This window comes from Corythoichthys intestinalis, chromosome 1 (genome assembly GCF_030265065.1).
Source record: "Corythoichthys intestinalis isolate RoL2023-P3 chromosome 1, ASM3026506v1, whole genome shotgun sequence".
Lineage (NCBI taxonomy): Eukaryota > Metazoa > Chordata > Actinopteri > Syngnathiformes > Syngnathidae > Corythoichthys > Corythoichthys intestinalis.
Genome location: NC_080395.1, coordinates 65,085,450 through 65,146,397, shown reverse-complemented (window position 1 = coordinate 65,146,397; position 60,948 = coordinate 65,085,450). Strand labels below are relative to the sequence as shown.

The 60,948-nt window shown below is 38.7% G+C and overlaps 1 protein-coding gene across 1 annotated transcript; it reads left to right on the top strand.

Moving 5' to 3' along the window:
* The first annotated feature begins 5,706 nt into the window (after positions 1-5,706).
* Positions 5,707-25,899, top strand: LOC130912415 (high choriolytic enzyme 1-like). The gene is made up of 8 exons (XM_057830495.1): positions 5,707-5,710; positions 5,823-5,870; positions 6,119-6,254; positions 13,685-13,863; positions 14,125-14,206; positions 16,072-16,196; positions 25,125-25,360; positions 25,783-25,899. The coding sequence occupies exons 1-8, from the start codon at positions 5,707-5,709 to the stop codon at positions 25,897-25,899; spliced, it is 927 nt and encodes a 308-aa protein (XP_057686478.1).
* The last annotated feature ends 35,049 nt before the right edge of the window (positions 25,900-60,948 follow it).

The following is a 60,948-nucleotide window of genomic DNA, read 5'->3' as shown; positions in this document are numbered from 1 at the left end:
TTCATGGCGCATTAAGCCCTCGAACTATTTTCAATTTGTCCGTTTTACCATGGAAACCCCTGTGTATAGACATCGCGTAACCGCTTTTGTTTCAACCCATCCATAAAACGAAGGTAATTAATTATATTTATTATGCAAAATATCTGTCAGTTTTAGCTTAGAATCTTAATTGATAACTAATATTTCGTTTAAAAAAATGACTAAAAAATTATTCATTCGCATATTTTAAATAAAATACAGTGCCTTGCAAAAGTATTTGGCCCCCTTGAACCTTGCAACCTTTCGCCACATTTCAGGCTTCAAACATAAAGATATAAAATTTTAATTTTTTGTCAAGAATCAACAACAAGTGGGACACAATCGTGAAGTGGAACAAAATTTATTGGATAATTTAAACTTTTTTAACAAATAAAAAACTGAAAAGTGGGGCGTGCAATATTATTCGGCCCCCTTGCGTTAATACTTTGTAGCGCTACCTTTTGCTCCAATTACAGCTGCAAGTCGCTTGGGGTATGTTTCTATCAGTTTTGCACATCGAGAGACTGACATTCTTGCCCATTCTTCCTTGCAAAACAGCTCGAGCTCAGTGAGGTTGGATGGAGAGTGTTTGTGAACAGCAGTCTTCAGCTCTTTCCACAGATTCTCGATTGGATTCAGGTCTGGACTTTGACTTGGCCATTCTAACACCTGGATATGTTTATTTTTTAACCATTCCATTGTAAATTTGGCTTTATGTTTTGGATCATTGTCCTGTTGGAAGATAAATCTCCGTCCTAGTCTCAGGTCTTGTGCAGATACCAACAGGTTTTCTTCCAGAATGTTCCTGTATTTGGCTGCATCCATCTTCCCGTCAATTTTAACCATCTTCCCTGTCCCTGCTGAAGAAAAGCAGGCCCAAACCATGATGCTGCCACCACCATGTTTGACAGTGGGGAGGGTGTGTTCAGGGTGATGAGCTGTGTTGCTTTTACGCCAAACATATCGTTTTGCATTGTGGCCAAAAAGTTCAATTTTGGTTTCATCTGACCAGAGCACCTTCTTCCACATGTTTGGTGTGTCTCCCAGGTGGCTTGTGGCAAACTTTAAACGAGACTTTTTATGGATATCTTTGAGAAATGGCTTTCTTCTTGCCACTCTTCCATAAAGGCCAGATTTGTGCAGTGTACGACTGATTGTTGTCCTATGGACAGACTCTCCCACCTCAGCTGTAGATCTCTGCAGTTCATCCAGAGTGATCATGGGCCTCTTGGCTGCATCTCTGATCAGTTTTCTCCTTGTTTGAGAAGAAAGTTTGGAAGGACGGCCGGGTCTTGGTAGATTTGCAGTGGACTGATGCTCCTTCCATTTCAATATGATGGCTTGCACAGTGCTCCTTGAGATGTTTAAAGCTTGGGAAATCTTTTTGTATCCTAATCCGGCTTTAAACTTCTCCACAACAGTATCTCGGACCTGCCTGGTGTGTTCCTTGGTTTTCATAATGCTCTCTGCACTTTAAACAGAACCCTGAGACTATCACAGAGCAGGTGCATTTATATGGAGACTTGATTACACACAGGTGGATTCTATTTATCATCATCGGTCATTTAGGACAACATTGGATCATTCAGAGATCCTCACTGAACGTCTGGAGTGAGTTTGCTGCACTGAAAGTAAAGGGGCCGAATAATATTGCACGCCCCACTTTTCAGTTTTTTATTTGTTAAAAAAGTTTAAATTATCCAATAAATGTTGTTCCACTTCACGATTGTGTCCCATTTGTTGTTGATTCTTGACAAAAAAATTAAATTTCATATCTTTATGTTTGAAGCCTGAAATGTGGCGAAAGGTTGCAAGATTCAAGGGGGCCGAATACTTTTGCAAGGCACTGTAATTATAAATTGTAAGTTAATTTTATTGCTGACACTGCTTCAACATGTTTTGCCCCACCCTCCCACAAAAGTCAAACTCTGCCTTTGCTTCCTTCCTACTGCAACGCCGCCCCACGAGGTTAAAAAAAAATGCTATATTGGATAAATTCGCACGGCACACCTGATGATCTCTCACGGCACGCAGGTTGGAAAACACTGCTCTAAACAGTACTTTAATGGTGAAATACAAGCATCAAATCAAGGGGTGGTCACATGTGAAATGCATACTGATAATGACAGCGTCAAAGTCTTTAAAATATATTGACTGTCACCTGAGAGTTAAAATAAATTCCATTGGCTGTTTCCATGAATTACATATGAAAATTATAATTATGAATTTTCTTCGATTTTACAATCTGTTTTTTCAAATTAATAACTGAAAGAATGTTAATTCCCATAATCCAGTGCATTTTATATATGAACAAATATTGTTTTCTTATCCACCAGTCCCACATACACTCTATCCCAGACAGTGTCTTGATTGCTACATACAGTAAATACGACTGGAGAACATTATGTTGCTACACTGCATTGTTGTTGCATAGAGAACATTTTGTTTTTAAACACTGTCTGTAGAGGAGTTAATTTGAAACTCTGACAACAGGAAAATCCTGAACTTTAGGACTGGCATCTTATAAAGGCTACATACAGTGACTCTCGGTTGCACATAATTACACAATAGTGTGTTTTATAACTGTTGACTCTATGTATCATTCATTCTTTCAATTTTCAAATGGCACCCATCCATCCATCCATCCATCCATCCATCCATCCATCCATCCATCCATCCATCCATCCATCCATCCATCCATCCATCCATCCATCCATCCATCCATCCATCCATCCATCCATCCATCCATCCATCCATCCATCCATTTTCAACACCAATTGACTTTGTCAGGGTTGTGATCGTGAGGATTGCTGGAGTCTATCCCAGCTGACTTCGAGCGAAAGGCGGACTACTCACATGTCTCATTTATTATCGCCCGGTTGCACCTACCCCCTTCGAGAAGATGGAGAAGCCTACCTGCATTGCCATTAATTCGCATGTTGAAGGATAAAATACTACTCAGGTATAACTTGCAATTAATTACTTTTGTTCTAATGTTTTAATTGCAAAAGATGATATATTTTAAGTTTTAAATACACCTATTTGCCAAAAGGGAACCAATGTGCTTACCTTATGTAATTCAAATATAAGCCTCATAAGAAGTAGGGCAACATTCCACTTGTAAATTAAGATTAAGCATGACATTTTCCCAAATAATTTGTAAAAAGGGCGACTCGGTTAAAACGTGGATAGCACGTCTGCCTCATAGTTCTGAGATCAAGGGTTCAAGCCTCCGCTTGAGTTTGTATGTTCTTCTTCATGGGTTTTTCTCCAGATACTTCAGTTTCTTCCCACACCCTAAAAACGTACATGGTAGGCTTTTTGATCACTCTTTAGGTCCTGTCAACAACGGGGCCACACATGGCTGGACTCTAATGCACAAGACGCGAGAGATGGCATTGTCCAATAAATGTTTTATCCAAAAAAAGAATGTGGAAACTGGTTTCACTGTTTCAACAAAACATGACGAGGCAAAAACATATGGCAAAACTTGAAGGCGATGACGTAGTTTTTCTACTGTTCACAATTTTTCTTCCCCCATAAAATTGAGATATTAAGATTTCCAATGATGTATCACACATGCATATCGGACAATTTTGAAAGTTGGCCGAATTGGGAGTCTCAGAGCAGAACTTCAAGTCACCTGAGTGTTTTTCGCCAGATACATATTTTTTTTTAATAATTATTATTATTACCATTTTAAAAAATAATTATTTTGTAGATAGTACTATAACGATATTTATGCCTTGAGTAATAATTATGAATTACACTGTTGCTCACGGCTATAATTATAAACAAAACTATACATAGTAATGCAACCTCTCTGGAATGATAAAATGGAAGAACAGATAACCATACTACAAAGGAACGATGGTTGCAACACTACGTTCCCATTACACTGAGAAAGCTCTGCTGTCAAACAGTTAATTGCTTCAAAATTGTTTTCCAAGAACAAGAACATGACTGCCCATGTTACGCAGTTCAACAAATATTTGCGACATTTTGGTATATTCATTATTGTTTAGGTTTTATTTATATAATAGAGTAGTAGTAGACAGTTTATTGTGTTGGGATTACTTTGTCTCTGGTAAATTATTATACTGTAAAAGATTTCTGGAAAGCCTTTTTTAAAATTGTATTCGTGATTAAATGCGATTTTTACGTTTACTTTTATTTCCTGTTTTGATTGTCTTTGTTTTTACGTTCTATTGATTTAATGTGATTTTTTTTTTATGATCTTCATGTGATGTAAAGCACTCTGAATTGCCTTGTGTTGAATTGTGCTTTATAAATAAATTTGGCTTGCCTTGCCTTAGCTCATTAAACAATTAATTAACAAGTGATAAAATAATTAATGATTGATATTTCATTTTCATTGACTTATTTGTTGTAATACTTCTTTCTTGTATATACTGAAGCTGTGAACAAATAGGTTTGGTTGGAGTAAAGGATACTATTCTTTATTTGTGAAAATGATGACAACGTAGTGTATTTACTAGGGGTGTCAAACGATTAAAATTTTTAATTGAGTTAATTACAGCTCAAAAATTAATTAATCGTAATTAATCGCAATTAATCGCAATTCAAACCATCTATAAAATATGCCATATTTTTCTGTAAATTATTGTTGGAATGGAAAGATAAGACCGAGATGGATATATCCATTCAACATACGGTACATAAGTACTGTATTTCTTTATTGTCACAATAAATCAACAAGATGGTATTACCATTATTAACATTCTGTTAAAGCGATCCATAGATAGAAAGACTTGTAGTTCTTAAAAGATAAATAAAAATAATAAATAAAATATATAAATATATAAATAAAATATAGAAATATTTATCAAAATTTATAGAAAATAAATAAAAGATAATAACTAGTACAAGTTATAGAAATTTTATATTCACCCCTCTTCATGTTTTCGTTTTAATAAAATTTGTAAAACTTTCAATCAAAAAATAAACTAGTAGCCTGCCATTGTTGATGTCAATAATTACTTACACAATGCAAATGGGTGCTGAGGCCTATAAAATCAGTCGCACCCAAGCGCCAGCAGAGGAGGGCAAAACTCCGAAAAACACAACAAGTACACCTTTCACTTTGCTGTCCTTTTAATATGTTTGAGCGGGGCATTTGTGCGTTAATTGCGTCAAATATTTTAACAGGATTAATTTAAAAAATTAATTACCGCTCGTTAACGCGTTAATTTTGACAGCCCTAGTAATTACATTTTACAAAGTACTTTTAAAACACTTACCCTATGTTATACTGTGGATACCGAGAGAAAAAAAAAACCTTTGTGAGAAATGATTGGAAAATACTTCCACCTAAAGATATTTTGAGCAGATAAGGCTTAACAAGTCAGACACACCCTATGTGAAGCAAATAAGAAGAGCGAGAGACAACTAAGCATCCACATACATGAATTGGAGCTGGACTAGAACAGGTAAACCTGATTTCCATGAGGACTTCGAATGTTCTTGTTAAAAACTAATTACAATTGCTTTTTTCGCCACAGAGAAGAAGATTAACGCAATCATGACTGCATTTTTTTCTATCGTCATCCTACTGTCACTAATGGGTGTTTGTCCTGTAAGATCTCTATTTTTTATGGCTTCTGCATTTTTGATGGAAAAACAGTATAATGTAATGCAATGTGTTTCAGATTGCATCACAGGGTAACAATGGGTTAGGTATGTAAAACCATGCCGAAATTGGTAAACGTATCCAATAGACAGACGGTGGTACTTGTTTGATGATTTTCTGTATTTACTGCTCTTTTTCTTCTTCTTTTTTCCAGACAACGTTGGCATCAGTGACAGTATTGCAAGGGCAAACGTTGACACAAGTACGAGAACATGTTATTGCTTTATAGATTCAGGGAGTTTCTGGTTCATATATTAAAACTGGACACACCATCGTGCACATTATCTCTACCATATCATTACAGCTTGAATGAGTGAATGTTTCATTCATTCAGGTATTCAATATCCGTAACGCTTAAAATAATGAAAATAAAAAATGCTTAAAATACAAAAATGAAACCATATGGGCTTGATTGAATGACAGATGTTTATTCCATTTCTTTTTTGACAGCAAAACTTCTGACACATGGTGACATTGTCCCAAATTTACAAAGAAATGCAGATCCTTGCACAAACAGCGGATGCAAATGGACTAAACAAGGACGATACGTCTATGTGCCTGTCACTATGTCCTCTGAATTCAGTAAGTTACATATCCGTCGTTAAAAAGTGTTTACAGAGTAAACAATCTTATGAAAAGTTTGTAAATTGTAATAGATTAGTCTTGATAAACCATTCCTTGTGTAGTGGGAGAGAGTCAGCCCGGAACAGAAAATGGATGGGCCAACAAATTTAGGAGTACAAAATGCAAAACCATCTTTCAATGTCTAAATAGATTTAAAAACTGTATATTGGAAAGGGATATTTTGTCAGTATCGCAAATCTGCTATTGTAAAGACAGTATTTTTTTCTTGAGACACCCAATTTGGCCAACTTTAAAAATTGTCCAATGTGGATATGTGCTACATCATTGGAAAGCTTGAAATCTCAATTTTCTGGAGGAAGAAAAAATTTGAACAGTTGGGCATATTGAAAAAAAAAAAAAAGATTTTTAAACAGCAAAACCCTATCTGGAGGTGAGAGCACACGAGAGCAGAATTACAGATGCCATGATCTTAACGAGATATTATCGCGTGCTTACCTTGTTTAGATCCAAAACCTCCATGTAGCATGTATCACTGAGTGTCAAGACACAGCTGTGAAACAGCTTGATTTTTGGGGGGATTTTATGGGTGAAACATGCTAATATAACAAGGGTTGCGATGCATAAATCGCAGACATCAACGAGTGGTTGAGATTTTCTTTTTCATATATTTATTTACCCTTATAGATGTTTTTTTTCTTTTGAATTTTTCTTTGTTTGGATTGATTATTTATCATCTAACATATCGGAGAAAATGTGACGGTAACAAAAAAAAAAAATTACAATCAAGCAATAGTTCTAAAATAGATATCTGTGACTTTTTTGCAGACGCCATTTTTTTCATTGTGACATAATTTGTGTAAAAGTTTAAAATATGTGAGTGAATAATTTTTAAAGTCGTTTTTTTTAAAACGAAATATGAGACATCAATTAATGATTTTAAGCTAAAAACGACAGATATTTTGAATAATAAATATAATTAATTACCTTCGCTTTATGGCAGGGTTGAAACAAAAGCGATTGCTCGACGTCTGTGAACGGGGGTTTTTATGGGTAAAACGGACAAATTAAAAATAGTTCGGGGGCTTTAATGCGCCATGAATCTGCTAGGGCAGCATATAGACATACAGTATTGTTCTATCAAACACAACAGTTGTTTTGTCTTAGAATACAGCAGTTTCTTTTAAAGAGGAGTGCAGGAGCAGAAACTGCTTTTTCAGTCTTGTCTGTGTTTTCCGCCATATATATATGTATATATTAGGGCTGTCAAACGATTAAAATTTTTAATCGAGTTAATTACAGCTTAAAAATTAATTACTCGTAATTAATCGCAATTCAAACCATCTATAATATATGCCATATTTTTCTGTAAATTATACATATATTCTGTAAGATAAATTGTTGGAATGGAAAGATAAGACACAAGATGGATATATACATTCAACATACGGTACATAAGGACTGTATTGGGCATTTCACTCTACTGTCATTTAAATCTGTCTATGCTGTCCTCACTCCGAAGCGTCTACTTTTTCCAAAGCTAGACAGCTAGTGAAGGACGCCTTAATAATCAAACTTCTTCCTTTTTCATCTGATTTATTAATAAAATGGCCTCAAACCATTGTCCTCTTTAGACAGTCGTAAAACTACAAAAAAAAGTACACAAGCATTGCATTAGCAACAACGTTAGCTTAGCACGCTATACAGGTTCACTAAACATAAACAAAAAGCGTCTCATACAAAAAATATAACATTTCGCTTACTAACATAATATGTACATTCTTTACAACAACCATACTTACGGACAAATCTTGTCCAAGGATCATATAAGCACAACATTACAACGTAGGCGTCACCCCGAGCCGTCGTGCAGCCATATTGAACTGGCAAGAAAACAATAAACCATGTCGTTAATTGCGTCAAATATTTTAACGTGATTAATTAGAAAAATTAATTACCGCCCGTTAACGCGACAATTTTGACAGCCCTAGTCTCTCTCTCTCTCTCTCTCTCTCTCTATATATATATATATATATTTATATATATATATATATATATATATATATGTATAATTAATATTAATATATATATATATATTTTTTTAAATGATCACGTTAAAATATTTGAAGCATTTAAAGCATGCCCGGAATGACCCGCTAATGCATAGTCTCAAACAGATTACAATGACGCCATTTTTTGTACATAATAAGAGGCATAGAAAGGAGCGTGGACACAGGCGTTCAATGGACCGTGCCATTTATTGGCTTAAGCTTCGGCAACTCCTTCACAACAAACATAAGTATAATTTAGTGAAAGCACAACAAAAATAATATTCCTATCTCTCTCTCAAAAAAAAAAATGTTCACAAAAAGAAAAGCGCCTCAATCTGTATTAATGAGCCCCTATTCTCACACAGTTAAACAACAATGCAAAGTGAATTGGCATTACCAATCAAAATAGCTATGCAAAATAAACATAAAACTTACTCAGACTTTGGTCAAACTCTATTCAAACATTTCGTTTAGCTCAACAAATACACTGGATGGCAATATTTAGTCACAATATACAAACTATCAGAGGTCTCGTACGTTGTGAAGCCAACACTCAAATGAACATAGGGTACAATGAACCCGGAAATTACGACGTCAGTCGAGGGGCAAAACGCACTTGTTGGCTAGAGCGCTAATTAATTTAAAACTCACCATTGACACCTTGTGGTTTATTTCAATCACTACCTTACGTAGTTAAAGACACTGAGGAAGAACGGCAGGGAGCCCATGTGACGTCCCGCTCAGCGATGTCAACAATGGCGAGCTACTAGTTTTTGATTGAAAATTTTACAAATTTTGTTAAAACGAAAACATTAAGAGTGGTTTTAATATAAAATTACAATAACTTGTACTAATATTACTAATAATACTAATAATACTACTAATAATAAAGACTTGTAATTCTTAAAAGAATTACAAGTCTTTTTATCCGTGGATCCCTTTAACAGAAAGAATGTCAATAATGTTAATGCTATCCTGTGGATTTATTGTTATTACAAACAAATAAAGTACTTATGTTCAGTATGTTGTATGTATATATGTCTTGTGTCTTATCTATCCATTCCAACAATAATATACAGAAAAATATGGCATATTTTACAGATGGTTTGAATTGCAATTAATTACGATTAATTAATTTTTAAGCTGTGATTAACTCGATTAAAATCTTTAATCGTTTGACAGTCCTAATGTATATATATATAGATATATGTAACATCTAAAGAACCAGAAAATTCATTGATAGCTGAATTTGATGTTAAACTGTGCAGAATGGCAAAAACAAACAATAAACTGTTAACAGACTGCACAGTAAACAGAAGCTTGGTGGAAGGGGGACGGGTCCCGATAAGCCTTGGCTTTTTTCCGTTCCCTTTGTCATGTCTGTTCTCATCTTCTTGGATAAACAAATATTCCCCTCTTTCTTTCCTTTTTCTTTCTCTCTTTTCTCTCTCTCTTTACGTTGATTTTACGTTGATTTAATGTGGATGATGATGATGATGATGATGATGATAATGTTGATGATGATGATGATGTTGATGATGAGGATGACAAATGACAAATGACAATAAATTCAAATTCAAATTCAAAGCTTAACAAGCTTTAAAAAAATCCAAAACTTACCCTCACACAGTTAATTATCACAACTACCAGGTGCATACCCCCACCTAGTGTACAAGAGTGTGCAGTACCCATCTGACAGCGCGCTGCTTTCACTGTTGATTTTTATGGGTCAATATCTCTAGTTCTCAATTACGGTGTAGTTGCAAGCAGCTTACTGATTGCGTCGAAGGCATGAAAACTAAACTATCAATGCACAATGTGAAATAAAAAGAACAAAACAAACACAGGTGACAATTTGAGAAGTAGTGCAGTAAAAAGAACAGATACTGTTCGTGCTGTAAAATTTTGTGAAGTAAAAGTAAAAAGTAGCACTTCATTTTTGTACTCAAGTAAAGTCCAGATACATAAAAATGTACTTACAGTGCCTTGCAAAAGTATTCGGCCCCCTTGAATCTTGCAACCTTTCGCCACATTTCAGGCTTCAAACATAAAGATATGAAATTTAATTTTTTTGTCAAGAATCAACAACAAATGGGACACAATCGTGAAGTGGAACAACATTTATTGGATAATTTAAACTTTTTTAACAAATAAAAAACTGAAAAGTGGGACGTGCAATATTATTCGGCCCCTTTACTTCCAGTGCAGCAAACTCACTCCAGAAGTTCAGTGAGGATCTCTGAATGATCCAATGTTGTCCTAAATGACCGATGATGATAAATAGAATCCACCTGTGTGTAATCAAGTCTCCGTATAAATGCACCTGCTCTGTGATAGTCTCAGGGTTCTGTTTAAAGTGCAGAGAGCATTATGAAAACCAAGGAACACACCAGGCAGGTCCGAGATACTGTTGTGGAGAAGTTTAAAGCCGGATTAGGATACAAAAAGATTTCCCAAGCTTTAAACATCTCAAGGAGCACTGTGCAAGCCATCATATTGAAATGGAAGGAGCATCAGTCCACTGCAAATCTACCAAGACCCGGCCGTCCTTCCAAACTTTCTTCTCAAACAAGGAGAAAACTGATCAGAGATGCAGCCAAGAGGCCCATGATCACTCTGGATGAACTGCAGAGATCTACAGCTGAGGTGGGAGAGTCTGTCCATAGGACAACAATCAGTCGTACACTGCACAAATCTGGCCTTTATGGAAGAGTGGCAAGAAGAAAGCCATTTCTCAAAGATATCCACAAAAAGTCTCGTTTAAAGTTTGCCACAAGCCACCTGGGAGACACACCAAACATGTGGAAGAAGGTGCTCTGGTCAGATGAAACCAAAATTGAACTTTTTGGCCACAATGCAAAACGATATGTTTGGCGTAAAAGCAACACAGCTCATCACCCTGAACACACCATCCCCACTGTCAAACATGGTGGTGGCAGCATCATGGTTTGGGCCTGCTTTTCTTCAGCAGGGACAGGGAAGATGGTTAAAATTGACGGGAAGATGGATGCAGCCAAATACAGGAACATTCTAGAAGAAAACCTGTTGGTATCTGCACAAGACCTGAGACTGGGACGGAGATTTATCTTCCAACAGGACAATGATCCAAAACATAAAGCCAAATTTACAATGGAATGGTTCAAAAATAAACGTATCCAGGTGTTAGAATGGCCAAGTCAAAGTCCAGACCTGAATCCAATCGAGAATCTGTGGAAAGAGCTGAAGACTGCTGTTCACAAACACTCTCCATCCAACCTCACTGAGCTCGAGCTGTTTTGCAAGGAAGAATGGGCAAGAATGTCAGTCTCTCGATGTGCAAAACTGATAGAAAAGCGACTTGCAGCTGTAATTGGAGCAAAAGGTAGCGCTACAAAGTATTAACGCAAGGGGGCCGAATAATATTGCACGCCCCACTTTTCAGTTTTTTATTTGTTAAAAAAGTTTAAATTATCCAATAAATTTTGTTCCACTTCACGATTGTGTCCCACTTGTTGTTGATTCTTGACAAAAAATTAAAATTTTATATCTTTATGTTTGAAGCCTGACATGTGGCGAAAGGTTGCAAGATTCAAGGGGGCCGAATACTTTTGCAAGGCACTGTATATATATTTTTTTATTTTTATTATTTTAACAAAGAATACTAAGGCTGGCAGATTGGTGAGCACGTCTGCCTCACTGTTCTGAGATTTAGGGTTCAATCCCAATCCCGGCATTCGTGTGTGGAGTTTACATATTCTTCCCGTGCCTGCGTGGGTTTTCTCCGGATACTTTGGCTTCCTCCCACATCCCAAAAACATGCATGGTAGGCTGATTGAACACTTTAAATTGTCCGCAGGTGTGAGTGTATGCGTGTAGTTGCATTCCAAGCCTACATGGTGCCCTGGGTGCAAAGACGCTTTGGCGCTCCCCATAATTAAAAAAATATATATATATCACAAAAAAAAAAAATCACACAAAAAAAACCCAACAAACGTTGACCCACAAAATACAGCGCATGAAGTGTACTTATCACAACCCAACAACCAAAACATAGTATTTGTTAAGAATGTTACATTGATTACCACTATCAAAAAGTTGAAAGTGTACAACAATAAATATGTGAAGAATATTAATTTAACATAAAAAATATTAATAAAATATTGTAGAAAAAATGAAGAAAGTATAGTAGATTCTACTTGTGGTTAGTTGGCTCAGTCATACATGCTGACCACTACAGGGGGTCCAGTTACAGTGGTATGAAAAAGTATTTGAACATTTTGGAATTTCTCACATGTCTGCATAAAATCACCATCAAATGTGATCTGATCTTTGTCAAAATCACACAGATGAAAAAACAGTGTCCACTTGAACTAAAACCACCCAAACATTTATAGATTTTCATATTTTAATGAGGATAGTAAGCAAACAATGACAGAAGGGGGAAAAATGGATTGAACCATCACATTGAATATTTTTCACGTGCAGGTTTGCATACATGTACACACATTTATAAATAACATACAGACCTCTGTTTCCCTTATAAAACGTTAATCCATATCATTTTAACTATAAACCAAGTACTGTATAGTGAACATTTACACTCTTTCTCCGTTCAAACATTAATCAACTTAAACAATATTATTTATTTTGATATAATGCAAACAATTGTAGCCAATAAAAACTAGCTAACAACTACTAAAATACGAGTGTGAACGATCGGGGAAAAAACGGACACAAAAACACATTCATGAAATGTTCATGATCTATGTGCTTTACAAAGCATACTCACATCATCATTGAAGGAGCCGACATATGAACCAGGAAACGCAGAACTGAAAATAAACGCACGGGTAGTTTCCAAATAAAAGTGCCGCTCTAAATAGAGTAAAAGTAAATGAATTAGATGGATAAACTATTAAATGAATTGAAGATTTCTCAACAGAAAGAATACATAAAAATGATACAACTATGTCAAATATTCTAGTAAAAAAATATATATATTCTTTGCACAGTAAGAATCAAAGTAAACCCTAGGTAAATGACACTTAACAGATCGTTGATCCAATCCTCGCCCCACCTCATTTTCCTTGTGGTGTTGCGTGCAGACAGTAACCACGGTCTGCAGGGGGCGGCATTCCAACGCTAGGTGCGCCAATTATAATAGTAGAAAATCACTGACGTGCACTTCGCGTGCAGGCGCCCCTAGCAATGGGCCTCAGGAGTTACCCGACATAGTCTCCAGCACCCCCGCAACCCTCGTAAGGATAGGCGGTTCAGAAGATGAATGAATGAATGAACAAAGAATACTATGATGACAATTTATATGGAGTGTTAACAAGTGATTTCACTCTCTGGTTCATCAACTGATTTCTAACTCCCTAAAAATCCCTTGTGTATGTTCTAGGTGTTGGTCATACCTTGGGCGTCAACCGAGAGGGCAGCCAATCTCTTTACAGAAAAGGGGCTGTGTTCACCACGGCATTGTGCAACACGAAGTTCTTCACGCTCTTGGATTGCACCATGAGCAAGTTCGGTCTGACCGAGATGAACATGTCAACATTTTGTTTGAGAACATAATGCCAGGTGAGGGCTTTTGGAAAGACCTCATAGAAGCAGATGTTGAAGAACATCAAAAGTAGTTTGTGTTTATAGCGAAACCTTTAAATGTACATGCATTTATTTATTTTTTTTTCTATGAAACTTGAATGTTGTCCTCGCACATCAGCAAGACTATATCAAGAAAAATCCAGATCATGCACAGGATTTGACACATTTGATGGAGGGAAACAATAGATAATAATGATAATGATTTAGAAATTTTACTCAGTCTTATTTCATGCACAGGAGCTGAAAGAAACTTTGAGAAGGTGAACACAAACAACTTGGGTACCCCCTATGACTTTGACTCCATCATGCATTACAGCAAGTAAGTGTTTGGAAGAATGTGAAGTTGAATACTCCTGAGTAGGGGTGTAACGGTACATGTATTTGTATTGAACCATTTCGGTACAGGGTGCTCGGTTCGGAACGGTGGCGTACCGAACGAGTTTCTGACGTAATGTAAAGTGCTGTAAAATTTAGCGCGTTAACGCGGTAATTAATTTTTTGAATTAATCACGTTAAAATATTTGATGCATTTAACGTAAGCGCGGAATGCCCGCTCATGCATCCCATAATTCCAATGTTACGTCCCACGGACGGCTCGCTAAGGGCGTAACATAAAACGAGCCACACACGCAAGTTGCAAGTGGTCACGAATTTATTCACACAAATCGAACTCGCAACGAACAAAATACGGAAGAAGCTGGCTTCAGCGTAAGCCTAGGCCAAAACAACAAACAAAATGAAACTACACTTAAACCCCACCCGCTAAGTAAACCCTGATCATAAAAAGGAAATAACAAAAAGACAGCTTCCTACACTTAACAAAACATGAGAAAACGAGTTGAAAGAAAACAGCAGTTTACGCCTACTGTTGCGGTGCTCTTATTTACAGTGGTGAACAAAAACGATCCAATAACGAATGAACACAAAAGACCTCACCAAAAAAGCGGGAGTGTAACAAAGTAGCGATCAAATGAACGGGTGAATGAATGGCGAGCAAACAGCTGGCGAGGGGAGGAGGTACGCGGCACGCATGCTGCAAATGCGAACTCTCAGAGTGTTGACAGTGGCTAGTTTTTGAAGTTGGAACCCTTCCTCGGGTGGCCCATCAGCGGCGGCGACGTCGTCTTCCCGTCTGGCGTCAATCAGAGTACGTCACATTGGGAGGGGAGCAGCCAACTGGCGGACACGACGATCAGCTGACTGACAGTCTCAAAAAAGATAACAATTAAACGGCCATGGCCGTCGGACCACTCAGAAGTGCAGTGAGCAGCGTGGGTAAAGGTTAAATGTAAACATGGAACAAAAGCAGGTTGGCCCTCTGGGTGGGTAATTCAAATTAAAAAAGAATATAGATGGAACAACTCTCAGAAAATGTAAATAAGTTGGTTTGCCTCAGCGACTGGCTAGAGGATGAGTAGGGAAGAGGGCCACATTTATGTGTACACTACACACACTTGGCACACATAAATAATACTGTTTTTGTTACTGTTCTAAGGCTCTGTTGTGTGTTTGTTTTTGCAGAGAAAAAGAAAGAATGTTAATGTTAATGCTATCTTGTGAATTTATTGTAAAAATCAACAAATACAGTACTTATGTACAGTATGTTGAATGTATATATCCGTCTTCTGTCTTATCTTTCCATTCCCAAAATAACTTACAGAAAAATATGGCATATTTTATATTTTATCAATTAAAAATTTTAATCATTTGACAGCCTAATAACCCTTGCTTTTCGAGGATGTGGTCATAAAGTTATTATGAGAAACTTGAAACTGTTCAGTGTTGCAACTGTTAAATTTTGCACATCAGATCTTTTTTTAAAGAAAAAGTCTGAGCCAATGTTATTTATTTTTATTAGGTTTTTCAAAATATCTACATTTCAGAATATTGTATTTTCTATTTTTGAGCAGAATTTTAGCTTTGTATATGATGTCCCTTTTGTTGAAAGCACAAAAGTGTGTAATAAACAACTAACACATTTATATTTAGCATTTTGTTTTCCTACTGTACCGAAAATGAACCGAACCGTGACCTCAAAACCGAGGTACGTACCGAACCGAGATTTTTGTGTACTGTTACACCCCTACCCCTGAGGCATCATATTCCTCCAGCATTGTTAAATGATCTACTACATTCTTATTGACTATTAATACTTTATGCATTTTTACGTGGTTTTTCTTTAAGATTTGCCTTCTCCAAAAACAATCAACCAACAATCGTTGCTAAAATGGATCCCGACCGTCTGTTTGGACTTTCAACCGAGATGACCGGCAATGACACTGCACGTGTCAATGCTCTATATGAATGTGGTAGGTTTTAAAACTAAAGTTGTGTTACTGATTATGCTGTTTTGAAACTTTTGAAACACATTTTTCTTTTATCTTCTTAATCAAATTTGAATGATTGGTATTCTGTTCTTTGTACATTTTATTTTTTAAAGTGTGTTGAAAACATTACATACCTAATATTAACAAGCATGCAATATTTAAACATTGTAATTTTTAAAAATCACAATTTTTTTCCCTCTGGATGTTTAAACAATGAAGGCAAAAATGTGCTGGCTGTCTGATGCTCTCATTTCATCATGATTACATAACCGTTCAGCATCAGTTCTACTGTGATATCAAGCAATACAAATACACAATGAAGATACAAAGAAACAAGTATGATGATGGCAGCTTGAGTCCCGCTCCCGTCTCATAATTAGCCTTATTTAAATATGCCATTTGTTCTTCGTACAATATACTATATGCAGGTATGCCAGGTACTGTATAATTGAAGAGTCGTGCCATGTGAATTAAATTTATCGTGACTTAATGTAAAAGCTGATTGATGTGATCTTATTTGTTTTGTTCTTTCCCCCACTTGTCACACAGCGTTTCAAATGAATTACTGGAGTTGAATTTTGTTTTAATCTACACATACACTTGATTATCTTACATAAGTGACTGTATTTTCTGCTGTTTTATTTTAAAGGGATATAATATAATGGTATACACTATTTTTAACCAGAGTAGCTTAGTAAAAAAAAAAAAAACTTAAATCAGTCATGAATGAAGAGACATTTTTGAAAAATATTTATAGCATGTACTTTAGAAAATGTATATTAAAGCAGAGAGCATTTGAAATGTCAGTAGCTATAAATATCTTGTGACTGGCTAAGGGAGGAATATTTTATTTAAGAGGGTGAATTTATTTCATGTAAATTGTTACAAGAATTATAGCAAATATAATCACGCCACAATAGCAAATTCCCACTAGCTTGGATGTGGCCCAGATGAACAGCAAAGTTGTGGTCCACCTACGGGAGTAGATGACGGCCCACATTTGGCCTATGTATTTAGGATGTAAGCTGTGTTCAACCATAACACAGACAGGCCATAGACTTCATAATGGTATTGACAGGTCACATCGGGTACATACTGCGCCTCCCATTCGAGCAGAGGGCCGCCCACATCAAGAGGAGCTGTTCACAAACACACTCACGCAGCATATGTAACGCCGAAATTAGTTGAAAAAGTAAGAAAGCTGTACCGTATACCAACAGGAAGGATTGTCTCGGGAGTGATTTGTATGAGGATTCAAGGTAATAATTATATTTTTCGTACCATGCATGCATTTTGAAACATTCTGGTTAAAAAAAAAAAAAACAATGGGGAATATTAACTGCTATGGACTAGCATCGTCCTTCGACATATTAAAATATGTAAAATAAATGCAACTTGCACATTTTTTTATTTATTTTTTTGCTTTTAACCAATAATCGAGACAGTTTTACATCCATATCTATAAAGAATTCACGGATTTAAGCATTTATTCACAAGAATTTAAATGTAAAAAGCTCTTTGTTGTGGTGAGGCTGCGCCACAGTGTGACTTAAAGACGAGCAGCACATTCGACATATTTACTTCAGATAAATTCTACCCGCACGGTTTTTTTGATTTGAACCAATAATCAAGACTGTTTTACATCCATATCTATAATGAATTCAGAGATGTAGACATTTATTCACAAGAATTTAAACTTAAAAAGCTCTTTGTTGTGGTAAGGCGGTGCCACAGTGTGACTTGAAGATGAGCAGCACATTCGACATTTTCCTAAAATAAATTCTACCTGCACGTTTTTTTTTGCTTTTAACCAAGAATCGAGACTGTTTTACGTCCACATCTATAAAGAATTCAGAGATTTAAGCATTTATTCGCAAGAATTTCAACGTCAAAATCTATTTGTTGTGTTAAGGTGACGCCACAGTGTGACTTAAAGACGAGCATCGTCCTTTGACATATTTACGTAAATAAATGCTACCTGCACTTTTTTTTTTTGCTTTTAATCAATAATCGAGACTGTTTTACGTACATATCTATAAAGAATTCAGGGATTTAAGCATTTATTCAAGAGAATTTTCAACGGAAAAAGCTCTTTGTCTAGGTTTCCAATCGGTCGGCTTTGACGGAGATAGGCCCCCTATTAATCGGCCCCGTGTCCCGTCAATACCATTATGAAGTCTATGGCCCCGCAGTACATATGAGAATATATTTTTTGCTCATTTAGTTTGAAAGAATGTACTGTACAGTGAGGCAAATAAGTATTTAGTCAACCACTAACTGTGCAAGTTCTCCCACTTGAAAATATTAGAGAGGGCTGTAATTGTCAACATGGGTAAACCTCTACCATGAGAGACAGAATGTGGAAAAAAAAAATCAGAAAATTGATTTTTAAAGAATTTATTTGCAAATCATGGTGGAAAATAAATATTTGGTCGATACTAAAAGGTCATCTCAATGCTTTGTTATGTACCCTTTGTAGGCAATAACGGAGGCCAAACGTTTTCTGTAACTCTTCACAAGCTTTTCACATACTGTTGCTGGTATTTTGGCCCATTCCTCAATGCAGATCTCCTCTAGAGCAGTGATGTTTTGGGCTGGGTCTTTCAGCATGACAATGATTCCAAACACACAGCCAGGGCAACAAAGGAGTGGATTCGTAAGAAGCATTTCAAGGTCCTAGAGTGGCCTAGCCAGTCTCCAGGTCTCAACCCCCATGGAAAATCTGCAGAGGGAGTTGAAAGTCCGTGTTGCCCAACAACAGCCCCAAAACATCACTGCTCTAGAGGAGATCTGCATGGAAGAATGGGCCAAAATAACAGCAACAGTGTGTGAAAAGCTTGTGAAGAGTTACATGAAAGTCTGGCCTCCGTTATTGCCAACAAAGGGTACATGACAAAGTATTGAGATGAACTTTTGGTATTGACCAAATACTTATTTCCCACCATGATTTGCAAATAACTTATTTAAAAATCAAACAATGTGATTTTCTGTTTTTTTTTTTTCTTCCACATTCTGTCTCTCATGGTTGAGGTTTAACCATGTTGACAATTACAGGCCTAATATTTTCAAGTGGGAGAACTTGCACAATTAGTGATTGACTAAATACTTATTTGCCCCACTGTATATCACGGAATAGTATGAATTAGTGTAAACACTCTGACTTAGTAAAAAAAAAAAAAAAAAAAAAAAAAAAAAAAAACATTTTAAAAGCATTTTTGGAAAATAATTACTGCAAGATTTTTAGAAAATAAAAAATCTGAGTTCATTTGAAATGTTGACAACTTTGAATATATTGTGACGGGCTAAGGGAGGATGTTCATTTTAATTTTGTTTTCTTTCTCTGCTTCTACTATAACATACTCTAAAATCAATTTGTTATACATGGGAATGTTTATGGGAGAAGTGCACAATAAATCAATAAAGTCTTAAATCCTAGATGGTGTGAATATGTATTTATTCAAAGCGGGTGAACTTATTACATGCAAATTGTAACAAGAAATATAGCAAATATAAATACACTATGGCTTATGAGCATACTGGCCATGGGACAAAAATGTAGTGAAACTAAACTGGGCTGGGCTGATGACAACCTGGGAATATAAATTACCATAAGCTTTTTCCCTAAAACTGTCTCTGTCATCATCGAGTCATTTTAGCTCTAACGCAAAAACCTTTAGAGATAGGCCGATTATCAGCTGGGCCGATTATCGACGCCAATATTTGGAAATTTGACGTAAATCGGCATTGGCCTTTTTTATTATCCGACCAGCCAATGTGAAAATATTAATTAAAAACTGGGTTATTTTGGCTCAGATGCAGTCGCGCCTCTCTCTTCTCCCTGCTGTCTCCTGCACTAGTATTCACCCCATCCTCTAATTGGTTAAATGGTAATGGTAAAAGGAGTTACAATTGTATTGCGCCTGTCCAACTTTTTAAGGCCCTCAAAGCGCTTCGTACTATATCCTCATCTACTTACTGGTGAGGCAGCACCAGGAGCTGTGTGGATTTTGGTATCTCGCTCAAGGATACTTCGATGAGGTCATCAGGGCTTTCTTTTCTGTGGAAAAATTTCAGAGAGCTATTTATTTAACCTTTTATTCAACTTTATAAGAGATGTTTCCGAGTCTAGGAAATTCAGGCCCTTCTTAAGCTATCAATTTCTATTTGTGTGATTCAATAAACACGCTTTAGACATTTCAACGAAGTACAGTGTGTGCATTAATCAATTTTTTTTTACGCCAATTTTTACACTTTTACTACAAATGAATATCGGCTCCAGAAATCAGTTATTTACTAATAATCGATATTGGTCCTGAAAAACCCATATCGGTCGAGCTCTACAAACTTTGCAAAATCTGACTGCTCATACGAATGGATCGGAAGCGTTTGTCTGAAAACAGTGCAACCAGGTGTGCGTCTGCAAGATGCAATAATTTGTCATGCATGGATATCTAAATCATATTGAAAAAACAAGAATAAGCATGTCTAAACCTATTTCTCCAGAATTATCTTTTGATCACGGAAAATGAGTTTGCGGCGTATCACTCAATATGAACTCGTGGGTGCCAAGAAGGCCCAGTCAATGACTTCACACCACATCCTTTCCCAATATGGTGGCATATTTTCTTCAGCTGACCACCGAAGAGACGCTTGTTACTACTCGATTGCAACGGACTACTGATTGTGGCTGCGACCGTGACTGATTCAACACACATGCCTGACCGGTTGAAAAATAGTATATTTGTATGTCTGAATTGATTGCGTATACATATTTATTCTCACTGCGGCTAGAATAAAAAAGAAGCTAACGGGCTAATGGACAGACAAGCCAGGCAGTCGCTTGGTGACCTGTCTAAAAAAGGGGGCCCCAAGGGCTGCCAAAATGTATTTCAGAAATTACAAGAATTGACCGTTTGAAATGACACCGCAGTAGCAAACTCCCCTTGTGGGGCTCCACCCCATTTGCCGTAGCAACCTGCACTTAAAACTGTCATTGGACATGCATATTTCATTAAAAGTCAAACTTTAGTGTGTCATTTCAAGTGTTTTCAACTTATTTTATTTGACATTTCCTTCCATCCATCCATCCATCCATCCATCCATCCATCCATCCATCCATCCATCCATCCATCCATCCATCCATCCATCCATCCATCCATCCATCCATCCATTATCTTCTTCAGCTTTAACAGGGAAGCCCAGACTTCCCTCTCCCCAGCCACTTCAACCAGCTCCTCCGGCGGGATCCCAAGGCGTTCCCAGGGCAGCCGAGAGACATAGTCTCTCCAGCGTGTCCTGGGTCGTCCCCGGGGCCTCCCGCCGGTGGGACATGCCCGGAACACCTCTCCAGGGAGGCGTCCGGGAGGCATCCGAACCAGATGCCCGAGCCACCTCAGCTGGCTCCTCTCTACGCGGAGGAGTAGTGGCTCGACGCCGAGTCCCTCCCGGATGACTGAGCTTCTCACCCTATCTCTAAGGGAGAGCACGGACACCCTGCGGAGGAAACTCATTTCGGCCGCTTGTATCCGGGATCTTGTTCTTTCGGTCACGACCCAAAGCTCGTGACCATAGGTGAGGGTAGGAACGTAGATCGACTGGTAAATCTAGAGCTTTGCCTTTCGGTTCAGCTCCTTCTTCACCACTACGGACTGGTGCAGAGTCCGCATTACTGCAGACGCCGCACCGATTCGCCTGTCGATCTCCCGCTCCCTCCTACCGTCACTCGTGAACAAGACCCCAAGATACTTGAACTCCTCCACTTGGGGCAGGATCTCATCCCCGACCCGGAGAGGGCACTCCACCCTTTTCCGACTGAGGACCATGGTCTCGGATTTGGAGGTGCTGATCTTCATCCCAACAGCTTCACACTCAGCTGCGAACCGCTCCAGTGAGAGTTGGAGGTCATGGCTTGATGAAGCCAACAGCACTAAATCATCTGCAAAAAGCAGAGATTCAATGCTGAGGTCACCAAACCGGACCCCCTCAACGATTCGGCTGCGCCTAGAAATTCTGTCCATAAAAATTATGAACAAAATCGGTGACAAAGGGCAGCCTTGGCGGAGTCCAACCCTCACTGGGAACGAATTCGACTTACTGCCGGCAATGCGGACCAAACTCTGACACCGGTCGTACAGGGACCGAACAACCCTTACCAAGGGGCTTGGTACCCCGTACTCCCGGAGCACCCCCCACAGGACTCCCCGAGGCACACGGTCGAACGCCTTCTCCAGATCCACAAAACACATTTAGACTGATCGGGCGAACTCCCATGCACCCTCGAGGACCCTGCCGAGGGTGTAGAGCTGGTCCGCTGTTCCACGGCCGGGACGAAAACCACACTGCTCCTCCTGGATCCGAGATTCGACTTCTCGGCGGACTCTCCTCTCCAGCACCCCTGAATAGACTTTACCAGGGAGGCTGAGGAGTGTGATCCTTCTATAATTGGAACACACCCTCCGGTCCCCCTTCTTAAAAAGGGGGACCACCACCCCGGTCTGCCAATCCAGAGGCACTGTCCCCGATGTCCACGCGATGTTGTAGAGACGTGTCAGCCACGACACCCCTACAACATCCAGAGCCTTCAGGAACTCCGGGCGAATCTCATCTACCCCCGGAGCCTTGCCACCGAGGAGCTTTCCAACCGCCTCAGTGACTTCAACCCCAGAGATCGAAGAGCCCACCACGGAGTCCCTAGACTCTGCTTCCTCAAAGGAAGGCGTGTCGGTGGAATTGAGGAGGGCCTCGAAGTATTCTCCCCACCGGCTCACGACGTCCCGAGTCGAGGTCAGCAGTACACCATCTTCACTATACACAGTGTTAATGGTGCACTGCTTTCCCCTCCTCAGGCGCCGGATGGTGGACCAGAATTTCCTCGAAGCCGTCCGGAAGTCGTTTTCCATTGCCTCGCCGAACTCCTCCCATGTCCGGGTTTTTGCCTCGGCGACCGCCGAAGCCACAGTCCACTTGGCCAGCCGGTACCTGTCAGCTGCCTCCGGAGTCCCACAGGCCAAAAAGGCCTGATAGGCCTCCTTCTTCAGCTTAACGGCATCCCTTACCGCTGGTGTCCACCAGCGGGTTCGGGGATTGCCGCCACGACACGTACCAACCACCTTACGGCCACAGCTCTGATCGGCCGCCTCAACAATGGAGGTGCGGAACACGGCCCACTCGGACTCAATGTCCCCCACCTCCCCCGGGACAAGGGAGAAGTTCTGCCGGAGGTGGGTGTTGTGACATTTCCTTTTAACACAATGAAATGTTTTATATTAAAATGTTTTATATACATTGGCAGCCCACTTTATTTTTCTCTTGATGTGGCCTTAAACATTGTTTACTTTATGTGTTAGAAAATAAACACATTTTTGAAGTTAACACGGGGGTGCATACATATTTCTTGCTTGGAGTCCCAATAGACCCCAGCAACGCCACTGAGCATATGTCTTTTTTTCTCCAGAACAATACAGCTACCCAAAGAGGACAGAAACCTCTGTCACTTCCTCTCAAGCCAAGACGGCTTTAGAATTATCTACGCAATAGATTCGGGCATAATATTTATTATTCTTCCATTGGTCTGGCATGAGGTTTGGAAACAAAATGTTGTTCAATGTCTGAATTTAACACGCAATTAACTATAATGGCATCGTTGCTCAAGAGAAACTGACACATTTCGCGCATGCGCAGGCTCAGTCGGGGAGCTGGATGGTTAATGCCATGTACTTACAGTTTTTCTTAGTCACTGTAAGACATTTCTCAAATCATCCTGGCCATTTGCTGAACAGCAATGGACACGAGGTGTGAATGAGGCACTGTTGGAATGCTGCTACTTTGGTAACCGTAGTGAATGGGGCTACATGTAGAGAATGTGGGACATATGGGAACTTCCATACCCACAGTCTACATTGACACTGAAACAGCCAGTAGCTCAGTGTATGCAACATACGCAAACAGCAACTGTTATCACAGCTAGAGATTGAGGAGGTACAACAAGTAAATGCTACGACAAGGGAGTGCCAGGACGCCAGGTCAGAATATAGAGTTGATGTAAACTCCTCCCCATGAGATTGGAAAACAAAATCAGATGCCCATACCTGAGGCTCTGGAAACTGTCAAACAAAGACTCCAATCCTTGGCTGCAAGACTCAGGAAATACACAAGAGAAATAGAAGCCAGGAAAATAAACCGGCTGTTCTCCACTAACCCAGCTAAAGTGTATTCTCAGTAGCAGGAGAACAAGAACTAACCAACCAAGGCTGGAGACTGAACAAAACTGGAAATGCATATGGGAGAGGGAAGCATCACAATAACAGTGAAGCACAGTGGTTAAAAGATCTAACAGCAGACCACAGCATCCTCCTTGACCAAGGCCCAGTAACCATCACAGTGACATGAGGAACGGGCCAGGACCTGGCCCAATTATGATTAACATCTGCTGGTTAAAGAAGCTAACTTTACTTCATGAGCACCTAGCAGCACAAATGAACCAACAACCCACCCTGAATAGCTGATCAAGGGACAAACAGTCGGGATCCAAAAAGACCCCCCGAAGTGACCAGTCCCATCCAACCACCAGCCTATAACGTAACGTGTCGCTTCACGACACGGAAGCTCATGTCGGGCATCCTAGCAACTAAGATAGTTGGCACATGGATCAGTACGTGACATAGACACAAAAAGGCATTGGTAAAAACACCAGAGGAGCCAAACGCCAGCTACTGGTTGACAGAACTGTCGTCCGAGAATGCAAGACCAGACAGACAAACCTATGCACTGCTTGGATTGATTACCAGAAAGCATATGGCACAATGCAGCTTACATGTAACCTGGTATGCCTTGAGCCGTAGGGCAGACACCACACTAAGAGCCTTCTTTGTTCACCACAAGTCTCCATCAAATGTGTGCTGTGCTGCATAGGCCTGAACCCCGTCAGCCAATTGGTCAACAAGACTGGTTATCCATACCGACTTAAGAATGGGGCCACCGTCACCATCCTCTACATGGATGACTTAAAGCTGTACTGTAAGAGCGAGCGAGACATTGACTCAATGAGCCACACCACCAGGATTTACAGCGGGGACATCGGAATGTCATTTGGACTGGAGAAATGTGGTCGAATGGTGACAAAGTCCGTTGGAATATCAGAGGCAATGGTAACCACAAAGAGGCCACAAGGAAAGCTTCAAATGTCAAGTATCTGCAACAATTAAGGCAAATTAGGAGAAGTCAGTTCAATGGCAAGAACAAAATCCGAGCTATGCCTTGGCAGTGAACAGATACATTGCTGGGATAATAAGCAGGCCAACAAAGGAAGTTCAGACCACAGATGTCAAAACACAGAAGCTCCACCCCAAATACAGTATCCAGAGGCTATACGCTGAGCGCAGGAAGGGTCGCAAGGATTAATGAGCATAAGGACCACTATAGATACGAAACATCCAAGCTCCACAAAAACATTGCGAAGATGGCCCCGATAGATGAAGCCCTTAGTGAAGTCTCAGACAGTGGAAACTAGAAAAGGAAGAGTTGGGGGAGCCATCATGGGAGGAAAAACCCCTGCATGGACCACCGACAGATACCTGAAATAGCAGAAATGAACAAGTCCTACCGATGGTTAGAGAGGGCTGCGCTGAAGGACAGCACAGAGGCACCAATCATGGCAGCACAGGAATACGCGGAACGTCATAACTAAGTGGCCAGTATAGTGTACAGAAACATCAGTGCAGAGTAAGGACAGGAGACATAGATCGCAATGGGAAACACCTAACAAGGTGGTGGAAAATGAGAGGGGTAAGATCCCGTGGGACTTCCGGATATAGACTGATAAGATGGTCGTGACCAACCAACCAGACATCGTCATCATGAATAAGCAGCAGCATATCGGGAAAAAGGAACACGAGAAACTAGAGAAATACCAAGGGGTCAAAGAAGAGCTGGAGAGAGCCTGGAAGGCGAAAGCAGCAGTGGTGCCTGTGGTCATGGGAGCACTGGCACGTATCCCCCACACTGGAGAAATGGCTCCAATACAGTGCCTTGCAAAAGTATTCGGCCCCCTTGAACCTTGCAACATTTCGCCACATTTCAGGCTAAACATAAAGATATAAAATTTTAATTTTTTGTCAAGAATCAACAATAAGTGGGACACAATCGTGAAGTGGAACAAAATTTATTGGATAATTTAAACTTTTTTAACAAATAAAAAACTGAAAAGTGGGGCGTGCAATATTATTCGGCCCCCTTGCGTTAATACTTTGTAGCGCCACCTTTTGCTCCAATTACAGCTGCAAGTCGCTTGGGGTATGTTTCTATCAGTTTTGCACATCGAGAGACTGACATTCTTGCCCATTGTTCCTTGCAAAACAGCTCGAGCTCAGTGAGGTTGGATGGAGAGTGTTTGTGAACAGCAGTCTTCAGCTCTTTCCACAGATTCTCGATTGGATTCAGGTCTGGATTTTGACTTGGCCATTCTAACACCTGGATACGTTTATTTTTGAACCATTCCATTGTAGATTTGGCTTTATGTTTTGGATCATTGTCCTGTTGGAAGATAAATCTCCGTCCCAGTCTCAGGTCTTGTGCAGATACCAACAGGTTTTCTTCCAGAATGTTCCTGTATTTGGCTGCATCCATCTTCCTGTCAATTTTAACCATCTTCCCTGTCCCTGCTGAAGAAAAGCAGGCCCAAACCATGATGCTGCCACCACCATGTTTGACAGTGGGGATGGTGTGTTCAGGCTGATGAGCTGTGTTGCTTTTACGCCAAACATATCATTTTGCATTGTGGCCAAAAAGTTCAATTTTGGTTTCATCTGACCAGAGCACCTTCTTCCACATGTTTGGTGTGTCTCCCAGGTGGCTTGTGGCAAACTTTAAACGAGACTTTTTATGGATATCTTTGAGAAATGGCTTTCTTCTTGCCACTCTTCCATAAAGGCCAGATTTGTGCAGTGTTCGACTGATTGTTGTCCTATGGACAGACTGTCCCACCTCAGCTGTAGATCTCTGCAGTTCATCCAGAGTGATCATGGGCCTCTTGGCTGCATCTCTGATCAGTTTTCTCCTTGTTTGAGAAGAAAGTTTGGAAGGACGGCCGGGTCTTGGTAGATTTGCAGTGGTCTGATTCTCCTTCCATTTCAATATGATGGCTTGCACAGTGCTCCTTGAGATGTTTAAAGCTTGGGAAATCTTTTTGTATCGAAATCCGGCTTTAAACTTCTCCACAACAGTATCTCGGACCTGCCTGGTGTGTTCCTTGGTTTTCATAATGCTCTCTGCACTTTAAACAGAACCCTGAGACTATCACAGAGCAGGTGCATTTATACAGAGACTTGATTACACACAGGTGGATACTATTTATCATCATCGGTCATTTAGGACAACATTGGATCATTCAGAGATCCTCACTGAACTTCTGGAGTGAGTTTGCTGCACTGAAAGTAAAGGGGCTGAATAATATTGCACGCCCCACTTTTCAGTTTTTTATTTGTTAAAAAAGTTTAAATTATCCAATAAATTTTGTTCCACTTCACGATTGTGTCCCACTTGTTGTTGATTCTTGACAAAAAATTAAAATGTTATATCTTTATGTTTGAAGCCTGAAATGTGGCGAAAGGTTGCAAGATTCAAGGGGGCCGAATACTTTTGCAAGGCACTGTACCTGGAGAAACAACAGACATCTCCATCCAGAAGAGCGCGGTCCTAAGAACAGGAAAGATGCGCAGGACCCTCAAGCTCCCAGGCCTCTGGTAGAGGACCCAAGCTTGAGATAAACAGGTTGGTCATTGGTTAATCTAATGCTTCTCTTCAGCAGAGGAAGTAAAAATTAACCTGGGAGCAATTTACCACTTCTGGAAAAATTTAGAAAATAGTAATAAAAGTGTGAAACGTTTTATGACATGTTTAGCATGTTTTTGCATGTAAAGATTAATGAATTATAAACTAAAAATCAACTAATCCCTAAATTTTGTGGGGGGAGAGATATTGATCAATGTGACGTAAGCAATAGATAATGTAGGAAACATCAGAGAATTGTACAGAATCATATTCATGGATGTACCAATGTATTTGCAACTTGGTCCAAGAAACGGAAAACTCTTCTTTTGATGTGCACAAGTGAGACAATGTTGTGAATATTGAATACCGTAATTTCCCGAATATAACGTGCACTTTTTTCCCCCCAAAATCAAGTTGTGAAATCATGGTGCGCATTATACACGGGTACAGGGATGGAGACAGAATATATATATATATATATATATAAAAACCGATTTTTTTTTTTTATTGATACGGCCATGTTGTGTTGAAGAAACGTATGCGGCGATCCGTTGCCGACCATTACGGTACGTGACGTCACCATTTTGTTTTGGTAATACTTCACTCTGATCGGTCGAATGATTTCGTCTGTTAAATTCTGCTTTTTTTCACTCTTCATAAAGCACAGAATTTAGTTTCTTGAACTCATTTGAGTCTTTATTGACGCTCCGCAACTCGGACCATAACTGTTGAGAGAAATGGTGGAGGAAATGTTTTGTATTCATAAATGTGTCCTCAGTTGATGTTGAAATAATGTTCCTATTGCTTGTTATTATTGACATATTATCTTTTCGCCACAAGATGGCAGGATGGGACTTAATTGCCTAAAGTGCTACTTTTATTACTTCTTTGTGTTTGACTTTGATTACTTTGATTTGTGGGATTGATGTGAAGACAACAATGAGAGAGGATGTATCCGCATGTCAATGGAAATTAAATACGCCGAGTTTTGGCTAAAAGACAACTTATTCTCCGTCAATTCTTCCTACGAATGCAACGTTGAGCTGCAACCACCTCAACAGGTTATGGGCCCAGGAGTCATTCGAAGGTAAAGTCAGTTTCCACCGTGTAGAAGGTCGCGAAGGACAGCGTGCTCACGGACTGCTGATTAGCGGAAAAAGCTAACAGGCAACATGGATCCACGAGGAACAAGGAGGTTACCTCGACTGGCATTTGGCTCAACGTTGCATTCGTAGGAAGAATTGACAGAGAATAAGCTAAATATGAACTCTGGGAAACTAAAATGTTGGGACATTTTCATCTAATCGGGCTAAAGAACACAGTGCTGGTAGAACCAACCACTGAAGCCGAGAGAGAAAATGATGAAATGAAAAATGCGGACGCGTATGCTGAAATGATGCAACTTCTTGATGATAAAAGCCTCTCGTTTAAATATGAACTCTGGGAAACTAAAATGTTGAGACATTTTTATCTAATCGGGCTAAAGAACACAGTGCTGGTAGGACCAACCACTGACGCCGAGAGAGAAAATGATGAAATGAAAAATGCGGACGCGTATGCTGAAATGAAACAACTTCTTGATGATAAAAGCCTCTCGTTAATAATGAGAGATGCGCCAAACGACTGAAGAAAAGCTCTGAAAATATTAAGAGAATATTATGCTGGGAAGGGAAAACCCAGGATTATAAACTTGTACACCATGCTAACATCTCTTCAAAAGGAAAAAGAAGAAAGCATAGTGGACTACATAATAAGAGCTTAGACCGCCATCACAGCATTGCGAAATGCAGGTGAAACATTGGGAGATGGTCTACTTATCACAATGGTCTTGAAGGGGTTGCCAGAAAGTTACAAGCCATTTACAATTCATGTGGCGCATACTGATGAGAACATGACATTTGCAGAATTCAAAACCAAACTCCGAAGTTTTGAAGAAACGGAAAAATTAAATGCAGCAGAATCAAGCGACAGAGTGATGAAGACTCAAGCAAGAGCTTCAAAGCAAGCCACAAAAGCAAATGCTCGTGACAGGATCAAAGACGACACAGAGTTGGTGTGCTTTAAATGTGGGATCAAAGGCCACCGTGCAAAATCATGTCGACAAAAGACATGGTGTAGTCGGTGCAAAACGGACATGCACAAAGACACCACTTGCAGACGCAAGGAAAAACTGGATGGAGCGAGAAAAATTGCTGAAGATGGAGATCCTGACTTCGCATTCAAGGTGAGAGATGAACAGCCCGACACCAGGCGGCAGGATACACACAGCATCCGGGAACGAGGCCCGATGGTGGACACGGGAGCGACATCTCATATCATCACTGACGAGACCAAATTCAAAAGCTTCCAAGAGACGTTCAAACAAGAGAACCACAGCGTCGAGTTGGCAGATGGTACCCGGTGCAGTGGAGTCGCACTCAAAAGAGGAGATGCGGAGTGCTACCTGAGTGACAACGGATGACATGATAGCTGATATCATGACAAAACCTGTAACAAAGTTAAAATTGAAGAAGTTTGACAGTGCTATTTTTGGAATTTGAAATGTAAAATTTCATTTGGTTTTTAAAAAGGCATCAACATGAGAACAAGTGGGGGTGTTGAGAGAAATGGTGGAGGAAATGTTTTGTATTCATAAATGTGTCCTCAGTTGATGTTAAAATAATGTTCCTATTGCTTGTTATTATTCACATATTATCTTTTCGCCACAAGATGGCAGGATGGGACTTAATTGTCTAAAGTGCTACTTTTATTACTTCTTTGTGTTTGACTTTGATTACTTTGATTTGTGGGATTGCCTGTGAAGACAGCAAAGAGAGAGGATGTATCTGCATGTCAATGGAAATTAAATACGCCGAGTTTTGGCTAAAAGACAACTTATTCTCCGTCAATTCCTCCTACGAATGCAACGTTGAGCTGCAACCACCTCAACAATAACAAACGTAACACAACACAGACTTCCTGTGTCCGTCAACTATATCTGTCCCTCGGGAAACTCAAACCCAAATAACAATAGTTCCTATTGTTACTGTCATGTCTAAAGCAATGAGCTCTATCGGATTTCCGACTTACATTCTCACTTTCATTTTACCGTATCAATCCATGGAAGAAACATTTATTCATCATGATGAAACGAGCAAGTTATACAGCAGCCTTTAAAAGTTTATCAGATCATATTATTACCGTACATATTGTCAGTTTACGGTAATGTTTTGAACTACCAATGTGCTATGCTTGTGCTGTGTTTCACCAGTCAGTAAAATGACATTTCTGTATCTGTACACGAGCTCTGTTTTTTTGTATTCTTCTATTTATTGGTGCTAAATTTAGGGTGCGCGTTATACACGGGTACAATAATTTTCCCTATATTTTACAAGTAAATTTGGGGTGCGCGTTATAAACGGGTGCACCTTATATTCGGGAAATTACGGCAAGTAGTTTTGAGAATTTCAATTTTGATCTGAAAAAATGTACCAAAGTACCCGAGAAAAACTGTAAAGGTTTATAGCATCTAAAACAAAGTTTTGAAGTTCCCTTCTGAGAAAAAGAGTTCTGATCAAGGGCTCCGTCCTTCCTGTGTAGAGTTGACATGTTCTTTCCGTGCCTGCATGGGTTTTCTCTGGGTACTCTGGGTTCCTCCTACATTCCAAATACATGCATGGTAGGTTGATTGAATGCTCCATATTGTTCATAATTAAGTGTACGTGGGGTTACGTGTGCGTGTTTGTGAGTGGTTGTCGTGTATAAGATAATATATAAAGCTTTCACAAATAAACTCAAGGTATTTTTTTACTTGAATGTCCTTTCGAATTATACTATAACACATCATATATAATATACTCTTATATCACTCATAACCTTAACCTTTCAAGCTTTTACAGCATTTGGAAATACGCTGTCATTGGAAAATGTCAAAATGATGATAATTACATGATTGGGAAAGACAGAAATGACGCATACGGTAATTGAGTTTGTATTACAGAACCAAATCCTTTTCTGCCAAGACAATAATTAAGTCTGCTCATCATTTCAGGTGTCACACGGAAAAGAATGGTATGCAAAACCACATGTGCACAAAACACACATTAATGTACTGTGTGTGTTCGTATATATGTATAAATATATAAATACTTTTGTTTTTAAGAGAAAAAAATGCAATCAGCAATTCTTCTTTGTATTATGTTTTGTATTTCTATATGACTAAACATCATTCCAACAACAAATACTAATTGGCAACTGGAATGATGGACAGATGAGACAATGTGAGAGTCACTATGGACACGCCCTTTGTCCTACCTATAAAAAGTCTCTCAAAAGACTAAACACAAGATACCACAAGCATACCTGGTAACACTGGTAAGTAAAAAAATACTAAATCGTTGTCTTCTTTGAGTTTTTTTTTGTTTTTGTTTAAATAATAATAATATCTCAAGAAGTCAATCAATTGCAAGCATTTGTATGCAAACATAAGTGTGATTTTAACTTTTTTCGTCTTTTTTATAAGAAACAACATGACGCCAGTTGTCATCGCTGTTGTCCTTCTGTCCATCACAGTCGTTTCTCCGGTAAAATCAGGTTTTATATATTATGATAATCTGCTGTTAAACTTTGAAAACACCAAATATTTTTGATGTTATACATGCACTGTGATGTATACATGAACATGTGTTTAGTATTAAAACATACACTTACAAATATGATTTATAAAACTAAAATTTCAGGCTGCAATAGATCGAAATCGCCGAAAGAATGCAGGTCAGTAAATTCATATCAAACTTCATTTGGGTTATTAAATTATCAATGGGGATAGTATGAAAATCACTGCTCCTTTTTGATATGTTTTTTAATTTCTTTCTGTCAGAAGAGTCTTCCACTTGTGCCAAAATTGAAAAGGCAAATGCACACATTAAAACGAGTAAGTGTTGTCATTAATAATATTAATAAAAAAAAGTGAATGAAATATTCTGTATGTACAACACTCTACAGTATTTCTGTGATACCTTAAACTGAATGATCTTGATTTCATTGGTATTTTAAAGAATATTTTGCAATGCAGATTGTTTAAGAGAATGTTTCTTAAAATCAGAGTGCAAACCTAGCACTACAATTTATCAATTCATCACTGGGTCATACTACATGTTTTCATTTCTTCTAAATGAACACACCATTTTGAGTTATCCATGTGACAATGAGGAAAATTCAGCGCAATCGCTAAGAAACACATATAGAAAAATCAAAGTTCTCATGTGCATAAATTTAGAACATGACACTTCAAAATAGAAAACTGCTATTGGGTTAAATTAAACTTTTTTGGGGATGCTAGGGGTTAAACAGTTTTTATTTTTTTCAGAATGTATCTTTTTGAGATAAAGAGTCCATAGTCTAGAGTAATTTGTAAAGCACAATTTGTCTGGTGAAGTATGATGCTTCTCAAACTATGGTACAAGAAAAGAGGTTTCTGTGGATGATTTTTTTGAATTACTACCTTTGCACCATTTCAAGGGCAATTTAGAGAGTGACTGACTCCATAATTGTCTTTTACCAGGCGTCATTTATGTCATATATAATGTAAATTAATAATTCCAATACAGAATGTCACCCAAAAGAGCAGCCAAATTGCTAAATTGGTCATACAGACCGTACATTGGTAAAGAAGCTCTTCTCTTTTCATTGCCCTATTATTAGGAGACGTCAGCTTTGAATTACATTTACACACAATGAAATTAAAATTGACGATTATCTTGTAAAAACACTCGAATAAAACCAACAAAAAAATCCTATTGCATTTAGTTATGCCCAAGGTGGTTATGTCTAAAACTAGTCTGCAGGGTTCAAGCTGCTCACAAGATTTGCATGTTTGCTTACTTCTACTATTTTTGTTTCTACCTAGACCAGTGAAACTTGTTGACATTTTATGGAAATATGGTTGAGAAACTATCTTCTCTAAATGTTCAATGTCTGCTTTTCTACAGCCTACAACCTGACACATGGGGACATTATTGTAGCCACGAGTGTCAACGACGGTATTTTGAGGAATGCTGTGCCTTGTACTGCCGCTGGCTGTTTATGGCCGAAAAACAAGAAAAATAAAGTTAAAGTTCCCTACGAAATCTCTAATGATTTTAGTAAGTCGTTTTCACTCAACTTCTTTTTTTTTTTTTTTTTTTTTTTCTTTTAACTTTTAACGTTTTCACTCAACTTCTAAACCTCAACTGTTATTTTTGTGATTTTCAGTCCTATCAGCAGTCGCCACAGTAAATTGCTCTCGTGATTGGTTTGGCATCAAAAGTCCTTCTTAACAAAACTACTTTTTTTATTTTTTAACAATTTCTTTTATCAGAGCTCAGACCCTGTGGTGTCATTTAATAGGGAGCAGTAACTGTAGTTAACTGTAAAAGTGATAAATAACCAAGCTCGCGAGAAGCCATTGTATCTCGCATTGGATATTGCATAACTGTACTCTACAGTAATGAAGACATCAACACCGGGTTGGCAAGCGCAGAATTTAAGGTGGGGTAGGCCCCCTCCAGTGCCCCAAAAGTGTCATTGCATGTAATTGACTTCCCTATGTATGATTTTAAAATTAAGATTTTTCCAGTAAAATATACAGTAGTCTATATAACTTGTAAAGCAATAAAACAAACAACAGAAATGAGAGCACAGCCAAAATGGTGAGCGGAGTTTCAATTTGCCCTACTAAAGATGCTAATTGTACAACAGAGCAACCACCGGTGTCTTGCCAATGTAGTTACCCCAGTCAAAAATTGTATCCCCTGGCCGCAGGAGCGCACACACACACATTAGTTAAGAGTTATGTTGACTTAAACAATTAATTGAAGCCAGAAAACAACCAGTTATATATTTTGGACATCACGTTTATTAAACTGGAGCAACTCCATACAAACCTGAATTACAGTAATAACAATTATAGGTCATCCTACGAGTTAAACAGTAAAACATTGCCTTTTTTTACGTTCAGTACATATGTTATGTTATACGACAGAAAAAAAAAAGCTTTGTTTTTTTTTTCCGATAGATGGGCCATGTTTTAAAACACATCAACAAAACACAGAAATCAAGCAAATCAATGGAGCGCATTGGCTCCACCCAGGGGATATAATTTTGGACGGGGGTAACTACATTGGCACAACACCAGCGGGCGTACAATATTCAATGGATGACGATCTTGGCGAAAAGCGTAGCTGTCCTAGGCAGCCTGATTTAGAATTCCCCTCAAGAATGATGGGAAACAAAAAACGCTCATTTTCAACTTATTATGATAAATACTCTTGTAAGTTAATTTTATTACTGACACTGCATTTTGGGGTCATCAACATGTTGTTCCCCCACTGCCCCAAAAGTCAAACTCTGCCTATGCGTGTAGGGATTTTTCTAAAATACCTTTGTATTATTCTATCATGAGGATTTTTGAAGTTGCTTTTTTTCTTTTTAAATCCTAATACAGCTTGAATATTAATTATATGCCAGTCATTGTAGATATAAAAAAATGTTTACAATATTTTGTGTTTCTCTGCAGCCAAAAGTGAGAAGAAACAAATTAAGGCAGTCCTGAAAGAATTCAGAAAAGGAGTGAACAAAACCTGCATTCAGTTCATCAGAAAGAAAGCAAAACATGACGACTATATATCGTTCATATCTGACAGTGGGTAAGCAATAGCCTAAGCCTTTAAGAGCATCAGGACCTCGACTCAATTTGTTAAGACGTAGATGTGTTCTATTCATTTTGATAGTGCAATTTCCAAATTTGCCTTTGACTTTTCAATTGACTGAGCTAATGTGCACAAACCCCTGCCTCTTTGCGTTAATTCATTTGTGTCCAGTATCCAGTTATTTATTTTTGACTTGAAATGACATTAAGAAATGTAATTTGGGAACTGCAGTGGTATTCACAATACCATTCAGGGCCCACCATTCTTTCTGAGCATGCCAGTAATTTCCTGCTTTTGCAACGCCTCAAAATCCTTTTTTAAATCAGTTCTTTGACCAGCTTGATCATACCAGCTATGTACAAACAAAACTTTAAAAATTTTTAGTTTTCCGATAATGACTTTTTAACCGATATCCCGATATTGTCCAACTCCAAAAATCCGATACCGATGTATGCGATCTTGGACTTAACATAATATTGCTAACTGTATTGTGATGCCCCACTGGATGCTTTAATAGTGATAAATATAACAACTTGAAGGTTTTCCAAATAAACATTCTGTGAAAAATAAGAGAACAACTTCAACTGAAGTTATGGAAAAACTGCCTATAGTGTACCACTATATTTATTGTTGAAATCAAAATAGTGCAAATATAAGTTATTTGGATCAAGGGAAAAGTCACTTGTTCTGTCCTCAGTCTGTGTTTGGGTACATAAATCGACAGATATTGGAACAAATCAGACTTTAAAGAGAAGTCAGATGCTGGAGTAAAGTTGAATAGGCTATGATCGTCTTTCTCTTGACAAGAGCACTGATATTTTTTTTGTAAAACTAAAAACAACAAGATATTGTGTCAGTAATATGAAATAAAGTGTAAATTCAAATGGCCTGCTGAATTAGATACATTCTGCCCATCTCGCTTTACCCTCAAATTAGCAAATAGTTAGGAGTTCAGATGCTTCATTGAGCTGATGATTTTGTGTATTTGTGTATCAGGTGTTATTCATACCTCGGCCGACAAAATGGTGGACAGCCAATCTCCTTGCAGCGAAACGGTTGTCTGTTCAAAGATATTATACAGCACGAGGCTCTCCATGCACTAGGATTCCACCATGAGCATGTCCGCTCTGACAGAGACAATCACGTCACAATTCATTCTGAAAACATCCGATCAGGTAAACTTGGCAACAAACCTCTTACAAAACTGCTAAAAACGTTTTTTTTTTTTTTTTTTTTTTAACTTACTGTATATAGAAATGTTAATTTTTATATTTAAATAATAATAATATTTAAATATTTATTTTAATGAAAGAATTTAAATGAAGGTAAATAATTTTTTGGATCTCTTCTTGTATGCAGGATTGGAGCATAACTTTGCAAAGGTGGACACAAACAACTTGGGTACTCCTTATGATTTCCAATCTGTGATGCATTACACCAGGTGAGTAGAGTATATTTTGTTGACCCCCCACAAAATCGGATCTATTTCTAAATAAAGTATTCACAAATAGTTTGCGATATTAAGTCTTTTGGTGTAATTTCAGAATGCACACATCCAATTGTTCAACTTCTTTTTCTACTCTAAAAAGGAACTGAAAATGAACATTTACAAAATATGTTAAAATATTTCAAACACGACTGTGCAATGGATTGTTCAGGTTTTACATGAGTTTAGGTGTTGAAAATTGCTTACAAAGCCGTATATGAATAAATAACAACACTTTCTCTCTTTCCCTTTTTTTGTAGCAAAGCCTTCTCCAAAAACGGTCAACCAACTATCAGTGCCATTGACCCTGATGTCACTGAGTTTGGCACTGCAGAGGAGATGAGCGTCAATGACTATGCGCGTGTCAATGCACTTTATAAATGCTGAGTTTGATACTCCTTGAACCGACATTTAATCTAATACACACAAAATACAGTGGCACCTCTACTTACGAAATTGATTGGTTCTGGAAGTAGTTTCTTAACTTGAAAAATCTGTAAGTAGAGACACGTTTTCCATCTAAATGCTCTAAATCCGTTCCAAGCCCCCATAAATTCAGACATAAATCTTTTATAATGCACAAAAATGCATAAAAAAATTTAAGAAATATATGTTCCTATAACATTATTTCACAATAAGCATAACATTTGAGTTGTGCATTATAAAAAAAAAAAAAAAAAAAAAACAAGAGTAAAGAATCAAATTTAATACACTCATGTAAAGCTGTTGGAACAAGAAGGGCGAATGAAGAGAATGCCGGTATACACACATACACATACAGTAGAGGTCCCTTTTAGGTAATTGGATGCCAAGAATGCTAGGCAATAGCCTATTGCAGAGCAGTTATAAGTATGTTATGTTCAGTCAATTCTGGGAGCTGCGAGTACCAGCCATACTGTATTTTTGCCTTTCTCATGCTGAAATTTCTTTATTAATAAGAGGCAATATTTTCCAATTGAGGTGTGTCTTAACCTGAAATTTCTGTATGTGAACTGAATGACAGAAAGATGTCAAGTGGTTAATGTGTCACACCACGATTAAATGATGGAAGGAACTTGTGTTTTTAAATGCATTTATGTGTAATTAATCCTATAATGGACTGATTGAATGACACTTTCATTGCAAAATAAATGCTTTATTTCTGGGTGAAATGTGCATCTTTTCTCATTAATTTGTTCTGTGATTGGCTGTCGGCTTGCAAGACAGCTTAACACTGGAAGTCCTGGTTTTTTTTTTTTTTTTTTGGCTATAAAAAAATACCAGGGCTTTGTCAAACAATAGACCACTTAAACAAGCAGCCCCCCCCACACACACACACACACACTGTCGGGGAGTGGTTCACTCTGGAGAGCTGCAATTAGCTTAGACTTCTTGGTGGGTCTTGCAAAGGAATTGGCTCACTCTGATGTGGCCGCAAAGAAGGTGCAGAAGGACATTTTTCAGGTAGTGTCATATGTCACCTCATAAAAATGGTTTGTTATTTTTTTTTTTATTACACCGTCCATTGTATAGGCAAACTGCAGCATTTGGAATATGTAAAAAAGTTGTCTGCCCGATTGCCTACCCGAGCCGTACACTGTCCAACAAAACTAAGGCAGCCCTCCCCCCAAAACACTCAAGATGCTAATTTGAATTGCTGAATAGGGTCAGATGATCCTTCTCTGGTTGCAAAAGTGATTTGCATCAACTGATCCACGCTTGGTAGTTCAAGTGTTAACCTATGGGAGCCAATTAGGCAAACTTGATTGATCTATATATTTTAAGCAGTGAAAAAATATGAAAATGTAAGGGTCTTTAATGGCTGGCATTTTGCATGAAATCATTGGCTTCCATTGAAAGTGCTAGACGTCAGATCAGTTTTGACTGGGGTGCTGGCAAAGATGAGCATTGAAAGGCCACTGGCAGGCCATTGATTTAAGCCAATAGATTAGGGGTGGGCAACAATGTTCCCTCTAAGCTGCGCACGTGCGCAATCGCGCACTGCTTGCACACACTCAGTGCACAAGAAAATCTATGAAGCGCAGAAAAAAATGAAAAATTCAACAGAAACGTATTGTAGCACCAATAGGACTACTCTCTGTTAGCGCCGCAACGATATGTCAGCGTGACACTCCTATTGGTGCATTCGATACGGCAACCCGACACTCCCTTGATGCGTTCGATCCGGCAACGCGACAATCCCATTAGTGCGTCCCATACAGCAACGCGGCGCTCCCAATGGTGCTTTCGATACGGCAGCGCAACGCTCCCATTGGTGCTTTCGATATGGCAATGTGGCACTCCCATTGGTGAAGAAAAGTGAGTTTGTCTCCTCTGCTGATTTACTGAAGCAACATTCCGCTGCCAATCTTTGCAAGCGCTACAGTATTAATTAATATCTAATTTTAGAACTAATCTAGTTAATTAGTTAATTAGAACAACAAAATTGTTTTCTGCACCATTTTGCAACGTAACTCAATAAGCGACACCTGTCTAGAAAAAATGTTTTCAAATATCTATTCGTGAATTAAAAACATTTCGGACCTTTCAAAGCTTTGTAAAGATTAAATATACTAATTTATTGCTTAAAATATGTATTTCAAGCAATATTATTGTAATTTTCCTGTATCTATTTTTTCTTATTTCAAGAAATCTGAGTAAAAATTCACTTGAAGCACCGGCAGATAATTTCACTTATTTCCTGTAGATTTACACTGAAAACGAGGGAATTTAACTAGTTTTAAAAAGGTGTGTTTTTGCAGTGTAGCTGCTTAGACACAGAGAATAGGAATCTTGAGTGTCCTTATTGTCTGAACAGTTTTAATGTGGAAGTGATATAATGTGATACATTAGGGTTGTTCATTATGTTTTATTTATTAACTCATCCATTCCACAATTGGACCTTACCCAAGCCAGAGCAGGACTCTCCTATGGTAAAACCAGGACTCTCACATACAGTGGGGTAAATAAGTATTTAGTCAACCACTAATTGTGCAAGTTCTCCCACTTGAAAATATTAGAGAGGCCTGTAATTGTCAACATGGGTAAACCTCAACCATGAGAGACAGAATGTTGGGGGGAAAAAACAGAAAATCACATTGTTTGATTTTTAAAGAATTTATTTGCAAATCATGGTGGAAAATAAGTATTTGGACTATACCAAAAGTTCATCTCAATACTTTGTTATGTACTGTTTGTTGGCAATAACGGAGCCCATATGTTTTCTGTAACTCTTCACAAGCTTTTCACACACTGTTGCTGATATTTTGGCCCATTCCTCCATGCAGATCTCCTGTAGAGCAGTGATGTTTTGGGGCTGTCGTCACATAATTAGATATTAGATAATACACTAACTCATGGCAATTTGTGTCCATTGTAGCGCAGAAAAGAGGGACACCTTTCAGTCTTTGAATTACTTGTTCGTGAGGTGTGTTGTACATGTGGGGCATTTTCACACTACAGATATACTTTTGCCTGATTAAGAAAAAGTTCACTTGGCTAGGCTAAGGTTATTGCTGTTCTTGTTCTTTAAAGAGGAAGTTCAGAATTTTTGACATTGGGCTTAATCTTCGATTTAGCGGGGGTTCAATGAGTCGGTGGAGTTGATTTCAACAAATTCCATGAAGTTTGTTTGTTAGTTATTCATTTCAAGGCTCCGGAGTGGCCAAGCTAGCGCGAGTCAATGGTCCCTTCCTACCATGCCAGTAAAAAACGATACTAACAGATCTAATATAATCAAATAAACTCAAAATGCAGATCGTTGTTCAAAATACCCATGTGGCCAAAACAATTTCACACCAAACTGCCGTAATTCATTTATTTCTGTAGGACTATTTTTTTAGATAGCCTCGTGTTCATTCTAAAAATCTTTGCGGTGCTGGTTTAAATGGCTGATCGGGTTTATGTTGAATGAGGACGTTTTTTTCCGCCTCGTGGAACTTATACAGTGCATGTTTTGCAGAAGGCGAGCGTCGTTTTTTTCACATACGGAAAAATGAGCCATGATCTCCACTCCAACTGCCTGTGATGTGTAACTCTGCCTCCTCAACCCCTCCTCCCTCAGGCGCTTCAGAGAGGGGAGGGCTTGAGGAGGCGGCGGTGCTGAGTAGGTTGCGCACATTTGGAGGCTCAATCAAGAATTTTTTTAATATCTGGATTATTTGTGTGACGTCATAATTGCCATTATCGGCCGATAATTATCGGTAAACGATTTTATCGTGTATCTTTAAATGAGAGTTTCCAAAAATTCCCTATGAAGAACGAAGAACAATCAAAACTGTGGATACATGCTGCTGGCTACGACATAAACACACCGGTGGAAAAAATATAATTCCGCTCTGCAGCCTCTTACCTACAGAGCTACTGGATTACAGATGTTGCTGTTCATACTACAGTTATTGACATGCAATGGCAAATTTCAATTACTTCATCCTGAAAGCATAGCCAACACTATTGATTGCATGGCTCATCGGTGATTTTCATGGGTGCATGTTTTTTTTGTGTTTTTTTTTTAAATTGGAATGCTAGGATGGGCCCATTTACTCCCGCTAGTTTAGCCACCCCGGACCCCAGAAACTAATAAATAACCAACTAACTGCACTGAATTAGTTGAAATTAACCCCACCGACTAATAAAACCCCCAACTCGAAGATTAAGCCTCATGTCAAAAATTCTGACCTTCCCCTTTCAGTCCAAGCAGCGGAAACTATGGTGGCTTAGATAGACCAAAATGGGCTGTTTATAAACGTACCGATTTGAACTTTTTTTTTTTTTTTTTTTTTTTTAGCATAGTTTTAACCAAAAAAGTAAAACCATACTACAAAGGCTGACGTCATTGGAAAAATAACCACATGATTTTTTCGTGAACGCACCTTTACCCTTATAAACAGGGTAGAAAAGAAGTTCACATACCTTTAAGGCCTCTCTTGGCATTGATCCCGGTTTCTAAATGTGTTTTTACGTTACGCAAACAACAATTACTGTACGTATTGTTGTATGGCACGTCACATTCTGTTCCTGAAGAAAGAATGTATAGGCCTGTGACATAACAACTAAAAACATTGTGAGTTCTCGTCTTCAGTCAGCATATATCTCTTCTAATAGCTTTAAACAGTTGTATAAAAGTCTAAAATATTGTAATGTAGGGTTTCTATGGGAATCAGCAAATCTCATTTAATGTTTTTTAATGCCACTTTAAACTATAAAACTGCAATTTCTGTAGAAATTATGATGAGGCTTTGCTGTGGTAGTTACAAATCTATCATGTCACTTCCTGTTGATTTGGGGACATTTCGGGGACACGTCCTGTTAATATCAGGACACTGCGTTGATTTGGGGACATTTCGGGGACATGTCCGGTTGCATGGCTGTCAATGGCATCGACTTACTTGGGTGTCAGTTGAATGTCAATGGGCTGTAATGGTAGGTTTTTGGTAAAAAAATCACAACCACACAGGTTTTTCTGCCATTGAAAATGAACCGGATATTTGGATGCACATGGCCATCCATGGCATGTACGTGTATGGCTGTCAATGGCATCGACTTACTAGGGCGCTCGTTGGCTGTCATGGTAAGTGGTCAAACATTACATGCACCTATTTTTTCCTGCCATCGAAAAATGAATGGGAAATTTGGACGTACATGGCTGTGTGAAAAATTTCTGGAGACCCCACTTGGATACACTGGCAATTCCTAACACATAGGAGTTTTAAAATACAATATACTGTAAAATGTACATTGGTATTGTCAATGGTTTGACTCTCATGAATGCAAACAAACTTGAACATCAAAGTTGTCAACTGCATACTTCAGAAAAAAAAAAAACTAAACCATTATCTAATGTGTCACAGACAAGTAAATTAGCTCTTACAGTACAACCTTAAATAACTTAAATTACTTACTATTACGTTGAGCTTTGCTCATCTTCTCAGGTGACTCATGGAAAAGGATGAATATTTCAAGACTAAGATAGAATAATACCAGAAGAAGAAATCTTTTCACTCTTTTTTCATTCTTATTATTCTTATGATTTTATTCCCCTCAGGTTGTGTCACATAGCTTTAAAGACTCATGACGAAGTGTTCGGACCTTACTGATGACAACTGGTGCATCAGATGCTTTTTCTTTTGTTTTTAATAAGAATATTTATTTTGCATTCATTCATGTTCTTTACCAGTTATCCACACAAGGGTCGCAGGAACGCTGGCGCGTATCCCAGCTAACTATTGGCAGAAAGCACGATATACCTTGAATTGGTTGGTAGCCAATTGCAGGGCACACAGACAAACAACCATTCACACTCACGATTACACTATGGAGAGTTGTAGAGTGTTCAACGTGTCTACCGTGGATGTTTTTGGGATGCACAGGCATTGGGAGAACATCCAAACTCCTCACAGGAAGGTGACACACCAGGATTGAACCCATGATCTCAGAACCATGAGGCGAACATGCTAACCCCTAATTCACCGTGCCGCACCTAAACATGCACCAAACGATAATCCAATAATTACAGTCCTTTGCCAAGATGGGTGCTGAATCATCAATCATATTTGACTAGCAACTGCTACAAGCAACGCTGTAACAACTGGAGCCAGCAGGAAAAGAATATAATGCCACAGGTCTGCAATACAGACCACATTCCTTGAACAAACTACCAATTAACTTCATCTCTTTCTCACACAATGGCTGTCTGTAATCTATCAAACCAGGGCAGCACCCTTATGAGTTCCTCTAAAGCTGTGAACATTTCAGCTTCACTTCACGCTACAATCTTTAAAGTCTACCCCAATGCGACTCAGACACAGCCTAGACAACTTTTAAAATAATTGCAAACAGATACTGGCTACCAGGGCCGTGCAGAGACCGACGGAGGGGCAGGTGTTCATAGATCAAAGGGGGCACATGAATAAGAATTTAATAAACCTTACAACAACATAACTTCCAGTTTAACCAGCTTTTCAATATAATTGGCTGTGACTGTGACAGATTTTATTTGGGAGGGCTAATAGTGAATAGAAATTAAACTGTAATCAAAACGTTTTGGCTGTGACTCAGTCAGTCTTTGTCTCTTTTATTCCTTCAATCTCTATATCAAAACTTCCTTCCTCAACTTGTTCATCTGAGAACAAACAACATCAGATGTTCACTCAGCCACAATCAGCACAGATTTGTCAAAACTATTATTTCATTATTATCCATATTTGACAACTCTAGCACCTAATAATTAATAAAGTAATGACATAAAACGTTATGCAATAATAACATTCTAATTGTGTTCATCATTGTTGGATTTTATACCTGAATATCCTTGCAAATTGTGTTATTCTTACCTATTGTGCTTTTCACCAAGCCAATGAGGGATCCACTGCCTTACGCAGCCTTTTTTAAATCCCTCAACAGAGGTGGGTAGAGCAGCCAAAATGTACTCAAGTACAAGTAAAAAAGAATTTGGTGGAAAGAATACTCAAGTAATGAGTAACATAGTGGGTAACTGCTTAAATTTTTTTTTTTTTTCAAACAACATATTTTTTCTCAGCACTAAATCATCTATATGAACTGTTCTTATAATGATACCGTATGATGACCAATTAAATAACCACATTAAGCTGAAGGAATACAAAAAAAAAAAAAAAACCCATTAAATTCCGGTGAGAGAAAAAAATGACAGAAATGAAGCATTATTCGTCCAAAGAGCGTGACTGCCCTCTAGTGGAGAAAATAGTTCCTAGTTTGAATATTGGTTAGTTCCTTCATAGTTACTGTTATGAAATTAAAAGGATCATATCTTTGGTTTTCCATGGTCAAACGGTGCCAAATAAAAACTGGGAGAGAGGTTAAAATCTGCGCTTTCGAGCCATGTTGAGGCCAGTGCTCTATCTCAAATACTTCATTTTTTACGGTGCTTTACAGAGGCCACATGAACAGGCTGGCGTGATCTTCTCTGATCGGTATAATCGAGTCATGTGATTATTGTTGCGACGTCTCATTGGTGAAATTTGTAGAACTACTCTTGGCATTGCTGGCAAAAAAAATGTAAAATGTAGAATGAAGAGGAAAAATGTAACGTGTAATGAGACTCTTGTGTAGCTCAAAGTAGCTGAGTAAGAGTGTTTTTGTTGTTGTTTTTTTTAACAAATTTACTCAAGTAAAATTAGAAAGTAAGGCATTGTACAAACTACTCTTAGGAGTACATTTTTCTCAAAAAAGTTACTCAAGTAGATGAAACGGAGTACATGCAACGTGTCACTTCCCACCTCTGTTCTTAAACCTCCTTTCCTTACGAGGCATGTCAACATAATAAAATATAAATCTTAAGTTTAAAAAAATCTAATTCTCCGGTGGCTTTTATTTTTAAAGCTTTGTTAATTACTTTCTCTTTCAATAAAGTTGAGAAGAGAGAGAGAAGACAGAACACTTAGCATTCGGGACTAGGGGGAACATACAAAAATATAAATTTTACACCACAAAATACATAAAAAGGAAATTACCAAATTATCACATTATGATTCATACAAACACCGGAATCACAGAAAATGAAATAAAGGGACGAATTGCAAGTATTAAATTTAGATTAAAACGAGAACCTAAAGATGTGTACCTTTCTAGATAACGTTGTGAAGATAATGGATAAATACGGTTGCCTATAGAGAGTAGAATTAATCATTAAAGTACAAAAATTGTCTAAGAGAAAATTACGTATGATTAATTATTTTTCAAAAATCCCCACAAAAACCTGGTGTAAGAATTTTCACTATTTGCTCGAACACAGTTTATAAGGATAACACCGTTTTCAACCACCAGATGTCCTCGGATTCTTAAGGAGGAACAGAGTACGGGGTAGGGGGGGGTCATGCGGCTTAGGGGCACACAAACTGCTTTTTTTTAAAGGTGTTTTCTGTGTCTGTGGCGTGTCTGCACAGTCGCCCAGCACACACATATGCACAAAAAAACGCCCAGTCAAAAGGGGCGCTTTGGGCATGTAGAGGCAAAAGGGCAGGTACTCATGCACCCCCCCCCCCCCCCCCCCCCCCCCCCCCACACACACACACACACTGCACGTGCCTGCTGGCTACGGGGATGTCCTGTATTTGATAAAGAAAAAAAAAAACAATGCTGAACACTAACTGAGAACTGCTGAATACTTTGACTCAAACCAATCATGGAATTAGCATCAACAGATACCTACGTTTTAGTTATTTCATTTTTGCCTTTTACCAATAGGCATTTGTTCAAAAAATAAAAAAACATCAATTCACTTGCTTATTGAACACTGCCTGCTGACAACCAAAACAATACACCTGAGGCCTGAATACTATAAGCTGCCCACAGACAAGCTGTCCAATTGTTGACGAACGGTTCAGGCAATTTCTTTTTTTTTCATTCCCAAAACAGACTGTTGTAACATATAATAATTATTGCAGCTTCTCAAATGCAAAGTAATTGTGGACTCGACTAACATCCAAACAAGTTCAAACTGTCCTGCCGTCCGAGGGTACAACAATGTCAACCCGTATTATCTGTCGGCGTCTAAATGAAAAGGGATTCGATGGTAAGATACCCAGGAAGACCCCACTTCTGACCCAGAGACATAAAAAAGCCAGGCTGCAGTTTGCCAAAACCTACCTGAGAAAGCCAAAAATGTTTTGGAAGAATGTTCTCTGGTCAGATATGACAAAAGTAGAGGTTTTTGGGAAAAGGCATCAACATAGAGTTTAGAGGGAAAAGAAACGATGCCTTCAAAGTAAAGAACACGGTCCTCACAGTAAAACATGGCGGAGGTTCCCTGATGTTTTGGGGTTGCTTTGCTGCCTGTGGCACTGGAGTGCTTGACCGCGTGCATGGCATTGGAAAGTCTGAAGACTACCAACACATTTTTCAGCATAATTCAAGGCCCAGTGTGAGAAAGCTGGGTCTCCTACAGAGGTCATGGGTCTTCCAGCAGGACAATCGCCCAAAACAAACTTCAAAAAGCACTAGAAAATGGTTTGAGAGAAAGCGCTGCAGACTTCTAAAGTGGCCAGCAATGAGTCCAGACTTAAATCCCATAGAACACCTGTGGAGATATCTGAAAATGGCAGTTTGGAGAAGGCACCCTTCAAATCTCAGAGACTTGGAGCAGTTGGCCAAAGAAGAATGGTCTAAAATTTCAGCAGACCATTGTACGAAACTCATCTATGGATACCGGAAGCGGTTCTTCGCAATTATTTTGTCTAAAAGTATTAAGCTGAGGGTGCCAATACTTTTGTCCAGTCCATTTTTGTTTGTTGAGTTTTATGTAAAACGATAAAGATTTTTTAAAAAATTTTCATTCTCTTTTGCGTTTTTTCATTGCAATCAAAATAAATGAAGATATTACTACCAAAACATTTGTAATTGCAATCATTTTCTGGGAGAAATTGAGGATTATCTGACAAAATTGCAGGGGTACTTTTACTTTTGGCCAGCATTGTAGCGGTACCACAATATTAACGAATAGAAGTTGCTAACTCACATCCAATCCCCCCCAAACTGGAACAGGCTGGTAGTGAAAGATGTTGTATACATAGAACGATTCAGTTGGTTTCCACAGAGTTTAAATGTATCATCAATTTAAAGCTATAGGCGACGCAATAGTAATGATTAATTTCCAAACATGTTCCAAGCATTAATATCTTAATTTTTAAGTATTTAAGCACATAATGGTCAGGGATAGACCTCATTACTGTCGACAGCTAGGTGATTATTTCTGATCATGCCTACAGAGTTATAAAAAATATTTGAGAAAAGAACAGGGTTTCTGTTATCATAATTCGTGCATTAAAGTGTTTTTTTAACACATTTATACTTGCATAAATATTTAAACAACCTGTTCATCCACGATTTACCGAGATTATCACCTAAATAATTTATATCACTTTGTCATTTCGACCTTATAATTGCAGACCTAGAGTTGGAATGTGGAGTTACAACGATATGCTATACTGCATCTGCATAATGAAATGCCCGAGGGAGGATCTTTTTCCTCCTCTGTGTCCAATTATAGCATGTATGCTGTGTGAGCAGAGTAGCTGTGGTGCAGATCAATCCACTGCTTTTTCTCCTCACTCCAACTCTTCCACATCTTTTAGGACTATTCAAGTAGACCGGCATACACATTGGCAGGATTATCACTTTGGATAGGATGTGCTATTTTGGAATGAATGCTATAAATTGGAATGCTGTTGAACTAGTGAGAGTTATACATACAATACAGTATATTGACCCCTCTCAGCATAAAAAAAAAAAAAAAAAAAAAAAACGTCCAGCAAGATGAGCATTCTGTTATATCCAGGCTAATAACCTTTTTATGGTAAAAAAACAAACAAACAAAAAAACAATACAATTTGTGTGCTGTCAGAAAGAGAGCAACAGTCTAAACCCAACAAATCTAACCATCCAGTAAACGTGCGAAACCCAAGAAAAGAGAAAGCTAAGCGAAACTGTTGCGATTTGTTACTTGAATTTCTAATGTTAGGGTGTTTCAGACTTCAAGTGGGAGTATTTTCCAAAAGATGGAGGCTTTGGTCCCAAAGGTCCGTAGGCAGGGGCTCAGGGTAGAAAGGAAAGCAGTTGAAAAAAATCTCAGATCCCACGGTGGGGTGTACTGAGTCGAAAACGTCTGACAGGTGCAGATGGATAAGTGCATGGAGTGATGTGAGCAGAACTCTGCTCATTTTAAAGAGGGAGGGGGAGGTTATAACAGTTTTAAAAAGGGCTCTGCTAATTTTGGTGGGGGTGTGGAGAATTTAGTATTGTTCGTCGGCTGCAGTTCCACCTAAAACGCGATATATTTAGTTTATTTAGCCATTGGTAGACACCGGCGGTAAGGGAGGCTGTCAAGCTGAAGGAGTCCTATAAGGCCTCTTTGGCCTTTGGAAGGCAACTGATCAGTACCGGCTGGCCAAGTAGAACGCAGCTCTGGTGATCACTGAGGCAAAAAAACGAGCATGGGAGGAGTTTGCTGAGGCCATGGAAATGACTTCCAGACAGATTCGAGCGCTGTTAACCTTAAATCAGCAACTTTTAGCTCAAGCAGGTCAGAGCTCTAACATCCTAGTTCAGAAACCAACTAATGCTCATTTAAGCAAAACGTCTGGCAATAGAAATAAAGAATTGTTCTCTTACAATAAGTTAAGAAATTTAACTGATTCGGTAAATGCATGTATAGTGGTACCTCGACATACAATAGATCGACATAAGATCCTTTCAACATCCGACGTAAAATTTGACACATCATTTGTCTCGGCATATGACCACATGCTCGAAATACGATGATTGACGACGATAATTACATTGTTTTGCCACATAACGGCCGCATGGCGGATTAACTTCTGAGAGATTTCAACATGGGTCCCGAGAAGGTAGGTGCAGGCGGTGAAAAAAGGAAAAAGGTGAATCTTACCTTATAAATGCAGTAAAAAACTGATAGAAAAATATGAGCTATGTGTGAGTGAACTGGCTCGTCAATATGGCCGGTCTCCTCTGAGATCCGTTTGCCAGTCTCTTTAAGTTAAGGTGACAATAAAAATGCTTTTTTTTAAATTTTCCGATTTATTATTATTATTATTGTAACACTGGCAAGAAAGTCGCCAGCTTCATCAAGTTTTTAATCATTTATTTCAGAACTTGTGCAACACAACACGTCTACTTTCCGCCTGAGCCGACCCCAACAACAACATGAAAAAAAGTTCCCACTCTACCGCACCTCTCTCTCTCTCTCTCTCTCTCTCTCTCTCTCTCGTCAGTCACACAGTGCCTTCAGGAACAACATGCAAAACACGATAGAACAACACATTAGAACCCAATTTGTTACATTATTATTATTATTATTTATTATTATTATTATTATATTATTCCGATTTGTATTTGTAATTTTTTTGTTTTGCTATGTGTGATTGCTATTTGTAATTGTACCAGCAATATTTATTAAGGATTTAGCGTTGATTTTTGGGCTGTGGGACTAATTAATCGAATTATAATAAAATCCCGCACGACATACGACCATTTCGACTTACAAACCAGGTTCTGGAACGAATTAAATTTGTATGTGGAGGTATCACTTAATTTTTTTATTTTTTATTTTTACTCCTTAGAATGACACAATAATTGGATAAATCATGCTTCAAAAACATACATACTCTATGACAGTGACTGTTCTATTATATCATTATGTAGTTTAAGTGGTTATAAAGTTGTACTTGCTTTTAATTTTTTGCTATGCTTACATTGTTGTTCATTTAGTCTTTATTTGCATTTCATTCCACATGCAGGTTGTTTGTGTGTGGGGGTGTGGGGGTTGCGTGTGTGTAGGTGTGTGTATGTAGGGGGGTGTCATCTACTGGAGATCAATATTTGCCTGACAGTCGTAACGACTGAAGCTTCTCTCAGAGGTGAGGTGAGACAGCTTCAGATGCTCCTGTCAGGTCTGATAAGGTTGATGAAGCAGAACATAGGCACAGACAGAAGCAATGTGCTGCAAGGATTACTGCTGGATGAGGACAAAATTTTTGCCAAATTTCATTCCGGGAATGTTGTGCAGCTGATCAGTAATAACAGCAAAAATTTGCTCTGCCTTGAGCTCACGCATGAAATTTGACAGCACTAAAAGGTCCATATAAATCCATAATGTGCATGTTATTGTTTTTCGTAATATGATTAACCACCAAATGTCATGAAAATATATTATTATGGGCATTTCCTTATTATGCCATGGCACTTGCATACCATACTACTTCTACTAGAGCAGGGGTCGGGAACCTATGGCTCGCGAGCCAGATCTGGCTCTTTTGACTGCTGCATCTCGCTCGCAGAAAAATCTTTAATCATTCAAAGAAAAAAAAAGAAATTGTTATACTCCTTTGCACATTGCACGAAAATGCGACAGTCTCTGGTCATACGCTGGTGTTGTGCAGTAATGAGCAGACTTGACTTTTGCGACGTATGTTAACTTTTTTAATACCCCCACAACACCCCCACACTTCACACTAGATATCATCAAATAGCGACCTAGATGTGCTATGTTAGATTCCCCCAAGTCCCATGCCATTGGCTGCATGAGTCCAGGGTAATCATGGGACCATATACTACAAACGGCGACTAGAAAGCCGGTTCGCAGTAATTTTAGTGGGAAAGTGGCAAACATACATGTCATTGTGTCTGTCCATCTGTTTATCCATCTTTCAATCGCATAGGCAACGCAGATGAGGCAGAGACACTGTTCAAGTGGGGTTGCCGTATTTTGCTGTTGAAAATAGCAGCCTATGTGCGCGTGTGCGTGAGATCGGGAAGTAAACTTTCCTTGTTTTCAGTTTCGTTTTCCGCGTTGTCATCTAATTTCAGAAACCCTTTTGAGAAAATGGCAAAAAGAAAAAAAAGACATGGAGTATCGTACTTTTCAGCAGGACATAAGGACATAAATGTGGCACCGTTTTTTTCTCTCGCTTTGGATGAGTCAACAGACGTAAGCTATTTACCGCAGTTCAGCGTGATAGCAAGGTTTTGACTTTGAAAGGGACAACAAGAGGGGAGGACTTATTCAAGTCCTTCATCGAGTTCGCTAAAGAAAAAATCTACCGATGGATAAACATGTTTCGGTGTGCACTGATGGTGCTCCGTGCATAGGTTTCTCAACGCCTGCATGAACCAGAGTACAAAGCAAAGCAAAGCACTACAAAGCATCAGCAAAACCATGCAGCACCAGAAGTTGCAGTTATGGTAAGAAATACCCATAATTGATTGGCAAAAGCATAACTATGTATGTCTTTAAAAAGAATTCAGAGACTTATCGTACTTTAAAAGTGTTGAAATTACACAAAATGCACACATTACATGTATTTTTAGGTTTAAACATATTGTATGGCTGTCACGGAATTACATTTAAAAATATGTGGTGCTCATGGCTCTCTCAGCCAAAAAGGTTCCCGACCCCTGTACTAGAGCAACCCACCACCACGCTTGCATAATAAAACAATATATTTAAATTAGGACTGTCAAACGATTAAAATTTTTAATCGAGTTAATTACAGCTTAAAAATTAATTAATCGTAATTAATCGCAATTAATCGCAATTCAAACCGTCTCTAAAATATGCCATATTTTTCTGTAAATTATTGTTGGAATGGAAAGATAAGACAAACGACGGATATATACATACAACATACTGTACATAAGTACTGTATTTGTTTATTATAACAATAAATCCACAAATGGCATTAACATTTTTTCTGTTAAAGTGATCCACGGATAGAAAGACTTGTAGTTCTTAAACGATAAATGTTATAGTTACATGTTATAGTAATTTTATATTAAAACCCCTCTTCATGTTTTCATTTTAATAAAATTTGTAAAATTGTCAATCAAAAGTAGAGTTAATATAATAATAAGAAGAATAAAAATAACAATAATAAAAATAGAGTGACCAAAGTCTAAGTTTTACATGTATTTTGCATAGCTATTTTGATATGGAATGCCAGTTCATTTTGCATTGTTGTTTAACTGTGTGTCAGAATAGGGCCTCATTACTATAAGTGCTTTTCTTTTTGTGAAAATTATTTTTTTGGGGAGAGATAGGAATATTATTTTTGTTGTGCTTTCACTAAACGATACTTACAGTGGGGAGAACAAGTATTTGATACACTGCCAATGGTGTTTTCCCATTGGCAGTGTATCAAATACTTGTTCTCCCCACTGTATGTTTGTTGTGAAGGAGTTGCCAATAAACGGCGCGGTCCAAAGAACGCCTGTGTCCCATCGCCTCTACTGTATAACATATATATGTACATATCTTACCCAAAATACAACATGAGACACATAATTGCCACTAAAAGAAAGAAAACTTACCGAAATATGTGTGGAGCACAAATAGCAATTTTCATTGCATTGTGAATACAGCATAAACGTCTCACAACTACTAATTCTCCCACATTTAGAAGAAATAACATGAGTATGGAACGGCGCTGCCCCCAAGCGGCCTGTGGCATTGTCTTCACTCTTAATGTCTATAAACGGCCTCATTGTAATCTGTTTGAGGCAATATGCGAGATGGTCATTCACCCGAGCGCCAGCAGAGGGCGGCAAAACTCCATAACAACAAGTGAGCGTTTCAGTGTACTGTCATTTAAATCTGAGCGGGACATCTGCGTTAATTGCGTCAAATATTTTAACGTGATTAATTTAAAAAATTAATTAACGCCCGTTAACGCGATAATTTTGACAGCCCTAATTTAAACATGAATGTTGTTTTTGTTTGGCATGGCGGGACGGTGGTTAGCACGTCACCCTCACAATTTTGAGATAAGGGGCTCAATCCCCGGCTCCGGCCTTGCTGTGTGGACTTTTGATGTTCTCTCCGTGTCTGTACACCCTTGGTCAACCGTTTTGAGACTCATTCAGCTGAAAGGTAAAAAGTGACAATGGGTCTACTCCGGCTTCCTTCCACATCCCGAAAACATGCATGATAGGTGGATTGAACACTCTAAATTGGAGAACTAGCAATTTTAATTAGTCTCCTTCCCAAGAAGAACAAGAAGGACTAATGCCATGTTTGGATGGAAACAATCTCAGGCAAAAAATGCTAAAGTAGCGTTTTGTTGTTACTTTTTGTGTGGATAAATCTGCACGCACACAAACACATAAAATTGCACGGAACTTGTAGTATGCATACCCAGTTTACAAGTGCCTCGAGCTTCCATCTTTCTTTCTACGCGTTCATTCACAGTTTACTGTATTTGTGCATTGCAGTAATGAATGACTAGAGTGCCACATTTTGGTCTTAGAGTGCCACATTTTGGTCAAAAAAAAAAATAAATAAAAAGTTACGTTTTGCCGGCCAAGGGGATATCACCCAGAGCCTCCGTGTTCTTTTCCCTGCCTATAGGGCGTTTCAGGCGGCCACGACAGCTGCCCAACACGCTGGTAGGATCATTGCTGTACTTTCATCCAAACATGCTCGAAAACAACCGTAATGGGTCGCGCCAACAGCCAGATGGGTTCACACATTAAATGCACGTTTTTTTGCTTTTAACCAAGAATCGAGACAGCTTTACGTCCATATCGGGGATTTAAGCATTTATCCACACTAATTTTTAACGTAAAAAGCTCTTTGTCTGTGATTCCACTCGGTCAGCTTTGACGGCCTCGCCAACAATACAGCCCCCTATTAATCGGCCCCGTCAATACATTATTAAGTCTATGAAAAAGTCAAAACCATTTTTTTTGCTTTTGATTATGATTAACTATATACCAAGCCAATTTAGAAACATAGGGCCTCTTCTCATTTCTCATTTTTTTTCCCCCTTGACACACCCTAGTGTACATTTTTGTATTAAACAAGAGCACACAGCAAAGAGCAGGATGTATGAAGTCTCCCGATAGCTAAGACAGGGAAATATGACAAAGTGTATGTAGTGTTTGGCTTCACTTTTAATACAGTGGTAGACTAGGAAATACCAGTTTGTTTACTGTGTCCAAAAATGTTGGCAGTGGACAGCATGAAGCGAAATCAATGAAGATCACTTAAAGACATTAGACCCCAATCAATATGAAAGCCGCTTGATTTTTTTTCAGCGAAAACGTGCTGAATATTGCCAACAATTGTCCCGCTCTGTGAATGCTATATCAGTAACTAGCGAACACTTTTTGCATCATACAAGGTGGCATACCAAGTTGCTCAGTGCAAAAAAAAAAAACATACCATAGCAGAGGAGCTGACACTGCCTGTAGCATTAGATAGTGTCTCGGTCATGCTGGACAAAACAAGTGCTGCAGAAATAAGAACTGTCCCTATGTCCAATGACACTTGTTTTTGTTTTATTAATTTTTGTTTGGCGTATTGTGCTCTGCGTTAAGGTTGCAAACAAATTCAATCAGTATCAAATGGTCAAAAAATGTGTTTTTTTTTTTTTTTTATTCAGGCAAGTTGAACTTTATGTTTTTTTTATGTTCACAAGGAAACAATGTTATGCAAAGTTGTGCTTATAATATTTTCTCTAGACAAATGATACGCGCAAAACACTAACTTCTTCCTAGGGGTCATATCACAAAATAATTGAGAAGTACTGCTCTCAGCTCACCTCTGACAGATTAGTCTATATTTTTAAAACAATTATTTTCCAGCCACACCCCCATGTCTCATTAATGGTTGAAACAGCACAAGTCAGGCTGACAAGGTGCTCCTTGGGGAAATATCGGGATCCAGCCAGAAAAGGAAAAAAAAAGTGAGAGATTATTACATAGCTGTGGTGAAAGATGTGAACAGACAGGATGGAATAGAAACCAAGACAGACAGAAGGCTGAGGGAATGGTGTGAAATGGGATGGAAATGAAGCTCAAAGAGAAAGGAAGGGGTGTGGCATGAAGGAAGAATGGGTTTTGATGGAAGAAAATGGAATGACTTTGCAATGGCGGCACTAAAAAACAGCGTATGAATGCCAGCACTACCTCAGAAAGAAATACTTTTCTCATCTACATGCACCTGTATTTGAGTCAGTGGCACCTTTCTGTCAACACCCAACGTTTGTAAAAATGTGTAGTCTCAGCAAAAAGCAGCTGAAAGCTCTAGCTATTTTTGAGGTGCAGTATCAGGCAACTGCACACCTGAGTATAAAAGGAGGACAGACAGGTGTTTTGGCAGTGAATTAATATATGCAAAGGAGATTTCATTCCGCGCTAACAAGATTATGGCCTCATGTGGAAAGTCTTGTTGAAACACTGCGGAAGGTTTCCACACATGCTGTGCCATGTCTCACATTTTAATTACTGTAATCACAAAGTGAGAAAACCCTATGTTAGCTTGAGGCACATTAACAACATGCTTTCACATACAGTGTATCACAAAAGTGAGTACACCCCTCGCATTTCTGCAGATATTTAAGTATATCTTTTCATGGGACAACACTGACAAAATGACACTTTGACACAATGAAAAGTAGTCTGTGTGCAGCTTATATAATAGAGTTGATTTATTTTCCCCTGAAAATAACTCAAAATATAGCCATTAATATCTAAACCCCTGGCAACAAAACCCCTTAGAAACTATGTAATCCCTAAATGTCCAAATTGAGTACTGCTTGTCCTTTCCCCCCTCCAAAATATCATGTGACTCATTACAGGAGTGCTGTCAGCATTGCTGCAGAGCTTGAAGAGGTGGGGGGTCAAGCCTGTTAGTGCTCAGCCCATACGCTGAACTCTACATCAAACTGATGTGCATGGCTGTCACCAGGGGCGGACCTGGCAATTTTGGGGACTAAGGCGAACATATCCAGGGGCCCTCTTCATGGGTCAGGGGTTAAAAAGGTGAGAATGGTGTGGAGGAAATATGTTCCGGTACACTAGGGCTGGCCTAAATGACAAATTGTCTCCTGATTAGTCAGTCGACTAGTTTTACGATTTGTCGACTAATCTAATAATTTTCTTCTTCTTCTTTTTTTTTTTTTTACTAATTTAGCAATGGAATTTTTGTTGACGTTTATTAATTCACAAAACCATTTTAGAACACTTACATTCTTTAATAAAGTACAAATAATCATGTAAATAACAACAATTAATCACAAAGAAACAATGAGATTAAATGCTCATAGCATTTATTAGAGCAAAAGAATGCAAAGTAAACAGATTCAGAACACTGACTTTGCCTTTCCAACATTATTCAAAACAATTCTTTAAAAAAAGTTTAGCATTATTATTATAGTATACTACTATATATAATAGTAGTATAGTAATTATAATAATTATCCATTGCTGATCATAAGCTATTCTTAGTGTAGATTCTGTATTCTGTAGTATTTACTCTACATCAGACAATTCCAAAGTCCGGCCCGGGGGCCAAATGCGGCCCGTGGTCAAATTTCATCCGGCCCCCAGCCTCTGTCATAAAATCAATAACGTCTGGCCCGAACAAAGACTTAATGAATTGGTCAGCAGTACTGCAACCAGCATATGAAGTAGTTTACACACAAAATGCTGCCTCTCATTTACCCACTAAAAGGCAGCAGCACTTTAACCCTTTATTGCCAAATGCATCACGTTTGATACAACTAAAATTTCATGATTTTAAGACTAATTTAGAATTTTGACATTTCTTTTTGAAAAAAAAAAGTGATGGATGCAAGTCAACACATGCACCTGCAGGTTCCATGAGAAAAAAACACATGATTTAGCATGGATTATAGATATAGAGCGCTTATTACACATATTCATTTTGACTTTTCATTTTACAAATTTGAAAAAAAGGTTTCATTAGGACCTTATTTTTCAAATTTAGGCATTCTCTGATAATTGCTTCATGTTGGAGGTATTAAAGGGCTAAGCAACATTACTCCGTGTGACCCATTACTTCCATTTTCTAAAATGGTGACAATCAACAAAAAAAAGAAAGTTGACTGTGACGGCTGACGCTTCAAGGATAGGTGGAAATTAGACTATTTCTTCACTAAAATACGCAAAAACTGTGTCTGCCTCATTTGCAAAGAGACGTCGCTGTTTTTAAAGATTTCAATGTGAGGCGATATTACTAAACAAGACACGCTGACATGTACGACAAGATTACAGGGAAGATACGCAGCGAGAAATTGAAGCAACTTGAAGCTAGTTTAATGTCACAGCAGCAGTATTTCGCAAGAGCCCAGGAGAGTCGAAAGAGAAAAAAATAATTAAGCAAATGTGACACACTGAATGGCTTGCTAAAATTTGCTTAAATATATTGTTCTACGTAAAGGACGTCAGCCAAGGTCGGCCTCCCACATTTTTACTACACCAAATCTGGCCCCCTTTCCAAAAAGTTTGGACACCCCTGCTCTACATATTCATAGGCGGATCTACTATTCAGGCGAAGTAGGCGATCGCCTTAGGCCCCCAACCAGTAGGGGGCCCCCAACCAGCTGCCCTTGGCCCAACGAGCAAGGGCTTGGGCCACCGGGGCCAGCAGCACCCCCAACTATTCGTCATTCATTCATTCATTCATTCATTTTCCACGCCGCTTTTTCCTCACGAGGGTCACGGAGGTGCTGGAGCCTATCCCAGCTAACTATGGGCAGTAGTAGTAGGCAGGGGACACCCTGAACTGGTTGCCAGCCAATCGCAGAACTATTCGTCATGTACAGTATAATTATGTCAGCATACCAAACAAACAAATAAATAACAAAACAAAAAAGAAAGCTATTTGAATGCTGCATTTATATTATCTCTCCCTGACTATCAGTCGCTTAGCTTTGCTTAGCTCCGCTAAGCATCGCTTAGCTCCGCTTAGCTGTTCGTTAGCTTCACTTAGCTCTTCCGCGTTTTTCACGCCACTAATCTCGCTATTTTTACAGCTCCCTTGCTCTTTCCACGTCAGCTATCATTTATTTCGAACACATGAGCGAACGTGCTCTCCATGAGAGCCAAAGTGCAGTGAGGGAGAAGTTTAGAACAGGCCGCTAATGCCTCTTTTAACTTCTTCACACCGAACATAAAATACACGACAGCACACCCTGCAGCGAAACAAAGTAGTACAGTTCCAATCAGTCATACAATAACACTCAACAGCTGGTTAACAGCATTTGCTAACGAAAAAAATAATTAAATCTATTAGTGACACCACAAGCAATGACAAAGAATGTTTTTTTACTGAGTGTAAAGCTTTCTGTTAGCGGTTTAGTGAACTTACCTCCGGTGAACATTTCAAAATAAAAGCACGTCATGTTAGTCATATAAATAACGATTTCTGGAGTTAATCCCACATACTTCAGAATTAATGTTATAATATGTACAGTGGCGGACTTGGCAATTTTGAGGCCTAAGGCGAACTAGGGGCCCTCTTCATGGGTCAGGGGTTAAAGAGGTGAGAATGGTGTGGAGGAAATATGTCCCGGTACACGGGGCTGTCCTAAATGACAAATTTTCTCCTGATTAGTCAGTCAACTAGTTTTACAATTAGTCGACTAATCTAATAATTTTCTTCTTTTTTTTTTTTTTTTTTTTTTATTAATTTAGCAATGACATTTTTGTTGACGCTTATTAATTAACAAAACCATTTTGGAACACTTACATTCTTTATTAAAGTACAAATAATCATGTAAATAACAATAATTAATCACAAATAAACAATGAGGTCAAATGCTGATAGCATTTATTAGTGGAAAAGAATGGGAAATAAACAGATTCAGAACACTGACTTTGCCTTTCCAACATTATTCAAAACAATTCTTTTAAAAAAATTCTAGCATTATTACCGGTATTATAGTATACTACTATATACAATAATAGTATAATAATTATAATAATTATTCAATGCCAATCATATTTGTCATAAAGAGTGTCATTTGAAAGCTATTCTTAGTGTAGAATCTTTATTCTGTAGTATTTACTCTACATATTATAATCTTAATTCTGAAGTATGTGGGATTAACTCCAGAAATCGCTATGTATATGACGAACATGACGTGCTTTTATTTTGAAATGTTCAACGGAGGTACGTTCGCTAAACCGAAAGCTTTATACTCCGTAAAAAAACATTCTTCGTCATTGCTTGTGGTGTCACTAATAGATTTAATTATTTTTTTCGTTAGCAAATGCTGTTAACCAGCTGTTGAGTGTTATTGTATGACTGATTGGAACTGTACTACATTGTTTCGCCACAGGGTGTGCTGTCATTTATTTTATGTTCGGTGTGAAAAAGTTAAAAGAGGCATTAGCGGCTGTTCCCAACTTCTCCCTCACTGCACTTTGGCTCTCGTGGAGAGCACGTTCGCTCATGTGTTCGAAATAAACACTAGCCGACGTGGAAAGTAGAAGGTGAGCTGTAAAAATGGCGAGCTTAGTGGCGTGAAAAACGCGGGAGAGCTAAGTGAAGCTAACGAACAGCTAAGCGGAGCTAAGTGATGCTAAGCGGCGCTAAGCGATGCTAAGCGGAGCTAAGTGAAGCTAAGCGACTGATAGTCAGGGAGAGATAATATAAGTGCAGCATTCAAATGGCTTTCTTTTTTGTTTTGTTATTTGTTTGTTTGGTATGCTGACATACTTATACATGACGAATAGTTGGGGGTGCTGCTGGCTCCGGTGGCCCAAGCCCTTGCTCGTTGGGGCAAGGGCAGCTGGTTGGGGGCCCCCTACTGGTTGGGGGCTCAAGGCGATCGCCTACTTCGCCTGAATAGTAGATCCACCTATGGCTGTCACCCAAGGAAGAAGCCTCTTCTGATGACAGTACACAAGAAATCCTGCAAACAGTTTTGAAGATGATACACAAGAAAGCCCGCAAACAGTTTGCTGAAGACATGTAAACAAAGCACATGGATTACTGGAACTGAAGACATGTCAACAAAGCACATGGATTACTGCAGCACTTCTCAAATAGTGGGGCGCGCCCCCCCAGGGGGGCGCAGAGCGATGCCAGGGGTGGCGCGTGTGACCTCGGGGAACATGCTTTTTTTTTTTTGCCGTACTAGAATAAAGTGTACTTGCACATCCACTCAGTGGGTGGCAGTGGCGCTCTCATTTTCAAAGTGCGCGCAGTATTTTTGAAGTAAGCGAGAGCACACGGAAGAGACTCATGAATAGCTGGAGAGCTGTGCGCCGTTTTCGAAAGCCTTTTTCCGGCCGCACTCACGCAGCGACCCACTGTCTTCTCCGGTTCTCACGTGTCCGCCCGAGAGGTGCCATTTTCGGCTTGGGATCGTCACGACGACCGCCCTCACCCACGGTTCTCCCTCGGCCGCCGAGAATGCGCTTTTTTTGGGCCGTTTAGCTTTTGGCTTTAACATTTATTACAGTGGTAGACGAGGAAAGAGCGCTGTTAACTGTGTCTAAAAATGATTATAGCGGACAGCCGGAAGCCAAATCAATT

What these genes read in the sequence shown, in the direction of transcription:
- LOC130912415 (XM_057830495.1), top strand. An exon ending in TCCATCATGCATTACAGCAA is followed by an intron (nt 14,207 to 16,071) that starts GTAAGTGTTTGG and finishes TTTTTCTTTAAG; the next exon opens with ATTTGCCTTCTCCAAAAACA. An exon ending in CAATGCTCTATATGAATGTG is followed by an intron (nt 16,197 to 25,124) that starts GTAGGTTTTAAA and finishes TGTGCTGCATAG; the next exon opens with GCCTGAACCCCGTCAGCCAA.